The sequence below is a fragment of the Calliphora vicina genome, chromosome 5, assembly GCF_958450345.1.
Source record: "Calliphora vicina chromosome 5, idCalVici1.1, whole genome shotgun sequence".
Taxonomy (NCBI): Eukaryota; Metazoa; Arthropoda; class Insecta; order Diptera; family Calliphoridae; genus Calliphora; species Calliphora vicina.
The window spans coordinates 9,020,384-9,092,472 of record NC_088784.1 but is presented as its reverse complement, the minus strand read 5'-3'; positions in this window follow the sequence as shown (position 1 = coordinate 9,092,472).

Below are 72,089 nucleotides of genomic sequence, written 5' to 3'. Positions count from 1 at the left end.
AATTTGTGTATATTCCAATATAAATTAAATATTTATGACCGATAAAGTCCTATTTAGGGAGTAAATTTTTATGGGGGCTAGGTGAAATAATGAACCGATTTCAGCCAGATTCAATAAGTTTTGTTCTTAGGCCGAAAAAAGAGAATGTGTAAAATTTTATCGACATATCTTCAAAATTGCGATCTGTACTTTGTGCACAAAGTTTACATGGATAGTCAGCCAGACAGACGGACTGACGGACAATCGACTCAGAAAGTGTTTCTATGTTGATCGATAGACTTTAAGGTGGGTGTTACAAACATCAGCATAAACGCATAATACCCTCCCCACTATACTGGTGTAGGATATAATAATAATTTTGCTTCTGTTGACTCACGTACAAAGCAGATACCAGCGTATGAGTGTTATTTAATTAATCATACGCATTATAGAGTTGGACATAATCGTTCCTTTTACTGATTAGTAATTTTTGTAATTCTTCCCATGAAGTACATATTTGGTCGGGGGTTTGTAAAATAATTGTATGAATGGTAGTATCTAAAACAATTGTCCGTTTTGGAATACTAGCTTTTTGATTTTAGAAACCTACTTAGACTAAATACAAAATTTCTATACTTTTGAAGTGTATATGGAAACCGCTTTGTGTATAATTTAGGCGTTTAAAAACTGCGCATGTACTCTGAGTCCCCACATCGCAGCACCTGGCCATCGTCAAAATTTAAACTCGAATAATTCTCTGCAACTAAAGGAAGAACTAGCGAATTTAACTTTGATTATGCCCTACTGTTCATAGTATGACTTAGAAGTTGAGCAAAATTATGTGCGTAAGTTTTATATAAAAAAATTAACCCATCCAAGGAAAATTTATATTTTAATGGAAAGTTTACTATACAAAGTTTACGTACACTGTATTTAGGTTGTCAATTGTTCGAGTTTAAATATAATCAAATAAAAGCAAGTAATTTTTAGATTATTCAAGTGATAATTATTTTTTTAAATTTCATCGATTTTTCGAACGAAACTATTGTAATTTTCAGAAGCTGATAATTTTTCTTATTAAAAAGATTATATGTTTAAATAAAATTCCCTACCATAAGTACAAATGGAAAAATAAAGTGTTCAACCTAAATCTATTCTGTACTCTCTCTTTAATTACAAAGGATGTTTCATTAAGCACTTCCAATGTTCAAATTTACAAAGTCACCACGTGACTCAAATTGCTTGTACAGAACGTAATATGTGGCATCGACTTATAGTGCGATGGCCTGTCCATCGTCGTTCTGAAAGAAATATGATCCGATGACGCCGCGAGATCAAAATTCACACCAAACAGCCACTTTTTAACAGAAAACCCATTTTAATTAAAATATTTTATCATTTGCATGTGTTGAACGCCATATCAATCCATGGTCATTTGGCAAAAACAAATGAATAAACGACAGGCAATTCGACAGCTGTTGCTTCAACAATATGGCAGCTATCAAGAGTCAAATTTCGAAAGTCAATATTGGAAGACCCTTTATAAACATACATATAATTATTCGTAGCATTCTGATAACGAATGTAATTTAATTGATTTTTAATTATAAAGATCCGAGGCGACCATCTTTAGAGGGGGACTCACTGGACCAATTTGACGAAACCGTACAAAATTCACATTAACGCATTACATTATTAATCATACCACATGTAGTTTAATTTATGTTGATTGTTACAATATCAGTTGAAATGAAAAAACTTACAAACGTTAATAATTTTATTTCTGATGTTGTTTTAAAATATATAGGTTTTTATCATGCCTTTAAGAAAAAAAGTGGAAATTTGTCAGTATGTGTAATTCCCTGAGTCATTTCCTAAAGTGTTATTTTAACAATTTACCTTACTACCTTATAGTTTTAAATTAAATGTTTTTTATTACTGACTACTTTATTGTTTTAGCATAATTTTAACCTTTTTATGCACAGCTCCCCCTTTTACAGAGTACTTGACTTTTAGCTAAGCACATTTATAATAATATTTTTTTGTTATAACAGACAAATAGTTTTAACCTCTTGTAGTTTAGACTGTATTTCTATTTATAACTACGCTCTTTTACTTACACTAGTGTACTGGGTAAATGTTGAACGCTTTAAGCAAGTGCCAAACTTTATATGAACACCGGAAATCCTTTTAACACTTTAGAAAATGCCATAAACACCCATATATATATATATGAACGTAAACTGTCTTGTCTTTCAAACACACACACATTTGTAAAACTACTCATACATAAATAGTTTTGTATGACAAACTTACTTATGAGGGTGTCGTTCTTTATAAATATTTTTCAATTTTTTTTTCTCAGGGTTTTGTTTTTGATATTTTTCAAAAACTATTATTGTCTGTGCATTGACTTTATTCATATATAAACTGCAAAATAATTTTATTATTATCATAATTTTACAATATTTATATTGTTGTTATTTTCTTTTTTTGTTTTTATAAACGTTTGTTGTTAGTTGTGGAATTGTTTTTTTGTGAAGAAAAAAAAAAAGAAGTTTATGTCATGACAAAAACTTTTTATACTTTTTAACTGTAATATGAAAACTTATGCAACTGCTATTATAGAGACTGTTTCAGTTACATTAATATATAAATATTTAAGTGTGTTGGTGTATAGCGGTGTATGTGTGTATTAGGGTGGCCTCTATATTGAAGTTTTTGGATTACCGAGGCTCCCAAAGTTCTAATATTACACAGGTCAACAGTAAAAATGGGCTTGAATAACCACTACATAGATTTGAAGAATCATACCTACCTAAGTACGAAAATCGTAAAATTTTTCAATTCAATGGATAACACAGGTCAACACAAAGAAAGAGAGATTTTTAAAAATGTTTAAGTAAAATTATAAATTTTGTTAGACGTTTCTCCACATAATTAATGCTAACTCAAAAAGGGTTATTAAAATAAACATAAACAAGTAAGTGTACAATATTCGGCAGTGCCGAATCTTAAATACCCTCCACCTAAATATTATTGTATAACAACTGAAATAATATAACAATTGTTAGAAAGACTAGTTTACACAGAACATATTTTATTTCAAATGTACAAAAAATGTTATCTATTTCAGCAATTTATAGCTGAAATTAATATTAGAACGTATACAAATTTAACTATTTATATACTTAATAATTAGTTAATACTGTTACGAAATTGTACTTGAATTCAAATATAACGATTTTAAGGGCTGATTTAAAAGTAACATGTCTGTGGGCATTATTAAATAAAAGCTTTGAGTTGACCATTGATCGTAACTTGGCAACGCTGTTTGAATTCGAATATTCAGTTAAAGAACATTGTAGAAAGTACACCACAGATGGCGTATGATCTAGAATATTCGAACTTTGACAGTTAAAGAGCAATCTAGAGTGCAGATGGCAGTGTTATAAATAGTGGCAGAGGTTGCAGTCGTGAGTGAGTTTATCAGAGACGCTTTTCGAATAAACATCAACTGAGTGCCTTAAAGTGTGTTGTGTTATTCAAGTAAATTCGTGTTCATTATAAATTGTGTTTGTATTTTTTGTGGTGGCTATTTAATTCTGTGGTTGTTGTACATTTTGAATAAATAAAGAGTTGTTACAATTTTTAAACTACTAAACGGCTTTTATTTGGAATCAAAAGTATCCGGTTTATTTAAAGGAAATAAACCAACGTTTTGAAAAGGTTAAAACGTAACAATACGTTTGGATCAACATTTTTCCCTTTTAACCTCAAATGAAGAAACAGAGTATACAAAATATTTGGTTGTGGGAGCTATTACATATTATGATCTGATTGTCATAAAACATTTTAACGTGATTTTTATGTATTTATATGAGAGCTGTGGCCAATTATGGACCAATATTCACAAAATTCAGTATTATGATTTTTGAATACAAATTACTGATCTGTGTACTATTTTGGTTTAATATATGGATGCTATGACATATTATGGTCCTAAGTATTTGAGGGCTAATTTAGTAGAATTTCATATAAACAACGCTATTAACAAGAGTGACCCTTATATGGGAGCTATGCCGAATTATGGACCAATATTTAAAAAATCTTGTAGTACGATTCTTGGATACAAATTACTGATCGGTGTAAAATTTTGGTTCAGTATCGATTTTTTTTGGATATTTGTGCAGGTTAATGTGTTTTCCTGAAGTGGTTCTTATATGGAGGCAATGACCAATTATGGGCCTATCATTATAAAATTTGGTACATAGATTTTTGTATATATTGAATAAATTTGTTTCGAATTTCAATCTGATAACTATATTTGTAAGAAATTTATGAGGATTTTAGTGACTTTCGGGAGTGGACCTTATATGGGAGCTATGGTTAAATATGGACCGATATTTACAAAATCCAGAAGTATGATTACTGGATACATATTACTGATCTGTGCGTAATTTCATTTTGATATCGATATGTTTTTAATATTTTTTAAGGTTAATATTTTTTTTCGGAAATGGGCCTTATAGGGGAGCTATGACCAATTATCTGCCAATCTGCATAAAATTTGGTACAGTGCTATCTATATATATGAGTATTAGTTTTGTTGAATTTTTAGCATGATAAATGTATTTATAAGAGATTTATGAGTACTTAACTGATTTTTGGAAGTGGACCTTATATGGGAGCTATGGTCAAGTATGGACCGATATTCAAAAAATCTAAATATAAATTACGAATCTGTGGGAAATTTTGTTTTGATATTGATATTTTTAAGATATTTATGTAGGTTATTGTGTTTTTCGGAAGTGGTCCTTATATGGGAGCTATAACCAATTATTGGTCGATATTCATAGAATTAGGTACAGCGATTTTGGTATATATAGAAATTATTTATGTCTAATTTCAACTTGATAGCGACATTTGTAAAATATTTATGCTTATTTAAGAGATTTCCGGAAGTATACTTTATATGGGGGTTATGGTCAAACATGGGCCGATCCACGAAAAATTTTGTAATATAATTTTTTTTACCATGAAACTTATTTTTGCTGAATTTTCTATGGATATTCCTATTCTGTAGGCATTTATAGACCATAGAACCATATTTCGGGAAGAAATTTGTATGGGGACTAGGAGAAATCTTGGACCGATTCTTATAATTTTCACCAGAGTTACTCCTTTTGTCATAAAAGTAACGAGTGCAAAATTTTATGATATTAGCTGCAATATATTTACAAAAATTACCAAAAATATGTGAAAATTATAATTTTTTTTTTGAGGTTGTCCCATATTTTAATTCATAACTTTGGTTTCACTGTACCGATTTCGCTGATTTTCAATACCAAACTGCTTAGGACAACAGTAAACATATTTTTTCAAGTCTACCAATTTTGTTTGCGTATTTTGGACGTGAGCGTGTTTTACACAGACGGACAGACAGACGGACTTGGCTCAATCGACTTAGGATTTCATAAAGATCAAGAAAATATATACTTTGTTGGGTCTCAGATGAATATTTCTCAATTTTACCCTCATTCGCCACTTGTGGTGGTGGAGGGTATAAAAAGTTGAGATTTACATAGCCTTTAATACTTTTGCATATTGCGTTTCAATCGGCTCAGTAGTTTCGGAGTTATAATAACAAATTGAAGCAAAAAATATATTTTTTACGAGAAAATAGCTAAAATGTTTTGTTTTAAAAAAATCATGAAAAATCGAAAACGACAGAAAATGTTCAGATTTATTACTTAATCGCAAAGCCACATATGATAGCAATAAAACGAGATATGGGCAGTAAAAGTCGCTTGATTCGTTTTGAATTTATTCACAATTAAGCGAATTCGCTCATTTTCACAAAATTTTAGTTTTTTGTTTGATATATATAACATTGAGTAATTAATGTTCTTCTTTAAAATTATTCAATTTTGAAAACATTTTTCTCATAATATGTACAAATTTTGACTCATATATTGTGTTTCCATCGGCTCAGTAGTTTCGGAGTTATAATAACAAATTGAAGAAAAAAATATATTTTTTACGAGAAAATTGCAAAAAATTTTTGTTTTAAAAAAATCATGAAAAATCGAAAAGGGCAGAAATTGTTCAGGTTTATTACTTTGTCGAAAAGCCACATACAATAGCAAAAAATTAGATATGGGCAGTAAAGTTCGCTTGATTCTTTTCGAATTTATTCACAATTAAGTGAATTCGCTAATTTTCACAAAATTTTAGTTTTTTGTTTGATATACATAAAATTGAGTAGTTACTGTTCTTCTTTCGAATGACTGAATTCTGAAAATATTTTCCCCATGCTATGTACAAATATTCACTCATATATTGTGTTTCAAGCGGCGCAGTAGTATTGGATTTGTAATAACAAATTGAAGAAAAAAAATATGTTTTATATGAAAATAGCAAAATTTTTTGTTTCAAAAAAATCATGAAAAATCGAAAACGGCAGAAATTGTTTAGGTTTATTACTTTATCGTAAAGCCACATACAATAGCAACAAAATGAGATATCGATCATAAAAATCTGTTGATTATTTTCGAATTTATTTACAATTAAGTGAATTCGCTCATTTTCACAAAATTTTAGTTTTTAGTTTGATATACATAAAATTAAGTAGTTAATGTTCTTCTTTAGAGTGACTGAATTCTAAAAGCATTTTCCCCATACTATGTACAAATTTTCACGTATATATTGTGTTTCAATCGGCTCAGTAGTTTTGGAGTTATAATAACAAATTGAAGCAAAAAATATATTTTTTACGAGAAAATAGCAAAAATTGTTTGTTTTAAAAAAATCATGAAAAATCGAAAAAGGCAGAAATTGTTCAGATTTATTGCTTTATAGTAAGGCCACATGTAATAGCAACAAAATGAGGTATGGATCATAAAAAATGATGGATTCTTTTCGAATTTATTCACAATTAAGTGAATAAGTAAATGTGCATAATAAGCGCCACCTTAGTGTATACGTATTTTGGTTTATAGCCAAATTCATTGAATATAAACTCGTATGAGTTTTATATTTTTTTTGTTTTCTTTAACTTTCTTAGTTCAGAGTTGTTATAATCAGTGGGTGGAGGCAATAAGTTTGAGTTGACATTTTCATAAAGTAAGTAAAAAAAATAATAAATACTAAGAAATTTTTCTGTAAACGTAGTATACAGACATACTTCTAGGTTTTATATATTATTTTGTATACAATTTATGAAATTTTTGTTATTTGTAGTTTTTTATGAAAATATAAAGAAAGCCTGTATTTGTGGCAGTGTGTTGGTTTAAAGTGTTTTAGAGTTTTAATGTAATTTTTCTAAAACTAAACTTTATTTCAAGATATTTATGTTTTTTTTTAACAAAATGCACTTAAAGAAAAGTATAGAAAAATACAGCCTTAATGTAGGCTACAAATAAAGAGTTATTTTAAGTGAACAAACCTATCTCTTAAAGTATAAATAGTCTTGAGTTAGATTCAAGTTATATATTTCTCTCAGTGTTTTAACCAGTTTTTCCAGCTTTTGTTTCCCTTCCAAAACATTTGTGCAATTCTCTTGACTTTCTTGCAGCAACAAACAAACTAAAAACATTTATTCCAAAAAAACTTAAATATAAAAGTTATTTATAAAAACTGCAGAAAAAAGGAAACAACAAAAATTTTAAAACATAAACAGCAGGCGGAAAATAACAACTAACACGCATATTGTAGATAACAAAACAAACGTTTAATTTCAACGAAGCTGACATTTTTGCCAACAATACTAAATATACCCCAATACAAACCTACCTACATATGCAATACAAACATGGCAAACCCTCTTGCAATTCTTGAGCCAAATCTAAAAGGAGTTAGAACTGTTTAAACCACGCCTGCAATATTTGATACAATTATAAATATTTTACTACCCCAGTAGCAATAACACAATTCTAAGGATTGCTAGAGATTCTTTGTTAAAGAAACCCTTTTTTTAAGTATTTTTTTACTTGCAATGACTGTGTCTATTTTTCCTTTTAGGAAATGAGAGGAAGAAAAAAAATCCCTCAACATAAAGCGTGAAAAGTAGGAAAACTCCATCATTTAAAGTGTCCGTTAGTAACACTGTTATGTGGCTTTTTCTTAAAAAAAAAACAAGTAATAGTTTTATATTCGGCTGTGACGAATCTTGTATACCCACCATTAATATATGACAATAAAACATTTTTCTGATTAATATGGGGACTGGGTGAAATTATAGAACGACACTGCCCATTTTCAATACTAAAAGAACCTTATCAACTGAAAGTATTTGTGGAAAATTTCAGCTAGCTAGCTATTTTAATTTGCAACGTGTTTTCAACAGACAGACATAAATTGATCGTCTTAGAATCATAAGAGGACCCATGATATCTTATATATTAATAGGCCACTCGTTTTTTTGTGATACACTTTTAATTATATTATTGTCCACCAATATTGATGAAACATATATGATTTTCTATAGATTTTAGATATGGACAATAGATATGCACAATATAAAAATTGTTTCAAAATTCTTTCCATACAAGTGGAAAAAGCGTTTTAAATGTGGTCAACTTTTCGACCACCAGGCGATCCTAGTATATATTAATGTGAGTCTGCGACAAATACTTTGATGTGTTATAAAGGGAGTGATAAAATCTATATATCCCCCTTCTTTTTTGATGGAGAATATGACCTAAAAATGAGGGATTTTCCATAGATGGCGTATCTTTTGAACTCGGGTTTTTTTTTAATAACACTGTGTGTAATATTTTAAGTCATGGAAATATAACCATATACGGACACCAGTACGTGATGAAATACCAAAAAAAAAGTTTTGCACAAAGTCATGCAAGATCAAAATCACAAAAAACATTAAAAAATTGGAAAAAAAATTACATAAAGGGGAAAAAGGTAAAAAAATCGATTTTTTTAAGTTTTTTGCGACTTTGATCTTGAAGATGAAGTTTTTTTGATTTTATATGTTCACGATTTTTATTTTCTCAGAGAGTAAATCAAAATTCCGAACTGTTTGCAAGATATGAGCCTAAGAAAACGATGACTTTTTTGCAAAAATGACACCGAGATCTTTGGGGGCGCATAAAAAAAGTGCGTGACTTTGGACAAAACTGGGAGACACGGGTCTTTTTTTTTGGTCTTTTATGACGAAGTGGTGTCCGTATATGGTTATAATTTTTCTAGTTATATGCCATTTTGAAGGGTACATATCTGTCACTTATTCTCCATTAGTTGTAGAACATTATCGAAAATGTCGAATTTTGTGCCAACAAAGCGTCATATACTGGAAGTTTTGCTTTACTTCTTTAATTTGGAAGAAGTACACCGCAGTACACCGATTGCTCATCGAAGCTTATGGTGGTTGTGTTTCATCGGTTTCAATGTGCAAGATATGATACTCAAAACAGAGTATGCGAAATTAGCTTGATTCGTTTCTGGCCTCAAAAGATGTGCAGTTCTTTTTGCTCGGAATCCATATGTAGCCAGAAAGATGGGAAAAAGTCATAGCTAATAGTGGCCAATACATTGAGTAAATTTATATGTACAAATGTTTCAAAATAAAAGCTAAAAATTACAAAAAAAATTCGCATTTTGAGGTTATACATTCACTCATTTTTTTTTTATTTTTGTATTATTTTTATTAGGAATTAAGTTATCTCTTTTTTATTCCACTGCGGAGTCAAACAATTTCTACTCCAGAGTGCAGATTATTTTTATACCCTCCACCACCACAAGTGGTGAATGAGGGTATATATAAGTTTGTCATTCCGTGTGTAATATTGAAAAATATTCATCTGAGACCCTTATGAAATTCTAAGTCGATTGAGCCATGTCCGTCTGTCTGTCCCTCTGTGTAAAACACGCTCACGTCCAAAATACGCAAACAAAATTGATAAACTTGCAAAAAATATGTTTATTGTTGTCCTGAGCAGTTTGGTATTGAAAATTATCAAAATCGGTTCAGTAGAACCAGAACTATGAACCAAAATGTGAGACAACCTAAAAAAAATTGACAAAAATTTCCACATATTTTTGGTTATTTGTGTAAATATATTTTGCAGATAATACTATAAAACTTTATACACGTTATTTTATAATAAAAGGACTAACTCTGGTGAAAATTATAAGAATCGGATCATGATTTCACCTAGACCCCATAGAAATTTCTTCTCGAAATATCTTTCTATGGTCTATAAATGCCTTCAGAATTGCAGTATCCATACAAAATTCAGCAAAAATAAGTTTCGTGCTAAAAGAAATCACAACACTAAATTTTTTGTGGATCCGCCCATATTGGACCATAGCCCCCATATAAAGTTCACTTCCGAAAATCACTTAAATTAGCATAAATATCGCTAATAAGTTGAAATTCGTCTTATATAATCCCCATGCCAAAATCGCTATACCTAATTCTATGCTGATCGGCCTATAATTAGATATAGCTCCCATATATATTAACCTAAAAAATATGTATGCAGGTGGAGGGTATTTAAGATTCGGCAAAGCCGAATATTCCGTTCTTACTTGTTTACTCTGTGGTTATTTTGAAAAAAAACAGTTTTAGGGAATGTCGTAGTACTTTGGTAGCTCTAACTCATACATATTTAAACCGATTTAAAAATTATAAACATTTATGGATAGGAAAAGAATTAAGATTTCATAAAATGTATGAATAAGATGTATATTCCAACAAATTATGTAAGGTTTTATTAAAAGTTTCGATTTATTTTTTATTGTTTTTCTTTATTCATATGCGCTGGGGGAAAAAATACTACAGAAGGTGTTAATATAAAGTTGAATAACTTTTAGAATTTTCGTCCAATTTGAATAATTAAAAACATGTTGTGTTAAGAACAAAATTTTCTTTTCATATCAAAATAAGCAACGAAAAACAAATAAAATCAAAAAACTTAATTAATTTGGTTTTTTTAGATATTCTTAACAAAAACAATACTTATAAATTTATCAAAAAATACGCACAATTTTAAAACATAATCCTTTTTCTTTCCAAACCCATTAAAAACTATAAAGTCGGACAAAAACTGACTGAGGTAGAGGTCGATATGTTGACGAATATCACTGAAAACGGTTTTTAGAATAACTCCTCAATTTGAGGGTGTTTCTGAAATTTTTGGACACAATTTGTAATGTACTCTGCAAGACCTATAACCCATGCTGGGTCGTTTTCAAAGTTTTTTTTGCATCATAGCAGATCATAAGTTCTTTTCAGGAAACACATTAAATTCTCGTAATATAAGAAGGAGTTTGTATTTGTTTGTGAAATTTTGCTCGCTAAATGTTTAATTGTGGGTAAGACAATTTCAGCGAGTGTACGCTATTTTAAAAATATATAAATTAGAATTTGAAGTTATAATTGTTAGTTTAGAATATCATAAATTTGACAAATATGTCAAAATTTCACTCTGTATTTTGAATTGTTAACATTCTTTACTGAAGCGCAGAGTAGAGTGACTCTGACATTGTGAAAGTAGCTTTTACATAAATATTAAAAACTATTTTTGTTGAAGAAATTTTGGAGCAAAATAAAATTAGCTTAAACAATTGTTTTTGTGGTGAAAAAAATATTTATGAAAACCGATCAGCCATTATTGAAGCGATTTTATCGATTTGAATGTATCAATCGTATACAAACGGAATGACGAACCTATATATTCATACCCTTAACACTTATAGTGAAGGGTGTTCTAAAATATAATACACAGCTCAAAAAAGTATTAAAAGGTTTTATAATCAACTAAACTAAATTACTAAACAAATGTTAGCGTTCCAAAAAAACAAAAATAAAAAAAAAATAAGTATGAATTTGTATGCATCTACAAATTTCTATATAAATATGCAGATATATATATTCATATACAAGCCATGTAGACGAGTCTGTTGTTTTGGTTAGGATTGTTTAAATGTTGGTTGCAGCCACAACGCCAAGGAAGAGAAGACGTACACACAAGAACAAAAAAAGAACGTTAAACTGTCAAAACGGAACTCTCATTTCCCGTTTAAATCCAGGCAAAATGACAGTACGTCGTTTTGTTGTCGTCCTCGTCGTTACTGTCGGCGTTGCACGATGACGGTTTGGTTTTCATTCTTCATTTGTAGCACAGGCATTAGTTTAGTTGATGGAGGGTGAAATTGTAAGAGGGCCTTTTTGGAAAACTATTTAGGCAAGAAAATTTTCCAAAAGTTCAGATATTTATAAGTAACTAAATATAACTAATTTATTGGTGTTTTAATTATTGGGTGTATCATTTTTATAAAAGATGTTTAGCTTTTACTCACGGTGGTAAATTCCGGCCAAAAATGTTTTTTTTTTCGTTTTTTTAATATTTATAAAATTTTGATGGTAAATTTTTCTTAATTGTGAAACTTAAGAAAAATATAACATGAAGTTTAGTATTTGCAATATCAGTACTAAAATGGAAATTAACCCTTAAGAGCACTTGGGGTCCAAATGACTCTGAACTTTTAAAATCACGAAAAAACAGTCATTTTGACACCAAGTGCTCTTAAGGGTTAATTTCCATTTTAGTACTGTTATTGCAAATACTAAACTTCATGTTATATTTTTCTTAAGTTTCATCAAAATTGGCCAAAAAATATATAACATTTCGCCATCTTTCCATTAGAAATTCAAAATATTGAAAAATTTGACTTTTAACCTTCACGATTTAAGGGTTAACGTTTTCTGATTTTAGGAAAACGTTCTGACTATATTTAAAATAACCTGGACTATTATATTCTGAACAGAATTTATTTAAAATTTAAAACAGTAAGGAAATTGGGCTGTTTCGCCAAAATATAGCCCAACAATTAGTTGTTCTCGAAAACCGCAAAATTTATATCGCAGGTACGGAAAAACTATAAGAGGTATGACATATTTTTTGAAATTTTTATTCCCAATTATGTTGCAAATAAATCCCCAACGATGATCAAAAAATTCTGAAATTTGTTTAACAAAATTTTTAAAAATTTAAAAATTGAGTTTTGAAAATGCCATTAAAAAAATATTTTTTTTGGTTGTACCTGCGAATATGTTAACTGTATCCTATGAATATATTTTAAGTAAGAATAAACTTTTGTTTTAATATTTCTCAAAATATGCTAATTTTGTTCCTACATTTCTTGTTCTAGTGGCCTGAGATACGTTAATGGCCTGGCGATTTTTTAATAACTTTAACATTTTTTAACCAATTTTTGTCTTTTGTATCTCATTAGAACAATAATTACACATTTCGATTCTTTGAAATTAAATTGCAAAAGTGATTATTTAATGGCAACATTTTTACAAAAACTGAAAAAATTACATTTTTCCCCTTGTAAATGCACCTCAAAACTAAATCGAAAGTCGGTAAGAATTTCTCTTCCTAGAACAAGCTAAAAATTTTTTTCGTGATATTTTATGTCATTACGAAAGTTTTCAGGGGGTATCGTGTCAACATTTCAAAACATTTAATTCTAAAGGACACTCTACTGTATATGTATTTTTTTTTCAATCACATATTTCATTCTTTATTTTTGGACTAAATTTTGAGCCACTTTTTTTTGATACTTTTATAACGACCATGCTTTTTTGGCCAATACAAAATAGAAAAGTTCAAACATTTTTATGAAGAAATAAAGAAGTTATGGATTTTTGGCCGGAATTGATCACCGTGCATTTGTACAATATAAATTAATTCAAATTATTGGCCATTGTAAGCTTTGACATTTTCCCATCTTTATGATGACGTACGAATTCCTAGCCAAGAACGGATTCCTAGCCATCTTTTGAGGCCAATAACGAATCAAGCCAATATCGGATACTCTGTTCCAAAATGAAGCCTACCCAAGGAAGAGCGTTCATGCTTCTATCGAAACAAATAGTAGTCGAACGAGGCATGGTCTGGACTATAAGCCGTGTTAGGCAAAACTTCCCAACCACTTCATTCTAAATACTTTTTAACAGATATTGCTACATGTGATCTTGTCAGATTTCAGCAGCCCATAATAGATAGGACCCTTTGCTCTCACCAAATATATAGAATTACCATAGTGCCATTGATATTTAGCTTTGGTATCGATTCGACTTGTTGGCCGGGCTCCACGTACGATCTTTTAAGCTTCGGGTTATTGTAATGGGTCCATTTTTCATCGCAAGTAATGATTCGCTGCAAAAAATAATTTTACAGCGTTTAAACAGCATATCAAACATCCAAAATCCTTTTTCAAGGTCTCTTGGCTTCAATTCGTATGGTACCCAATTTCCCTCCTTTTGGATGAATACTGCTGCTGGCAAACATCTTGAAATTCCTGTTTGTGTAGCTACCAATGAATTTGCATGCTCTTATTGAGTTTGACAACAATCCTTATGTAGTAATGCCTCTAATTCTTGGCCATAAAACTTATTTGGCTGGCCTAGGCGATCTTTGTCTTCCGTGTAGGGTTTGGGGTCCGGGAAATCCCGGGATTTCCTGTAAAATTATTGTCGGGAATTCCCGGGAAATTTTAATTTTTTTCCCAGGAAAAACGGGAAATTTACAATTAATTAAAAATACTTTAATATATTTAAATATGACACCTGGCTTGTTCCAAATATTAGTGGAGGTTTTAAACACCATTAAGGATGCAGTAGAAGCATTAAGCCGAAATGAAACCATTTTTCTGATAGGTGATGCTATAATGAACATACTTTATGAACAGCAGTTATCAAAAAATTCTACGATTTCTCAAAAAACGGTTCATTCAATTAAATTAAACCTAAAAACTTTAACATTATAAGATAAATTATAATATAAAAACACAATGTCAAAAATTTATAGACAGCAAATGTATGAACGTCTATTTGACCGCAATGTTCCCTCATCTGTTCAAAGCGTTGATGATGAGGTTTCCGAAATACAAATGGAGAAAAATTTTAAAAACCAATTAGAATATTCAACCAATATTGAAAAGGAAAGCCCTATTTAAAATCAAATGCTGAAAGTTTTAAGCGGGAATTAGATTTATTTGAAGCAAGTAGCAATCGGAGAATACATTTTGATTGTCTTTATAATGCTTTAGTAACGATAAAGCCAGCACATGTTTAAAGCGAAAGAGTTTTCTCGTCGAATGACTTATTGAATGCATTAGTAATTTTGACAAATCAATTTTTTAAAAAAATAGATCTATGACGGACATATAACATTATTTTTATGATATAATAGCGGTAGTCACAATGTAGAATACTTTATATAGCAAAGTAGCAAAAGATCAGTTTAGAAGAAAACAAAATACATTAGAACTACTTTTTAACTGATTTACTCTTTTTAAACTGTATGAGGTAATTTTGAATTTCATATTTTTGTTTTGAATTGAATTTTATTTTAAAATATGTATGTTTTATATAAAAAAAAAATATAACAGAAAAATCAAAAGAAAGAATCTAAAAAGTGCATTAAAAATCCCATTAACATATTAATCGACATCGAATTATAAAGATACGTTCACAATTTATAAAATTTTGTGACACTAAATTGCTCTTTTACTCTACTATATCATGAGTACCGCTAATATTTAATTTTATAGTAACAAGTGATCTCCAAATATTTTAACAAACTTTTTTTGTTTTTATGTGGGTACAATTGAATTGTTTTTCTTTTTTTTTAATAAAATGACACAATTTTAAAAATAATTTTCTTTTTTACTTATTTTTCTATTTAAAAAAACATTTCCGGGATTCCCGGGAATCCCGGGAAATGATATTTTTCATTCCCGTTTCCCGGGAAGTTAAATTATCCGGGAAACCCCAAACCCTACTTCCGTGTCAAAATCACCTCTTCTAAAAAAATATATTTCGCACGTTGAAAGCATTTGAACGCATTCACCATGCGCTTTGGTGAGCTTGTTCTGTATTAGTTCGCTTTTCCTTTCATAATCCTGATGATTATATAGGCCCTTGTTTTATTCATAGGCCTGTTGTTGACTCTAAGGTTTCACTTAATTTTGCACTGAATCTAAAAACCTCATCACATTCATTTCTTAGTCATTATTAACACATTCTAGAGCACTCATACACGTACACATACAATATATAGCTAAGCTTATACAACAACTGTTACAGCAAAAATAAAACAACAATATATGTATATGGAAGCATAAAACCAAAAAAAAAACAATCGCAAAAAGTTGGTTAAAAGAACGGAAATGGGGTAAAACCTTTTCAAGAAATAACGTTAGTTTAAACGTGCATGACATTTGCGTTTTTAATGAAATTGTGTTTTTTGTTGGGCTGTGTGTGTATATTCCATTCACTGTGTGTAGTTTAATATGTCTCGTTATAAACTCTATTGCATAAAGTTAGGCTTAGTTATATACCAAAGTAGCAGCAGCAAAGAAGTAAATTTTATATTATGATTGTTTCTATTGCCTTATGACGTTTTTATACACGTCCAAACTATATGTGTATATATTTACTACACAAATACACGCTTCATAATTGTTGTGATTTTGAAATTTAAAGGATTTGTTTATGCAGGTTTATACCACCCCTGAAGTATGCTAGACTTGAAACTAAGTAATATGAGTTGTAGATTTTTCTATGCCATTTTATTAATGCTACTTGTGGGTAATTGTTGTTATCCGTTTCTATTTCTTGCCATTTAAAAGTAATTTTTATTACTTCAATTTTACATACACTTGATTTAAGGAACGGCACAAAAAAAACAAAGCTAAGAAAAAGAAAGGAAGTTAATGGGTATAAGTAGTTTAAGAGTTAGTGTAGTAGTACTTAGAAGGTGTTTAATGGAATATTAAAGTGTAGAGTAGTTTTTTTTTGTTGTTCTAAGAAAAGTAACTAATAGAATTTAAGAGTATTATTTCAAATTTAAATATTGAAAATAAAATGGATTGATTTATTACAATTAAGATTTTTGAATATGTATGAAAAATATTGTCATAAATTATGTGAGTACTTAAGTTTTTTTTATTACAAAAATATATTTATACTTATTTCACTCAAGATTGCAAAATCTTGAACACTTTCTTAAATTTCCAAACTTGCAAAGTATTTTACAGTAAAACTGAATGATGCATTTGCTTAAGAACTTAATGTCATTGACTTTCTGTTTATTTTTGCTTGATTTTATTTTAATTTTAAGCACACATAGAAATCATAGTCTGCTTTTAGGCAAAATTTAATAATTTATGTATTTTTAGCCTAAAATTCATTTTAAATAAAGTATTTTGCAGTAAAACTGTATGACGTATTTGCTTTAGAACTTAATGTCATTGACTTTCTGTTTATTTTTGCTTGATTTTAATTTTAGTTTTAAGCAGACATAGAAATCATAGTATGCTTTTAGACAAAATTTAATAATTTCTGTTTTTTTATATTAAATACAGAAAGTGACGTATTATTTTACGTCACTAATGTGACGTAGTCTTTTCCTTTTACTTCTTTATTAAACAAATATTCAGCTAAAACTTATTTGTTTTTATTCCTCTGTTGCCTTTACTAAATAATGAAGGCGTTTCAGATTTTTTGTTAATTATATTTTGGAAAAGAAATACCATCGCAAATTTTTATTTGTTTTCTTTCCCTAACTTTTGTTGTCGACTTTTAGGGGATTTACATATATTATAAGCTAAATTCTTTGTTAGCAATAAAAATAAAAACAGAAAATAGCAGACATTAACAAGGTCAAGGTTGTTCTTAAGTTTGTGCTTAACAAATGACATTATGAAGTGCAGGCAAAAATCAGAAAATTAAAAAAGTTAAATTAAACAGCAATTAACTTTTTGATATTAAGAAAGTTTTAGAATAAATCTACGTATGTGAATTAATTTAATCATATACATACGTTAAAAATTAACAAAATTCATTAACCCTTCTCAAGATATTACAAAATTAGTTTGTTTTTATTGCCCATAAATCAAAAGTGATGAAATCAGGAGTAAATTTAGGAATTTATTTAGCCAGCTGTGGCAGTTTTATATAGTTTATCATGACACAAGGCTTTAGAAACGTTACTTTTGGGAATAATTCGATGTCTAGGGTACTATTGGAGATATTGCTTCACATGGAAGGAGATGAGGTATTTTGAAGTTGATTTACAGTTGTTCAGTTAACTAGGTGTAAGGGGGGCCAGTGCATGGCCCCTCAAATTTGGTCAACTCGGGTACTTTTAAAAAATCGCCAAAAATCCGTTTATGATCCGAATGAGATGAAATTTTAAATATAAATAGTTTATCTATTTTAGTTGAAGAGATATTTACGTTTATTGATTATTTTAATTTTGCTCAATTTTGTTTTGGATTTTTAGATATGGCGGGCCTACGGAGGGTCGAAATTTATTTTTAAAACATCGTCTATTTTGGCGATAAAATTTTTAATAACGTAAAGAAAATTTCCTTCTAGTATGCTTTTCTCTATAAAAAGTTACACGCATTCAAAATTGTAAAATTTAAATAGCGAGGTATTTTTTAAGTTTGTTCCAAAAAAAATTGACCATATTTTTTTTTATGGAAAACAATTTTCTTCCGAACTGTATATGATCCAGAAAGATAACTGCAAAAGCATGTAAATTACAAGTTGACTCATTTAAGTGGTCCTAGTCCCCTCACAACAAGAACAATACAAATTTGGCCAATTTAAAAAAAAAAAATTAGGTTTGAGCATAATTTTCCTAAAACACAAAGCACTTATGCTCGAAAATGCTATATATTTTTATAACCCCCTTATGTTAGTTAAAAAACTGAAATGTGGTTTTATTATCACTCAGTAAATAACCTCGCTGTAAAAACTTTTCTAAAAAAAATTGAGTTTTTGAAACACATTTTCCCTGTTCTAGGAATTTCGGAATTTGAAAACAATAAATGTCAAACAGTATAATGCCATTGATTTACGAACATTTGCATCTACATAGTTTTCAAATTTTGTTATCATATCTTTAAACGTTAAAATTTGACAATAGTTCAAATTTTATATTTTTCTTCATGGTAAATCAATTATTATATTTTTTTTGGTTTTAAGCAAAATGACTTCCGAAAAATGTATAGAATTATTTCATATTAAAATTTTTAAAAACTGCATTTTATTACCTTTCCATTGATATATAAAACATTATATCTAATTCTTTATTATACTTGAAAATAATGCATTCAAATCACACACCTTGTAAAAAATGTTCTACTAGGTTATTAAAGTCAAAGACAGCTTACTATGCGCTTCTCATTTTTTCATGTACCTATGGTATATTGATGTTGGTTTTGTTAGTTGCACAAGAACTGACCAATCAGCGTGCTTTTTCGAAGATTCTAGCATTTACGAATTTTTAAAGTGAGCTTAAGTAAACTTGTATTAACCAAACATTCTACAAACTTGAATGACGTTGGGCGCGTTCATAAATTAGAAACTATTGCGTTCATATAGTCAATGATAGATTTTTCTGAAAAAAAAAATATTTTTCACTAAAAAATTTATTTGATTTACTAAATAGATTTTCACCAAAAAATTTATGTTTCACCATAAAATTTATGTTTCACTAAAAAATGGATTTTTCACTAAAAAATTGATTTTTCACTAAAAAATGGATTTTTCACTAAAAAATGTATTTTTCACTACAAAATGTATTTTACACTAAAAATATTTTTCACAAAAAAATAATATTTTTCACAAAAAAATGTATTTTTCACTAAAAAATTTATTTTTCACTAAAAAATTAATTTTTCACTAAAAATGGACTTTTCACTAAAAATGGATTTTTCACTAAAAAATTGATTTTTCACTAAAAAATTGATTTTTCACTAAAAAATTGATTTTTCACTAAAAAATTGATTTTTCACTAAAAAAAATTGATTTTTCACTAAAAAATGGATTTTTCACTAAAAAATGGATTTTTCACTAAAAAATGGATTTTTCACTAAAAAATGGATTTTTCACTAAAAAATGGATTTCTCACTAAAAAATGAATTTTTCACTAAAAAATGGATTTTTCACTAGAAAATGGATTTTTCACTAAAAAATGGATTTTTCACTAAAAAATTTGATTTTTATAAAAATTGAGTTTTTACTAAAAAATATATTTTTATAAAACTTGATTTTTAAAAAAAAGTTTACTTAGCTAACTTTAACCTACGAAAAAGCACGCTGATTGGTCAGTTCTTGTGCAACTAACAAAAACAACAATAAAGCAAAGAGAAACTTTCACAACAATGGGTACATGAAACAATGAGAAGCACATAGTAAGCTGTCTTTGACTTTAAAACTTAGTAGAGCATTGTTTACAAGGTGTGTGATTTGTATGCATTATTTTAAAGTATAATAAAGAATTACATATAATGTTTTATATATCAATGGAAAGGTAAGGAAATGTAGTTTTTAAAACCTTTAGTATTTTGGCAAGTGTTAAATAATTTTTTGATGAAAATTAATAAAATGTAAAATAAATATTTTTGAGACAAAAAACATTTGTGGAGCTTCTGCAGAGTAAACATAAGCTTTTTATACAAATATTTTGGTTAGGTTAGGAAGGGGTGTACACTATGTGCACTTCCACTCGGAGACCTTGAGGTCCATTGTGATTCCCTTCAATATTTATGAACAGTGAGAATAGATTTAGAATAAAAGAAGAGTCCAAACACCGCCTGTTAAAGAGAGAAAGCAAAAAGAAAGAGAGAGAGATCTTTTTAGTATTGCAGAAAACCTTATGACTTGAATATTTAGATTTTAGTAAACGGAAATAAATTTATAAATTTTTCGGACGTCATATACCTTTAAAACTAAACGAATTACAATATGGTACCCAATTTATCTGCTTTTGGATGAATCCGGATGCTTGAAAACATTTTGAAATTTCTGCTTGAGTAGCTTCCAATGATTTTTATACCCTACACCACCAAAGTGCGGAGGGTATTATGCGTTTGTGCAGATGTTTGTAAAGCCCAAAAATATTAGACTAACACCCACTTTAAAGTATACTGATCGACTTAGAATCACTTTCTGAGTCGATTAAACTATGTCCGTCCGTCCGTCTGGTTGGCTGGCTGGCTGTCCATGTAAACTTTGTGCGCAGAGTACAGGTCGCAATTTTGAAGATATTTCGATCAAATTTGGTATATATTATTTTTTCGGCCCAAGGACCAAGTCTACTGAAACTGGCTGAAATCGGTCCATTATTTCACCTAGCCCCCATACAAATGTCCTTCCGAAATTGGACTTTATCGGTCATAAATGTTTAATTTATAAATGTATCTCCATAAATTGCGCACCAAATAAGTGTTATATATACAGAATTCATGTCACTAAATTTTGTTACGATCGGTCCATAATTAGTCATAGCTTCCATATATACCCGCTTCCGAAAATCACTTTAACGTGCATAAATCGCTTAAAAATGTTGGTAGACTCACAAAATTCAGCACACTAAACATGCATATAGACAGAAATCACACGACCTAATTTCATGGTGATCGGTTCATAATTGGTCATGGTCCCCATATAAGGCCCACTTCCGAAAATCACTCAAAAATATAAATTATTGAAATTTTAAAAGAAAAATGTTTTTGATCTTTTACTTAGTGTAGGATATTATGGTCTTGACCGAACATACTTTCTTACTTGTTTATGCTCTAGTTGAGTTTTACAACTATCTTCATGGAGTAATGCTTCAATTCTTGGTCTTCAAACTTTTACGGCTGGCCTGGGCGATTTCTGTCTTCCGTATCAAAGTCACCACTTCTGAACTACACAAACAATCTCTAGCAAGTTGAAGCCGATGAAACATATTCAGCATAAGCAATCGGTGTGCTTCTGCGGCATTATTTTTTTTTAAATTAAGGAAATAAAACAAAACTTCCCGAACGTAACTCTTTGTTATCATAATAATTAATGACGGAGAACTATTTTAGTGCAAAATAAGGGAACTAGCATTTTTCTCCTTTACTGTACTACAAACTACGAGCAACATCCCAGACTTAGCTTGACTAACTATACAACTATAGAGTTTTTAACCAAATAATTGACCTGAGATTATTCCATTACAAAGAATTTGCCTTACTTTCTAGTCATTAACAATCTAATTTCATTGTTGGTTTAATTGTAACGTCTCCATTACTACCACTTTAGTAGCCATGCACTGGCATAAGTCCTCTTACATTTCTTTTATTTTCCTGATTTGGAATTTCCAGCTCACAGAACAGAGTAAACATGCAAATCACTTGAAAAGCACTCAAGTCTAAAATTAAGGATAATCCTTAAGTGTAAGCTCGAAAAGGCCATAAATGAAAAAGTAAAAAAACAAGAGCTACAAATAAAAAAATAAATAAACGCAAATCGGTTTAAAATCATGTGAAAAAATAAAATAACAACAACTAACAGGGCAAAAGAAAAACGACATTATAACAGCACAAAAAAAAAAAAACTTTACAAAAACAAATACAATGCCAGCGAAGAACAGCGACAAGACCAACACGTCAACATATTTAACTCAACAATACCATAAATCTAAAAGTTAACAACAACGACATACTATACACTAGACCAGCAACAAAAATTATTGTAACTGGGCTAAAACATACGACGAAAACGACGTTATAGAACGGTTAACACTAAATTTAAATGTTGTTTAGAAAATCCTTTTATTTTCAAACGAAAAATAAAAATACTAACAAATAAATAAACGAACCAAATCCTAGTAGGCTAAAACCCTAAAAGTATACTTTAAAACTTACATTAGTTTCTTGCTAGCTTCCTTACTTTTTTTTTATTTTATTACTTACTATGGTTAGTTGACACTCCTTTAATTTCTTTTTTTTTTTGTTCGCTATTCTATTGCTTTATTTCCATTGTGAAATTTAAACATGCAAACATTCTTTTACTTGGAAAAAAATAAGCAAATATAAAATTTTTGCGTGAATTTTAAACATTTTCACACACCAGCACTTTGGTTTTATATAGTTTTTCTCTCATATTATTTAATCGCTATTTTATTTGCATATATGCCCCTATTTTTGTCTAACCCACCTTGTTAAAGTAAATAATACATTCATAGCTAAGTTATTGGCCAAAATAGGTGCCATCCGCTAGGCAATAGAATTATATTGCCTAAAAATTGGCAATCGTTATTTTTTCGCTAATAAAGTGACATGTATATAAAAAAGAATTTGTTGACTATTTCAAAAAAGTTTAACACAAATTTTCCATTAACACGCAATTTTTTTTCTTTTGTTCATTTTGGATTTTTTTTTTTTTTTGGAAGAAGGAATATTAATGCTGAAAAAGATTTTGTTTTTTAATATTAGCAGTACATAATTTTAAGGTTTAAGTATGGCTAGACATACCAAAAATGTTTAGCTAATCAAGATTGAAATTTAAAGCAGATTTAAGAGGATAAACTGATTGTGAAAAGTTTGAGAACATTTTGGTACATGGTTTGATGAAAAATCGATTTTTAGAAGACAAATTAATTTGTAAATGAAAAATTTTACTTTTTTTTAGAGAATTACTCTAGACATTATTACTTATGTTAGTTCTGTGTCGCTAAAATTGTTCTGGTCTCCGCTATTTATAGAATAATTTTCCAGCTTTATAGTTGATTTCTCGGAATCACATTTGTTCAAAAAAATTAATATAGCACGAACCTTAAAGTCCGTCCTTCTGGCTTGCTATCTATGTAAATCTTGTGCGTAAAGTACAGGTCGCAATTTTGAAGATATTTCGATCAAATTTGGTACATAGGTGGAGAATGTTCTCCCGAAAATGGAAATATAAAATTAAAAAATCGTTTTTTTTCTTCAATTTATTAATTTACAAACTATTTATTCAATAACACAGGGAAAAAAAAGTCGAAAAAATTGTAGAGGTTTTTTAAACCACTTTGATGAATTGTGGTTCCAGTAGTACAAATATGGTCCAAATTTTAAATTCTATGGAGATATTTTTTTTAAATTTTTTAGTAAAATTGTGAATTTTTTTTAGATGTTTCTCCACATAATTAATGATAACTCATAAAGGGTTAGGCCCATGTTATTAGCACAAACTTGGAAAAATTAAAATTTGTATAACCTTTAATACGTTTATATATTGCATTTTAAACGGCTCAGTATTTTCGGAGGTATAATAACAAATTGAAGCAAAAACAATATTTTTTACGTGAAAATCGCCAATATTTTTGTTTTAAAAAATCATGAAAAATCGAAAATGACAGAAATTGTTCACATTTATTGCTTTATCGCAAAACCATAAAATTGGGTAGTTAATGTTATTCTTTCGGTTGATTGAATTTAGGAAACGTCTTTCCCAGGCTATTTACAAATTTTCACTTATATATTACATTTCAAACGGCTCAGTAGTTTCGGAGTTATAATAACAAATTGAAGCAAAAAATATATTTTATACGTGAAAATAGCAATTTGTTTTACAAAAATCATGAAAAATCGAAAGTGCCAGAAATTGTTCAGATTTATCACTTTTTCGCAAAGCCACAAAGAATAGCAACAAAATGCGATATCGATCATGAATACCGACTGCTTCTTTTCGAATTTATTCACAATTAAGTGAATTCGCTCATTTTCACAAAATTGTATGTGCTTACAAGCGTGTACTTTGAGTGGAAAATTTACATGTGTTTTGTTTTTTTACAATGTATAAAAATATTTATATTTATAAAAAATTGTTTTCTTAGTTACTAATGACAAAATGATTAAAACAATACATGAAATTATCAGCGGCCCTGTCTGAATAACGCGTTCAATTGAATCTTTGTTCTGTTGGCTTGTCATCCCAACCTCCAATAGGCTTTAGTTGCTGTATATCTATTTCTTGCCTTTGTAGGTGTTGGAGAAGTTCCTAGTAAACTTATTTATTATTTGTGTTTTTTTTGACCTATTACATTTATATTTATCTACTTATTATGAGTTCTACTGTTAATAATTAAACGAATTGTGTTTGTGACCCGTTATTATATTTTTTGTTAATTTGGCAATTGCATTTAAAATGTAATAAATAAAAATTCCAATATTGTATGTATTCTGTTTGTACTCAAAACCAGTTTTATACAGATAATAGCTAATATTGAAGTATGTTTGTTTGTAAGCATCTTTAAATTGTGTTCTAAAAATAGAATTTACTTCTTTTTCAACTATTATTAAGAAAGCACTGCCTTGCTGCGTATCAATTTATAATTTTAACTAAAATAAAACCAAAATTTTGAAAACTGAAGATATACTTTTTTTACTATTTAAACTCATACAAGAACAGTAGGTTTATCGGTTGTGCAAAATGCCGATATAATTCTTAGTGCAGTAATTCTTATTAATTTAGAATATTTTTGTTTGAAACACAACAGAAATTTGTTTAAATAACCATAGGACATTATGACAATACGACCTAATAGCAGACCGTTTGAATCCCCAATTATTTTTATAGTTCTAATCAATAGTGAGGAATTTATGAACCTTTTCCGGAAATACTTTGTTCGAACATGTAGTCCCTCTTCGTTTAAAATCTACCACCACACCTTTGGACACCTTTTGTGTGCTCCTCAATACTTTTTTAACAAGAGCCCAATATCTATCCACTGGCCTTAGCTGCACGCAGTTTGGAGGATTTTCCTCTCTTGGTACCTTGTTTACCATAACGACTGGATGCCAAATCAGGCCAAAAATAAGTCGACATATTATAAGACTTCTATGAATCCTCTTTTGTAAACATTCCTTTATGTTGATTTCGGTATTTATAGAGCCTTTTTTAGCCAATGTTTGCCATTTTTTGCCGCAACTGCATATTGCTTGTCTTACAAGAACGTTTTGGGAAAATTTTCTGCTTTCTACAACAATTCCTCAAGCATCACCATCATAAAAATATTGATCCGGAAACTTGAACATTTTTCCATACATAGGTTTCGTCATCCATTATGCAGCAGGTATATTTTTTTATAAAATTTGACTTCAATTTCCGTGCTATGTCGTTGTCTTCTACATTTCCAATTTTTTGAGTCTTAAATCTGCATTCGCTTTAACTTTTCCTACCAAATAGTCCGAGTACTAAGCTAACCAGACTGCTTTCCTATCAGATGTGTTGCGAGCTCTTTTGAAAAAGGACCAGGTTTTCTATTAACGGACAAGTTCTCCCTTTACTGTTTAATAACATTGGAATCAGTATGACGGCAGAGATTTGATTGTTTGGACCGAGTTGGGTTTTGTTGAAAATATTTAATAGTTTTTAACATAAGTGGCATTACACATAATATCTAATTTGATAAAAAAAATCATACTACAGGTTGCAATGTTAAAGATAGTTCGACAAAAAATTGAATTTGGTTAGAATCGGTTCATTAGTTCTTCTATCCTCCATGCGATTGCCCTTAAGCTCTCATAAATATCACAGTTATATAGGTATCCAAACCAAATTCAGCACAAATATGTTTTATATAAGCCGAACTCTCACCACTAAATTTTGTGACTATCGCTCCATAGGTAGCTATAGCTCTCATATAAGGACCACTTTCGAAAATCACTTTAACGAGTATACAAGTGCACCAAGTAATTCAGACCCGATTTTTCAACAAGATCGGTCAAGAACTCTATCAACTCAAAACATAAAATTTTTGACTTTTTTTGCAAAATCAAAAACTTTGTTGATTTTTTTTAAATGAACCCTTTTTTTTGCTCAAAAGATAGCTTAGGGATTTTCCTTGAAGACCTTTTTGGTCGCTTAGTGGGATGCGAGTGAGATATCTATTAAAATAAATATTTTTTAACTCAAGACATAAAATTTTAGATTTTTTTTTTGCAATATCGAATTTTTTTCCCAAATGTGCTCTTTTTTATTTTTTTGTTGCTCAAGAGAAATCTTAGATGCATTCCTTTAAGAGGTTTCTGGTAGCTTAGTGAGATGCAATTGGGGTATATATCAAAATAAATGTTTTGTAATTCAAAACATAAAAACCGTATTTTCACTAAAAACTGGTATTTCATTAAAAAACGATATAAATGTATTTTTATTTTGTATTTTTTTAATCAGACTACAGGATCTGTTCCAGTAACTATTGAAAAATACTTTTAATTTATTTTGTTTTCTTTCTAAAATGTTTAAAAAAATTTATTTTGTACTTTTTAGTAGTTTTTTTTTGGAAAACTATTCTTTGTTTACAAAAAACTTTCAATATTATAAAATGATACAACAACACACCACATATGTGTCATGTTTGCGATGATGGTATAAAGAAGGTTCCAAAAACATGGCAGCACCCTCTTGCTGATAATAATGATGATAGTGATGTTGAAAATGATGATGATGACATAAATTCTTTAAATATATTTGGTATTTAGATTAATTGTTTAGTTAAGTCCTCTACATAATTGTGCAACAGCAAACTACCCTACGTGGTGGTCCATGATGGTGATGATGATGTGGCGGTGGTCTTCCATGATGATGATGGTGATGATGCGGCGGTGGTCCTCCGTGATGATGGTGATGATGCGGCGGTGGTCCTCCGTGATGATGGTGTGGCCCATGACCATGGCCATGACCGTATCCTCCATGTGGCGGTGGTGGCATTTTTTTTTTGTATCAAATTCTATTTAACTATAAGAGACTTTAGCCTTTTTTGATGTTTACTAAGCTAATGCTAGTTTTTAACTAATTTTTGCATTGTTGTCTGACTAATAATTCAATAGCCTGTTCACAGTTACTGCTTATTTTATCAAAGTATTTATGACTTGTTTGTAGCTATCAGCTCATATAAATGTTGTATTATAAATTAGATTAGTGTAGTGAATGCACTAGCCTTATCTAATCTGTAAAATTTTTTTTATCAAATTTTAGAGTGCCTTCGTTTGGGTGTTTAACACTTTTTTGCATACAAGTACTTAGCAGAGTTTATACAAGATAAGAATATTAATAACTGCTAACATACTTTAAGAAATCACTCTTAAAGTGAGTCAGCATTTTATAGGAAATAAATCCCCTTTTAAGTTTAGTGACGCATTAATAATAATCATAGTAAAATAACTAAAATCTAAATCAGTTTATTCATGAAATGTTTAGTTAAGTGTAGAGCAGTATTTTATAAGATTTTATTTATTTTCTCTTTTTAATGTAAATGACTTTCAAATAGTCTTACAATTATGGAACACAGTTATAGTGAATATTATTATATTCATTTAGTCAATAATCTTAGTCGCAAATTTCTAAACAGACTTTACAGGTGAAAATTTACAACTTAAAAGAGATACAAATCATATAACCGATAGCAGCAGGTCTATCAATAAACTTTCATAAGTATCAGTGTTAAAGAACTTGAAAAAAATTATCAATTAAACATTATCAACAATTTACAGAATATTATGAACTACAGAAACCTGGACGATATTATCATTGACTGGAATATGTTATGTTTTTTGTCTATAAACAAACTTCTCTGGAAAACCTCATAAATTTAGATAAGAAATTTGTGCAGTAAGCAAATCTTTTTTTCCCACTACATGAAAATATTTATTAACACTATAACTTATTAATAATGACAGTAGATAAAAACACCAACTATGTATGTTAAAGTATAGAAAAGACAATTGAAAAATATAGTCATTTAAAATACATTTGTCATGGTAAATTATGACAATAAAAATCACATTGCATGTATATATGTATTTATTTCATTAAATAATTAATTACATAAACAAACCAATATAGCAACTAATAATATTAAAAGCAAATAAGTTTAAATTAAAAAATGTATTAATAACTAAATAAAGTTTTTAAATATTTGATAGGTGTTTCATGTAAACTCAAAATTTATCAATTAATTTATTAAATTAATTAAAAGAAAAAGAATTATAATTATTTAATTTAACTAAATATCAATATTTTAAAGGTGACAAATTAATAGTTTAACAAGTAACTACTGCTAGAGTGAACTTTAGAGTGCACTTTAGATTACACTATAGACTACACTAATACGGATTTCGCAAGGAAGGAAGTAGAATTGATGCTGCACAAAAGATACAAGGGGTCCCAGTGGCCTCGCTAATAATTGGGTTGGTGGTATTAACGAAGTGGTGGAGTTATTCCAGATATCAACAAGATTTTGCATCATTATAAAATTCGATCTGAGAGATGCATTTAACGCTATAATATGGAGTGTTTTTTTAGAAACATTCAGAAATAAGAACGTATATGATTTCATGTACAATACAAAAGCTGACTACCTGAAAAATAAGGACTGTGATCGAAAAAACTTTAAACTATTTTTTTTTTTACCTTTGAAAAGTATATCAGTTATTATGTTGAATGTAAATTATATTCATTTATTGGTAATCTGATTAAAATGAGTGACGAGGGCAAACTTGTACGTTGGCTGAAAACCTGGTTCAGATAGAAGGAATGATCCGCATAATTTTTCTTAAGCCAATAAATAGAAAGCATTTTCAAAAGAGCACCCAACTCATCCGGTAGGAAAGCAGTCCGGTTAGAAAATTTAAAACCAATACGGATTTAAAAGCATACAAGGCTAAAAAAGTTCCTGACAGGAATTCTGCTTAAAATGTATAGGCCGTATACAGAGCACGCAAATTGAAATCAAATTTTATAAAAAAAAATATACAAGGTGTCGCAAAAGTCATTTGTGTAGTAAACACTTGCGAAATACACATTAATAAACAATGTTACGCTACACTTCTCCAGAACGCGGAATATTGCTGACTATTTATTTGACCAATAATCGGTCGGTGACTTTAGCAAAAAATAGTCATGTGATGAGGCCCATTTCCATCTTAGCGGGTACGTAAATAACCAAAATTGTAACCCACGAAGAGCCATTACACCCGCTCAAAGTCACTGTATGGTGTGCTGTTTTCTCTGGAGAAGTCATCGGACCTTTGTTCTTCGAAGACGTCGCGGGCCAAACGGTTACTGTGAATGGTGAGCGCTACAGAGCAATGATCAAGGAGTTCTTTTTGCCGCAACTTGATGAATTGGGATTGGAAAACATGTGGTTTCAACAGGACGGTGCAACGGCACACACTGCACGTGCCACAACCGATATGCTGAAGGATGCATTTCTCGGGCGCCTAATCTCCCGTTTTGGCGATTTGCACTGGCCAGCAAGATCGCCTGATTTGACCACTCCAGACTTCTTTTTGTGGGGCTTTTTGAAGTCGCGGTTTTATGTCAACAAGCCTCAGACTCTTGCATCTCTTAAAGACAATATCCGTCAAGAATGTGAGGACCTATCGCCGGAAGTTTTGGCCAAAGTGATGGAAAATGCCATAAAAAGGGCTCAAATGACAATCATCAGTGGCGGCGGCCATTTACATGACATCATATTCTCGACTTGATGTAAAAAAAACTAAAAGACCAAATAAAAATAATCCACAAGAAGAATCAAAGTTTTTTATTATTTTTTTAATTACAGCCAAAAAACATCGGAAGTTTACTTTTGCGCCACCTTGTACCTACTGCATAATGAATGACGAAATCTATGTTCTGGAAAATTGTTCGCAACTTCCGGATCAATATTCTTATGTTGCTGATGCTCGAGGGAATGTTGTAGAAAAGTTTAGGATCCAAAAGCAGAAAATTTTCCCAAAAAGTTCTTGGTATGGCAAACAATATGCAATTTTGGCCTGGTTTGGCATCCTGTCACTATGGTAAGCAAGGTCTTGAGTGGCACAATATCAATAATATGGTATTTTTACCAAGAGAGGCAAATCCTCCAAACTATCTTGAGCTAAGACCAGTGGAGCGTTTCCAGAAAAGGTTCATAAATAGTGATGAATTTATGAACCTTTTCTGGAAACGCTTCCATTAAGATTATTATAGTACTTTCTGTCACTTTGTTCGAATAGGTAGTCAGTCCATCAGTTTTGGACACATTTTTGAGCTCTTCAATTCTCTTTTAACATTCATTAGAACTATAAAAATAATATTTTTTGTAAGTTGCAATAGTAATTTCAATCAAATAAAAAAAATTACCAAAGCAATCGATGCTTCAGATCGACTAAGCCAGCCAAACAAACAGGGTAACATATGAATTGAAGCCAAAGACCTTGAAATATGATTTTGCATGTCCGATGCCTGCGATGAAACATGAATCCATTACGATAATCCGAAGCGTAAGATATCGTATATAAAGCCTGGTTAACTAACCGAATCGACACCAAATATCAATGGTGCTAAGGTAATGCTTTGAATTTGGTGGAAGAAAAAGGGTCCTATCAATTATAAGCTTCTAAAATCTGGCCACAATATCACAGGGAACCTGTTCCGAATGCAACTGGTTCGTTTGAAGTGAGAATTGGGCGAAAAACGCCAGGAATATGAGGCCAGACATGAAACCATAATATTCCCCCATGACAACATTTGGCTACGTGCTGCAATACCTGTTAAAAAGTATTTAAAATAGTCAAGACCTTGCCCCGTTCGATTACTATTTCTTTCGATTGATGCATAATGTTCTCTCTGGCATAGGCTTCACTATGGAACAGAGGCTTCAAAAGATGAACAGTTCTTTTTTCTCGGAATCCATATATTGCCAAAAAGATAGGAAAAGGTCACAGCGAACAATTCTTTGAGTAAATTTCTATTGTACAAATGTTTCAAAATAAAATCTAATCCCCATATTCATAAAAAATATGACATTAAAAGTTTTAAAATATTCAGCATTTTTAAGGTATAGAATTTATTTTATTTCTGTCGATTAGTCGAAATGATCGACATTGTTGCTCGATTATAGCGATATTTGATCGAAAACATCGTCCACGATTAGATTTTCCATATAGATGGACGTCGAAGTCTAAACTAAACTCTTTCATCAGCAATATAAGCGAAATACTCTTGAAAGTTGTGGATGAAGAATGATATGAAAACCATAAATAAAATTGGGATCGTCTATGTAATCGCTGATGAGGAAATTAACGATATTGTCACCTATGTAATCGTTGACATACAAATTGAGTCCATTGTCGCCTATATTATCAGTTAAAACATAATAGTTGGCATTATATCCATATAATCGTTGGAGACCAGAAAAAATTCTCATTTATAATCATTGACAAAAATATGATAAATATATAATGGCTGACCATAATATGATGAAATTAATGTAAACAGAAACTCATCACTATTACTGTTTCTTGCATTCATGCACGATTTTCTCAATATTTAATGCAGATATCCATCATATATCCTAGAGTATTCTCTATTTTACTTCTTCGATAACACAGTGCAACAGTGAAAAAAACACACGATCATGACTCTATAGGTTCGACTCTACTACCAAAGGATAGTAAAACCCTATACTCAGTTTGTCCATTTTGGTGACCGATTTTTTTTTTATGGGACCCTAAAGTTTCTAAAAATCAGAGGGGCTAAGAGTCCACCAAATAAATTTTGTTAAAATTTGTTTCCAAAAGAAAGCTTTTTCGTGCACTTTTGTTGAAAAAATATAGGAAGAAAAATTAATTTTTTTACTTTTTTTAGAATAACTTCCAGGATCTCCTAATTTTTCACTAACAATGTTTAGCAAATTTGTATAATAACTCTTGAGAACATATCAATGCATTCTCAACAAAAGTGCACGAAAAAGCTTTCTTTTGGAAAAAAATTTTAACAAAATTTATTTGGCGGACTCTTAGCTATATTATTGCCATATATAGTTAAGCCGTATCACAAAGTCTGAATTAGCTGTTAACCAAAAACTGATGACACTTTTTTTAGAGGCCCCACTAAATTTCAGAAACTTTGGGGGCCCATAAAAAAATCGGTCACCAAAATGGACAAACTTAGTATAGGGTTTTACTACCCTTTGGTAGTAGAGTCGAACCTATACTGTCATTATCTTGTGTTTTTCCAAAAGTCTTCATTTGTTGCATAGTGTAATTGATAATATTTTAATGATATTTTGAACTGATTTGTCTGTTGTAGTATAAGTTGTAATAACAATGATAGTAGTTACAATACTAATATTAACAAAATTAGTGCAGAAAACAGCCCCAGTTTTTTTAATGAAAACCCAATCTTCACATATTTTTGGAAAATTATATTTTCTTTTATTTATAAAATTTGTCTTAACCTAAATTATTTTCACCTTCCAAATTCATCACTTAACAGTGGTGATGATGATGTGGTGGACCATGATGGTGGTGGTGGTCATGATGAGGTGGGCCATGATGATGACCATGATGCGGAGGTTCATGGTGATGTCCATGATGTGGTGGCCCATGGTGAGGAGGTCCATGGTGTGGGGGACCATGGTGGTGTGCTGGTGGACCATGATGGTGTGGTGGTCCAAAATGAAGGCACGGTGGTCTCATGTGTGCTGGACCATGATAAGGAGGACACTGGTGGCAATAAGAAGGCATTTCTTAGTTAATAATATCCAATTAGGTTTAAACTGTTTAAAGGTTTAATAACAACTAAGTGCAAATGCGGAAAGTAATGCAATTTTATATAAAACAATAAATGAAACAAAAACAAAATTTAAAGATAAGGATTTCAAAGATTAAAATCAATATTAATATTTGTATGTTATCAGTAATGCAAGCGCTACACTTATATTAATATTAACTACGTTCTTTTTTTAAATAATTGTTTAGAATATGAAAACTGAAGTAGAATTTGAAAACAAAACCAGATAAAGATAATAAACAAACAATTGATAATGAAAATCATGAAGATATAAATAGCCATAAACTAGACAAATACTTATATGAATCATATAATAGTTATATAAAAAATAATGATAAAACATGATTATTCATATATTTACATAGTTTAGGGGATTTCCTAAAACAAATTAATAAAATTGCTATAAAAAAGAATTAAATATCGTACATATATGAGGAAAATCAAAAAGTTTGAAGAATATTTGAAACTGAAGTATGAACTGCTATCACTTGAAATTCATTTAAGCAAAAGCTGTATTTTTAAGAGATTTTGTTTCATTTTCAATATTAAACCATGCTTAAGTATCGACGTATTTAACTACAAAACGGCGTTCGTGTCATAAGATAAACTAAATTTTTGATTTTCCTCATATGTTTTTAAAAAATCTCTCAACAGCAATTTGCTGTTAAAAAACTATTATTCTGCACACATGGTAAAATTTAGTACAGCACTAGAGGCTCTAGAGAGCTTTTGAGTTCCAGCTACTACACTATAATTTAAGCTACTCGAGCTTTACAAAAGAACTCTACTAAAAAGTCCTTTGTTGTGGGAAGGGGGGCGGTTATTGTGCAGCAGTTACTACTTTACATGTTGTTAGTAAGTAAAACGTTGTGTGAATGTAGTGGCAATGACAGCAGCAGCAGCTACAGCAATTGCAGTTTCATTATAGTAGCTTATGCTACACTTGAATCATAGTATGAACATGCTCTTCTTGCATGCATAAATGCAACACTTTGTCAAGTCAAACCAAGCGTATGTTGCTTATACAATATATATATAAAGACTATAAGAATACATGCACCCACTTGTTTTTCTGATTTTATTTTCTATATATTCTATATACACTATATAGATGTAGTTATACAAGTTTAAACTACTTTTATGCTGTCAAACATAACCCTATAGTTGTACTACGCTTTTTACCAACAACATTTTATGCAATTTTATTAAATGTCTGTGTTGTGCTGTTGAGTGTGTGGGTATGTGTGTACGCGTATTGCAACTTCCTAATTAAACTTTAATTATGCTAGTTTTTTACGCTCTTTACTTGGTTGAAAAGATGCCAAGGCAAAAATGTGGAAATTTATTAGAAGTTCAGGACGACTATCAGTAGAACTACAAACTACTACCAGAATGATTGCATAACAATAATAAAACTTTGATGAGAACATTTGATAATCAGCTAGATATAATTTGTGAAAATGAGCGAATTAACTTAATTGTGAATTGATTTTTATGATTGATATCTTGTTTTGTTTCTATTATATGTGGCTTTGCAATAAAGTAATAAACCTGAACAATTTCTTCAGTTTTCGATTTTTCATGATTTTTTTGAAACTAAAAAAAAATATATTTTCATGTAAAAAATATATTTTTTGCTTCAATTTGTTATTATAACTTCGAAACTACTGAGCCGATTAAAAAACAATATAGATATGAAAATTTGTATATAGCATGGGGAAAATGTTTCCAAAATTCAATCATTCGAAAGAGGAACATTAACTACTCAATTTTATGTATATCAAACAAAAAAATAAAATTTAGTGAAAATGAGCGAATTCACGTAATTGTGAATAAATTCGAAAAGAAGCAATTGATTTTTATGGTCGATACCTCATTTTGTTGCTATTATAAGTGGCTTTGCGATAAACTAATGAATCTGAACAATTTCTGCCATTTTCGATTTTTCATGAGTTTTTTAAAACAAAAAATTTTGCTATTTTCATATAAAAAATATATTTTTTGCTTCAATTTGTTATAATAACTCCGAAACTACTGAGATAATTGAAACGCAATATATATGTGAAAATTATACATAGCATGGAGAAAATGTTTTCAAAATTCAATCAATCAAAAGAAGAACACTAACTACTCAATTTTATGTATATCAAACAAAAAACTGAAATTTTATGAAAATGAGCGAATTCAAGTAATTGCGAATAAATTCATAAACAATTAATCGATTTTTATGTTTGATACCTCATTTTGTTGACATTATATATAGCTTTGTGACAAGGCAATAAACCTGAACAATTTTTGACGTTTTAAATTTTTCATAATTTTTTTAAAACAAAAAAAATTGTTATTTTCATATAAAAAATAAATTTTTCGCTTTAATTTGTTATTATAACTCCGAAACTACTGAGCCAATTGAAATGCTATATATATGTAAAAATTTACACATAGCATGGGAAAAATGTTTTCAAAATTCAATCATTCGAAAGAGGAACATTAACTACTAAATTGTATGTATATCAAACAAAAAACTAAAATTTTGAGAAAATGAGCGAATTCACTTAATTGTGAATAAATACGATAATAATCCATAGATTTTTATGATTGATATCTCATTTTGTTCTTTTTACATGCGGCTTTGTGATAAAGTAATAAACCTGAACAATTTCTTCCGTCTTCGATTTTTCATGATTTTTTTAAAACAAAAAATTTTGCTATTTTCACGTAAAAATTATATCTTTTGCTTCAATTAGATATTATAACTCCGAAACTACTAAAAACTACTAAGCCTATTCAAACGCAATATATAAATGGATAAAAGCTATGTAAACTTAAATTTTTCTAAGTTTATTTTAATAATATCGGATGAACCGTTTTTGAGTTATCATTAATTATGTATGTGCAGAAACGTGTAAAAAATTCACAATTTTACTTGAATTTTTTTTTCAAAAAAAAAACTCTTCACAGAATTAAAAATTTGGACCATATTTGTACTACTGGAACCGCATTATATCAAAATTTAATGGTTGTTGAAAAAGCCTCCAAAATTTTGTTGCCCTGTGTAATTATCAAGATCGACGCACAGTGGCGCCATTCGAGTTTTTTTGTTGCAAAAATCATAACTTTTGAACCAAATGAGATAATCAAAAAATTTAAAAAGCATGTGATAGATAATTCAACAGCCTATGAAATAAGTGTTTGAAAATGGTTTTACGCTTTTCAGGTGCCTACTTATGGGTTAACAAATTTTAAATTTGTGAAAAAATCAATTTTTGATTTTTTATGTTTCTTCTCAAAGGTTTTTATGATTTAAAATTATTCTAGAAAAATAAAAAAAATTTATGAAATTAATTTTTGGAGTCATGTTCAAAATTTTACCTCTAGTAAAAAATTGAGCAACAACAGGCAGCTGGACATTTTTACATTAGGTAAAGGAATAATCAAAGAACTTATTTGAATAATACGGCAATTAATAGTTTTTTTTTTTATTTTCCATCAAAGTTGAGAAATATTGAAATAATGGACAAACACAAAGCAAACAGTACAATTTTTTTATTCTTTTTGAATAAATAAATCTATCAATAAAATTTAAAAGAGTGACGATCCGTTACCGACATATTTTTCGAGATACTGTATCTGAAAGCGGATCAAATTACCTAAAAATAGTCTGTGTTTTCAGCACTGAAAATTATTCAACTTTGGATGGCTTTATTTACTGAACCAAAAATCCGATTGTAATAATAGTAGCATATTTGAAATCGTTGGGCAATTTCTTGAAAAATTGTTTTATTCAATATTTGTTAGGGGCACACGAAATTTTTGATTTTTACAACCTTACTTTTTTTAAGGGCGCCACTATAAGAATGTTCGATATCACGAGTGATAATACCGCTCATACATTAATAAGATTTTCAAGTTCTCGCACACGTTTTGTCAACAATACTACTTGTCGCACAACTCTGATGGACAGCTATGACAAATCTTCGACAATGTTGTGAACAACTGTAATTTGATTAATTTTTTTTCTCAATTTTTTGTCGAAAGAGTTTTATAGATGACAATGTCTTATATATCATACTACCTACAACTTAGACAATTTCTTCAAATTTTTGATGTAATCGTTAGAAATCAGTTGACTGATTTTCTCGCAAAATTTTGTGTCGAAAGATATCTTACTATTTATTAAAAGAATACTATTAATGCTACTGCTACTTAAGCAATTTCTGTAAATTTTCGATACATTGTTAGCAATATGTTCTTTGATTTTTAATTAAAAAATATATTTTTCTATAAACAATAGTTAGTTACCAACATTGCCAATCTGTTCTTCTAAATCTACCATATAAGGTGCCTCAAGTCACACTCTATGCAACTAAAATATTTATTTTCTACTTATTTTCTTCTTTGCTTACCCTGTCATGCATTCATGTCTATAATAAGAATATGTTAGTTTCTATATATTGCTGCACTAGCATTTGCTCTACAATGCAAGCTTTTCCCTTTTCAAGGATTCTATATTGAATATGTTGTTATTTTATCTATACAAGGAAGTGAAAAAAATACTAAAGACAATGTCGATACCAACACAACACAAGAAAATTATAAGAAATACATGTGTCATGATGAACAAAAACAAAAAAAAAACTAAAGAAAACTCTTACAGCAAAGAAAAATTATAAGAAGAAAAAAAATCCAACAACTTTTTCTTAGCATAGAAAATATAATTAAATATTGTAAAACTTTGTTATAGTTAAAACAAAATTGTTATTTGTTTGTTTTGTTTTGTTATTGTCTTGTACTTTATGTACATACATAGATACATATTTTTGTTAGAAAACAATAATAACATTGTTGCTACAATGTATAATTACAAATTAGAGGCATTATTTAATAATAATAACAAAATAGTAAACAATCTATGTACAAGCAGTAGAACGAACATATAATTGATGCCTGAAAATATGCTGTAATTATATAAATTGTAAAGAAAACAATTTTAAAAAAGTTATTGGGGGGTAGAAAGGTTTTTGTTTAAAAATAAGATTGAAAGGATATTATAAACAAATTGCATAGGAGATTGTTGGATTATTGAAATATGTATGTTTTAAAATTGCTTAAAATTATATGTATTGTTTTTAAATGAAGATTACGTCAAAAACCGTACGTCATATATCTTGCGTCATAGAAGTTAATTCAAATTCAACCACCTCTGGTTAGGGAAACTTTGAACAGCTTGTAACTTGTGAAAATGTGGACAGATTTCAATGAATGAAACTTTGTAATAAGACAGGTGGGAAGGTAAGACATTTTATTTGTCTATAAAATGATTTAGTTTTTATCAAATAACTATTTACAATTAAATAATCTAATTATGTAAAAATTCCTTTGTGATGTGTTTAATATCCTAATACATATATACAATACATAATTAAAGTTTCTCCAAAAATCCCATATCTTTTCCAAGTTGTTATGATTAAAAATTATTTTGTTTTGCAAAATGCTACATTTACAAACATAGAGCTTATTTAGTGTTTTTCTTTAAAGTAAATTCTACAATTAAACTTTACTTATTCATTTAGCGTTTGAACGTTATTGCAGGTTGCTTATGAGTTATTGAAAATCGATACTAAAAAATTATAGAATGAAAATATTTCAAACATTGCAATACTTAGTTATTTATTTTAAAAATATTTATTTTACATTTTATTAATTTGAATTTAAAACAAGTAAGAAAGTATGGTCGGTCAAGCCCGACCATATAATACCCTACACCAAGTAAATGAGCAAAAATAGTATTCTTTTAAAATTTCAATCTCTATATATATAAAATTGAAATGGTCCATGTATGTAATGTCATCACGTGAGAACGGCTGGAGCGATTTGGCTGATTTTTATACCCTACACCACCATAGTGGGGAGGGTATTATGCGTTTGTGCAGATGTTTGTAACGCCCAAAAATATTAGTCTAACACCCACCTTAAAGTATACCGATCGGCTTAGAATCACTTTATGAGTCGATTAAACGATCTCCGTCCGTCCGTCTGGTTGGCTGGCTGGCTGTCCATGTAAATTTTGTGCGCAGAGTACAGGTCGCAATTTTGAAGATATTTCGCTCAAATTCGGTACATATTACTTTTTCGGCCCAAGGACCAAGCCTATTGAAATCGAAATTGGACTTTATCGGTCATAAATGTTTAATTTATCAATTTCGCTCCAAATAAGTTTTATATATACAAAATTCATGTCACCAAATTTTGTTACGATCGGTCCATAATTAGTCAGCTCCCATATAGACCCGTTCAGTCAACAAGACATCGTTTAATCGACTCAGAAAGTGATTCTATGTCGATCGGTATACTTTAAGGTATGTGTTAGACTAATATTTCCTTATAAACATCTGCACAAACTATGGTGGTGTAGGGTACAATTAATGAAACATATTAAAAGTTTTGAAAACTACATTTCATTACCTTTCCATTAATATATAAAACATTAAATCTTATTCTTTATTATACTTTTAAATAATACGTGCAAATCACACACCTTATAAAAATTCTAGGTTTTGTTAATCAAGTAAAGACAGCTTCTCATTTTTTCATGTACTATTTTTTATAATCTTTCACTTTGGTTTGTTATTGTTGTTATCAGTTGCACGAGCACTGATTCAAAGCTCGTGCTTTTTCGTTGTTTCAATCATTTACGAATGTTTAAATTGAGCTTAACCCGACAATGGTGACGCAAATTTGACTTTGATAAATGGTGACGACGGTCTCACACACTAATAGTTTTTTTTTTCTTTTGAATTTATGCTCTTTGACAATAAATCTAAGATATTTAATCAATTTAAGCTCTTTTACTTCAATATAAAAATTCACAAAATTTTTTAAAAACAATAAACTGAGAATAAAATAATACGATTTTTTAACACACCCGGTCTTACAGACATATAGGTCACCATTGGCGGGTTAATTAAACTTTTGTTATCCAAACTTTCAACTAGTTTGAATAACGTAATGCGAGTTCATAAATTAACAAATGCTACGTTCATAGAGTCCTTGGTAGAGATTTTTGTTTAAAAATAATTAATTTTTCCAAAACAAAAAATATTTTTCAATAAAATTTTATGTTTTTACTAAAAAATTAATTTTTAACTGAAGAATTGATTATTTACTTAAAATTTATTTTTGATTTTGCAGCAAAAAATATATTTTTGAAAAAAAAAATTTTAAGAAAATCAATTTTTGAGTAAAATTAAATTTTTTACTTAAAATTTATTTTTGATTTTGTAGTAAAAAATATATTTTTGAAAAAAACAATTTTAATTTAAATTTTTGTTGAAATTTTTTTTTTTTTTTTGGAAAAAATGGATCCATTATCATCGAAGTAATGATTTGGTGCTAAAATGATTTTCTTTTATAGTGCTCAATCATCATTTCGGACAAGCACAGTCGTCTTTCAAGATCTATCGGCTTCAATTCGTATTTCCCTCTTTTTTATGAATCCTGCTGATCGCAAACTTTTTGAAATTGCTGCTTGAGTAGCTCCCAATGATTTTGCAAGCCGTTTTGATTTGCCAAAAATCTTCATGGAGTAATGCCTAAAATTCTTGGTCTTCCATGTCAGAAACACCACATAAACCATTTCTCTTACGTTGAAACCGATGGAACACATTCCATAAGCTTTGGTGAGCAATCGGTTTGCTTCAGCGGCACTTTTTTAAATTAAAAAAGTAAAGCAAAACTTTCCGCATATGACGCTTTGTTGGCACAAAATTCTAAATTGTCGAACCAATTCAATAACTTAGTGAGAATAATTTACAGATATGTAGCCTTAAAAATGTACGCCATCTATTGTAAATCTCGCATTTTTAAGTCATACACCCAATAAAAATATCCTCTTATCTACATATATATAAATGAAATAGTCCATATATGTAATGGCATCACGTGATAACGGCTGGAGCGATTTTACTTATTTTATTCGATTCGAAATTTTCATGAGATGTTTTGTAATGAAAAAAAAAAATTAAACAATTTTTTTCAGTCCAGTCAACTGTAATAAAAAAGCTACCTAAAGTATGCAGTACAAATTTATATATTTTAATTGCAAATAAATAAGAACAGGCAGATGTATGTGGGTTGGAGAAACTTGAAGAACTAACATTAGTAAATGCCATCTGCCTGTTCTTATTTATTTGCAAATAAAATATATAAATTTTGTACTGCATACTTTAGGTAGCTTTTTTATTACAGCTGACTGGACTGAGCCGGGACAGTCAACTAGTTTTAAATAGTTTCGAAAATATCACGTTTGTTAATATCTATTTGTGCTTTAAAATAACTAAATTTTAACAAAAATTGTTTTAAGTTTTTCTCTAGGATTTTTTAATAAATTTGTTATAATGTAAAAATGAGAAACGATATCTTAGTATGAATTATATTTTTATTTTAGGTTATGTTCCATGGGCAGCCAATCATCAATCAATTCACTTTGGTTCATGATACCCAAAAGGTAAGCAGCAGGATACTTATTCGTCATCCATTGTTTCCAAAGTAAACCAACCAGATTCTCTGATGAAGGTACGGATGCGTCTCAGAGTCATTCTTGACAGCTCATCTAAACACGAGAGGAAGCGTGTACCAATAATACGTTCCCTCAAGTTTGACAGAGACGTGCATTGGCAGAATAGTTTCCTCCGCTTCTTCGTTTCGACAGCTTCTACAGTAGTCGTATATTTTGTAACATTTTGCAAGGGAAATACCAGAAAAGGGATCAATCGCATCCTCAGACATCATCGATCGCCTTCTCACTAATTCGTCTGTTATAATATTACCCTGATTTCCTTCTTGTCCAGCGACCCATATAAGAGTTGTCCTAGAATCTCTCTCTATCTCATTTAGGGATACCTGGCATTCCTCGGTTAACCTAAATATCGTGGAGACACCCGTTATTCCGTCAACGGCAGTTTTGCTATCAGTAAATATACAGATATCTCCAGATATTCAATAATACCTCAGCCAGTTGCATATACGTTTAATTGCAGTTATTTCCGCATGTAGAGCAGTGCACAGCTATATTTTTCGATAAAGAATCCCCCTCCTAATTGGGAACAAACAAATATACCGAGAAATTTTTAATAATATTCTTTTTTTAATTTGAAATGACAAATTCTTCAACAAAGTATTTTGGTACAGTAATTGTTTTTCGCTACAGTAATATGCAATAAACTTCCTCAGTTCAAAAAGTCCATTAATTAAAACTTTCCAGGATTAGCCAAAATGTATTTTTTTATAAAAAATTCTATAGCTAACACTCTTTAAAATTTATTTAACACTATATTCTACACATTTTTACAAAATTAATGCAAATAAATTCTAATTTTATTTACTTAATACTGTTAGTGTTAACTAATTTCTTATTGTCTCCTAAAAGTATGCCCTAAATTTTATTTACAAACGTTTAAACTCACTTTTACACCCAAATATGTGTGTGTTTATCTATGATGGCGTTAGTAAATGTCAACATCATATTAAATTTTACCTAAAAAAGTAACGAATGACAAATTCAATATATTAAAGTTTTTTTTGTTGTTGTTGCTTTATCGTTATTCGTTTTTCTATGTTGGTTTTTTGTTCGTTTTTTTCTATTCAATTTTTTGACAAAACAGCTGGCAAAATAATAGTATCAAACCATAAAACGGCTGACTGGGCTGTTTTGACAAAAAAAAACAACGAAAAATAAATAATACGATGAATACACGAGCATAAGGAAAGAAGAGACAATAACGAAGAAAAATAATACACAAAAAAACAAACATACATACACATGCTCATACTTATTTCCACACGAAAGACAAAACTAAAAAGGAAAACGATTATAAATTAAGGCAAATAAGCCACATACAGACATATACATACATGCCAACATATATTTAACGAAAACGAAAAATAAGGAATCAGAAAGACAAACGAAAGAAGGACAAAATGTATAAACAATCAGTCGTATACAGCAAAGTGGCAAGACAAACGACATGTTGAACTGTTTTCTTATTTCGTTATTGTTTTTGTATGAAAGAAAAGTACGAAGAGAAAACGCCAACAGCAGGGAGTTTAGACGAGACAAAAGAAGCATAACAGGATAATAGAAGAACTAAAGAAGAGACAATAATTTACACAGAAAGCATAAAATAAACATAGAAAACAAACTAAGAGAGCTTCTGAAAAGTCTGAGCATAAGGTAGAGTAAATTGTTGAAGCTCTTTTAATAAGAGTACAAATTTAATGAAACTATAAACTAGCGCCATTTTATCTACAGTGGCAAAATTTAGAACTAATTTTGTGTAACAACAAGAGAGTGTTTGTTAAATGAAGAGTCCTTGATTGTTGCCCAAAATACTCTTGAGTTGTTTTTTCTTATGTCTGCTGCTATTTCATATTGAAATTTTAATATTTCATAGAGCTTATAGGATTTTCCCACAGTTAAAACATTTTAGTGTTTTATTTGTAGTCTATTTAACCACATTATTTCTTAGAATTTTGATTTTTAATGGAGAATTCCTTTAGTTGAGCGGATTTTTTTTTGCGTTGTTTCGCAGAAATTTTGTTATAATTAAATAATATATAAAATCAATCAACCACGTAATTTAGTTAAGGGAAATTCCCAGAAAAATTAAGAAAAACTGTTTTATGGGAAATTGCAATTGTTTAGCCTTGAAAATAATAATGTTGGAATTTCCATATTTATTTATTGTTTTAGTAATTTTGCAATAATTTATTACGCAGTAACAAATGTTTGTTTAATTTCAAGGGCAGTGGTTACATGTGTATTCAATTATGTGTGTTGAATTGAGATTAAATTAAATTTAAACAATTATAAAGTTTTAATAAAAATTTAAAAAAACACTCGCACACTGCTATTGAATATGTAGTTAATGCATTACTTTTTTAATCTGAATTGAATAATATCATAAAGACACATACATGTGAACTTGTGTTTGTAGAAATGTTCTTCATTTAAATTAGCTGCATACTTTTAGGAGACGATATTAAATTAGTGCTTCTAAGGACATGTTTGTTTTCTCATCTTTAAAAAAAGTGAACATTGACATTTTCTATTAAAAAAACCATTATATTTTGGAAAATAGTACCCACAAACTTCTTAACTCTGTATCAACTGTATTAACGTCTTCTTCTGTAATATTTCAGTTTATATACATACGTCCCTACAATAAAAATTAATTTAGCTTTGACTTAACTAATTAATATTAAAATTTTCAGAGGAATTAATTTTTATTGTTGGGACGTACATATGTAAATTGATATGCAGGATAGAAGTTTGTGGGTACCATTTTCCAAAATATTATGTTTAATTTTTTTAATAGAAAATGCTAATGTCCAATTCTTTATCTTGAAATCTTGGCTTCATAGAAGAATTTATTGTTGATATCGATTTAAGCAACTGATATCAATCAATCAACCTAACTATAAAAGCCGAAACCAAAAGTTGACGAATTCTAAATTTCGTATCATAAAACAATTTTAAAACATGATTTAAAATTTTGTTTTATTACAAACATGAAATCGAATCCGTTTGTAGCTTGGTTTTTAGAAAACTTTCAAATAATAAAGCGAACCATCCGTGTTTCTTATAAATATAACATGCAGTTATTTAACTTTATTTGAAAAAAAATATTGAAATAAGAATTAAAATATTTTTTTAAAAAAGTCCTTAAGCTTAAATAATTATTATATTAAAGTGAAATAAACTTGTACAATTAAAAAAAAAAAATTAGGTTTGGGTAAAAATTCTTAAAACTCACAGCACCCATCCTCCAAAAGGCTCCACGTTTGTATACGCCTATAATTTATTTAAATACATACAAAGTTTTTTTTTTATCACATAGTAAATAACGTCACAGTAGGCAATTTTCTAAAAATACTCAGTTTTTTGAAAACATTTTTCCCATTTTAGGAATTTTGGTAACCGTTAAAATTTTTAACTAACTAATTAATTAATTAAAATTTTCCATTTTTCTTCATGGTAATTCATATAAAGTGGGCCTTATATGGGGGCTATGACCAATTATGGACCGATCACCATGAAATTAGGTAGTGTGATTTATGTCTATATAAAAGTTTACTATGTTGAATTTTGTGAGTATACCAATATTTTTAAGCGATTTATGCACGTTAAAGTGATTTTCGGAAGCTGGTCTATATGCGAGTTATGACTAATTATGGACCGATCGTAACAAAATTTGGTGACATGAATTTTGTATATATAAACTTTATTTGGAGCTCAATTTGTGGAGATACATTTATAAATTAAACATTTATGACCGATAAAGTCCAATTTCGGAAGGACATTTGTATGGGGGCTAGGTGAAATAATGGACCGATTTCAGCCAGTTTCAATAGGCTTGGTCCTTGGGCCGAAAAAATATATATAAATCTACCAAATTTGATAGAAATATCTTCAAAATTGCGACCTGTACTCTACGCACAAATTTTACATGGACAGTCAACCAGCCAGCCGGCCAACCAGACGGACGGACGGACATCGACTCAGAAAGTGATTCTATGTCGATCGGTATACTTTAAGGTGGGTGTTAGACTAATATTTTTGGGCGTTATAAACATCATCATTTTTAGCGTACAATTTAATATTTAAAAAAAAAGTAAAAAAAAAAATTAATTTAGGAAGCTTCGAAAATGATTTTTTTGTTATGTCGTGCTGAAACTTTTTTCCTCATGCCAAAAGCTATCGAAAAATCGATGCTACAATATTGACAATTTTTTGGCCTTCCCTAATGTAAGTACTTAGGAATGAATATAGCCACCCATTGTACAAAAATAACCAAAAACAAAGCCTTTTTTCAAAATAATTTTGTTTTAGCATTTTTAAGTCACAGTTTTGAATCAAAGGAATACATCAGAGCAATTCTCAAAAAAAAATTTTAAAAGAAATGTTTTTTTAAAGAGTGACATCCACTCAATTTTTTGAATTTTTCTATAAATCGCGCAAATTTGAAAATTTTTGTAATAATTATCGTAAAATATCTGTAGAAATCGCCGTTGTTCATTTATATCTGATATGGCCGCATATATTTACATCAAATGAATATCCTACAAATTAGTTTCAAAATTTGTAATTTTTCTTGATATCAAAATCCTATAGGGGTTAACATTTTGTTAGGACTTACAATTTCATAAACTAAAATAAATATTGAGATTGAAAAAAATCATAACATACATAAATATTAATAAAATAGAAACCACTAAACCTACAGTTTTGATTTTTTTTAGTTGATTGGGATTATTATCACAACTTACAAAAATAATTATTTTTATAGTTCTAATCAATAGAACAAAGTTTTCGGAAAAGGTTCATAACTTTTGTTCGAACACTTTTGAACACCTTTTTTGTGCTTTTCAATTTTCCTTTAACAAGAGCCCAATATCTCTTCACTGGCCTTAGCTCCAGTCAGTTTCGAGGATTTGCCTCTCTTGTTAGAAACACCTCACTATTGTTCTTGTACCCCTCAATACCTTGCTTACCATAGTGACAGGACGCCAAATCAAACCAAAAATAAGTGGACACATTAAGTAGTCTTATGAATTTTGTAAACATTCCTTGATGTAAATTTCGGTATATATTTGTAACAAATATTTGGCTTCTTTTGCATATTGCATGCCATACAAATAACTTTTGGGAACATTTTTTTTCTTTTGGGTCCTGAACATTTATATAATATTCCCTCGAGCATCAGCAACATATAAGTATTGAACCGGAAGCTACGAAAATTTATTCAATTTCGCCTTCTGTCTTTGGCCTCTAAATTTCTAACAGAAATCCTGTGAGGAACTTTACGAGCCTTGTATGTTTCTAAACCTGCATTGGCTTTAACTTTTCGTACCAAATAGTCCGAGTACTGAGCTAATCGAATTGCTTTCCTACCGGGTGTGTTTGGAGTTCTTTTGAAGATGCTTTCTATTTATTGGTTTTATAAACATCATCTGAACCATTCCTTCTACCTTAACCAGATTTTCTATCAACGGAAAAGTTCTACGGATACTGTTTTATAACATTGGAATCAGTTTGACGGCAGACCTTTGATTGTTTGACCAGCTTTTTTAGGACAAAGTTGAAAATATTTAATAATTTTAATACGCACTTTTTTCTGGTCACTCATTTTAATCAAATTAACAACAAATGAATATAATTGGCATTAAACATAATAACAGACACATTTTTAAAAAGTAACTTGATCAAAAAAAAAAAAATCAAATAACAGCAATTTGTTCTGCAATTTCCAAAGTTATGGAGAGTATGGTTAACTACCATCTTGTGAAATATTTAGAGTCCAAAAATTTACTCAGCGACCGACAGTATGGCTTTCGTAGAGGACGCTCTACGGGAGACTTGCTAGCCTTCCTATCGGAAAAATGGTGTCGTTCAATACACCGTTTTGACGAAAGTAAATTGGTTGCTCTAGATATTTCTAAGGCGTTTGATAGAGTATGGCATGGTGCGCTTTTAGCAAAACTTATTGCTTTTGGTGTCGTTATTAACTTCTCTCCATTTATATCAAACTTTCTCAGAGATCGCACTATACGAGTTGTTATAGATGGTATCTCATCAAACGAGTTCAAGATAAACTCAGGGGTACCGCAAGGCTCTGTTCTATCTCCTACTCTATTTCTTATTTTTCTAAATGACCTTCTACGTCAAACTTCGAACCCTATCTATTCTTTTGCAGATGACAGCAACATTTGCCATTCATATTCATTCAGTTACAGACCAAGTCTGTCGGAGATTGGTGCAATGAGGCAAAATATGAATGATTCCCTTACTCGGGGCCTTCTGACAATCTCTGAATGGGGTCGCTTTCAACGCTCGCAAGACTCTGTGTTGCATGTTGACACATAAACGAACGACAGACCATGTCGCTTCATCTGTATTTATGGGTGGCGTAAATATTGTGGAATCAGATACTCTTGATGTTCTGAGCATGAGAATACAATGTGATGGCCGCTGGTCTAAACACATTTTTCAAGTGTCGAAAGAAGCATTCAAGTGGCTCGGATTTCTGAAACGGTGTAGGAATTACTTCACTCCATCTGATCTTCACACTATTTACACCACCTATATCCGACCGAAAATGGAATACAACTCCTATGTATGGGCCGTTGTTATCGGTGACAGTAGGATATCCAACTCTATTGATTCGCTGGAGCACCATCGCAATGTGGGCTACGTTTTACTGTTCTGTCGATACTACTATGGAATGTATTCTGATGAAATTAGGAAACTTGTTCCGATTGGCCAGTGGACCGCACAACACACTGTACTGTACGTATGTGGAACTAACTTCCCGCTGAAGTGTATCCTATCATTTTCAATGTAGGAAAGTTCAAATCTAATGTCCACAAACACTACCCCAACTTTCCTCCCTACCATAACCTATTTTCCTAGTTCCAACACAATGCTTTGCATGAGTAGGGGTCATCCCCTGAGTGCTGGTCCAAGAAGAAAAAAAAAAGTTTTATTGAAAAACGTGTTTTAAGAATTTTTCGATCTCAGTCCTTATAACCTAAAGAAATAATAATTTCGCAACATATTTTCACTAGGTAGACTTAAAGAATGATGAAAACGTCTGCTGTGGTCAAAAAAATTATTAGACTCCAGACATTCCATTCCCAATATACATACATATGCATATCATAAAATATTATAAAACAATTTATCTCAAGCCTGTTTAAAATTATTTAATTTAATTTATAAAATAAATAAGTTCTATAAAAATGTACAATACTATTCCAATAAGTATTATAAATACTTATAAAGAGTTAAATTTCCTTTAAAAGCCAACATTTGTATTTCCCTTAATTCTGTAAGTTTCTTATTTCAAGTGAGTAGTTGCTTTTACTCAATGTAAGTATATTTAAATAATATACATACGAGTATGTATTTCCTTTTCCTACTGGATTTACTGTGTAGTTTAAATATTTGTAAATGTAAATGTGTATTTTTGGTGTGTGTGTGTGCAAGTGTGTGAAATTCATTTAAGTTTTTAGTTAGTCCATGTCATTAATCATGCACAGATGACCACAAAACTAATTTCGTCGTCGTTATCCTTTTGCTTTAATTTCAGCACAACAACTACAACAAATAAAGAAAATGTTTTACAAACTCGTGTTTTTCTTCCTGTTTTAAATACAACAACTCTATATGTATTTCCTGTCGAGTGTGTGTGTTGTATCTGCTAACCTACAGTGCAGCAACACATTTTTGCACAAACATATTTTGTCAAAATAGATGTTTACGTACATATGTATGTAAGTTATTTAGTTATGCAGTGTTGGTATACATTTATTTTTGTGTTTGTTTGTTGCCTTTCGCCTTGCTCTGTAGTTGACTTTAATAATTTTGTATTTTATTTTTCGAGAGTAAAAGAGCTTGTGTGTTGTTTGTATGTTTTTTCTTTCATGTTTGTTGTTCTTCAATTCTATTGCTGCTGCCACGGCTGCTTTGGCTTGTGTTGCTGGCAAACTTAACACAAAAAAGCTCAACGCCCTAAGAGCTACTACACATTTTCTTGTTGCTGTTACTGCTGCTGTTGTTGTTTTTATATTTCTACTATATATTTTTTTTTATTTTATAGAAAAAAGTGTTGTTGGGGTTTTTCTATGTTTGGGTTATTTTGTATGCCATATTGATTTTTTTAAGTTGGTGTTTTTCCTACTGCCTTGTAGATTTTCTTTTTCATACTTTCACCCTAAGCTGGAAATATCCTGTTGTGTTTGAGAGTATATGGGTACTTTTTTCGTTATTTTCTATGTTACATCATTTAATAAACACTGTCAGTTGTCAGTTATTTTATGTTTTTTTGCATGTTGTTTTCTATCATTTTATGTATGTAGGTTTCGCTTAGTAAATATTCTGTTAACCCACCTTTTTTTAGAAATTCTTTTAACTTGCTATATGACGAGTTGTTTCATCTGGTGCTTGTATACAACTTCCTTTTACTTGAACTAGTACTGCTCTAAATTAAGGAAATGGAAATTGTTGTTTGTTCAAACAATCTACACTTTTAACAAAAAAATTATAACATTTTCCTGTTTTAAACTTTTTGTTTGTAACTTTTAGTATTTTTTCTATTATTATTATTTATGTTTAGAGTTTTCTGTTATTTGGAAAGAAATTTAATATAGTGCGTGTCCGTTTTTCTTTATTTTCATTTATTTATAATGATATTGAAAAAGTTTTTTTTTATTTGTTTGTTACTTTTTGTATCAATATATATTTTGTTGTCTATTGTTTGTTTATTTATTCATTGCCAGTATTATGATTGTAACCTACTTTTTACATAATTAATTGCAGTTTTTATTTTGAGGTCATTGTTAACAACGTTCAAGGCAATTTGTTAATGGAATCCTTTGGGGTGCTTTTGGTAAATATTGTCTTTTTAGGGGCATACTTTTAGGGTTAGATGAAATTTATTTATTTTAATGGAAAAATTTACAACATGAAATTTGTTAAAGTTAACTACATAATAATAAAGATGTAGTTTTTTAGGATTCCCAAGCGATGTATAGGTTTGCTTTTTTGTATTTTTTAAAAACTAAGATTTTGCTTAATTTTTAAACAGTCATGTTATATGAAAATTTCTATTTCTATGGCTCTAGATATTAAAGCAATCGAGTAATCAACAACTAAATTTCTTTTCAACTAGAGGATACACACCATTCTTTAAAGATCGATGATTATTTATATCATTCTTGATAGATTGATATAATTGTCAATGTTAAACACTTGATAGTTCGTTTGATTTTGATTTATATTTCTCAACATTCGTTAAATCGAGTACAAAATTTATAGAAGGAGCTATCGGAATACTCATCTACAGTGATCGAAAGTCCCCTTGTCTTTAGTTATTTGTCGAATTTCAGAAACAATACAATTTTTGTGAGTCATTATTACTTACTTAAATTTGAAATTATGAAAAATTTTAATCAATTCAATAAATTTAAATATACATTATTTAAATGAACATTTATTCGTTTTATTCGATTATTCTAAATAAAATTGTTCGAATTATTCGTTATTCGAAAATGACCATTTTTAAATTTAAATTATTCGTAAGATATTATTCGATTAATCGAACGATCATTAGTCGAATGAATACTCTATTATTATCCCAATTTTTAATATAAATATTTTTTTAGTTGTCGTATTTTTTATATAAATATCTTCAAATATAGTCCTCTAAAATCTTTCGACATCTAGCAACTGACAGTAAGTGTTCTTTATTTCTCTAGCAGCAATTAAATATTGTATCAACAACATTCATATTTGTTTCATTATAGTTTCGATTAATAAGGGATTTCGTTACCGAAACATACACAGTTACCGCTGTTCACAGTCATTTATTTTATATTTATTTTTTCGACATACACCCATGTCGAAAAAATTCGTGATTTTTTCAATATTTTAGCTTTTCTTTTGAAACATTTATACAACATAAATTTATTAAAAGTATTGGCCATTATTTGCTATGACTTTTTCCCATCTTTCTTGCAACATATGGATTCCGATCCAATAGAACTGCTCTTCGTTTGAGGCCAAGAACGAATCAAAACAATTTCAGATACTCTGTTCTGAAGTGAAGCGTGTGCCAGAGAGAGCGTTGTCATCATTCGAAATAAATAGTAGTCGGGCCTTACACGGCCTGGACTATAAGGAGGGTGAGGCAAAACTTCCCAATCACTTAATTCAAAATACTTTTAACGGGTATTGCAACATGTGACCGAGCGTTGTCATGATGGAATATTACGGTTTCATGTCAGGCCGCATATTCTGGGCGCTTTTCTAACAATGTTTGCATCAAACGAATCAGTTGCATTCGCTACAGGTTGCCAATGATGGTCTGGCCAGACTTCAGCAGCTTATAAAATATAGGACCCTTTTGCTCCTACCAAAAACAGAGCATTACCTTAGCGCAATGGATATTTGGCTCTGTTATCGATTCGGGTGGTAGGTCGGGCTTTACGTACAATCTCTTACGCAACGGATTATCGTAATGGATCCAGTTTTCATTGCAAGTAATTATTTGGTGCAAAATTATTTTCTTCTATAGCGTTCAAGCAAGATTTCGGATATCCAAATCATCTTGCAAGGTCTCTACGCTTCAATTCATATGGTACCCAATTTCGATGCTTTTGGATGAATCCTGCTGCTCGTAAACGTTGCTGGAGTAGTTCCCAATGATTTTTGAATCTCTTGTTGAGGTTTACAACAATTTTCTTGGAGCAATGTCTTCAATTCTTATCCTTCAAACTTTTTTAGCTGGCCTGGGTGATCTTTGTCTTCCGTGTCAAAATCAGCACTTCTGAACCAAACAAACCATCTCTTGCACGTTCAAACCGATGGAACACATTCACCCTAAGCTTTGGTGGGCAAGCGGTATGCTGCAGAGGCACTTTTTCAAATAAAATGAGTAAGGCAAAACTTCCCGCATGTGATGCTTCGCCATCTGTCCCGCATTTTAAAGTTACACCCAATATTATGAGATGAAAATGAAGGTTGGATGCAACTTTACAGCACGATCAACATTTTGATGATTTCTAAAGACAAATCGCATGATGGATAAACTAGAATAATATAAAGAAATCGATTTTAAAATTTCTTCTTGAAAATATAATTTTTGAAAAACTACTATATTTTAGAAAAGTATCTTCGAAAATTAACGCTTTGAAAAATAAATCATTATATATTTTTGAACGAGTTAACGTACAATTTTAAACTTTAAAACTTTATAAAAAGTTCCTTTCTCAAAGAGTGCCTAGTTTATTAATTACATAACAAAAAGCTTTAGAAATAGAACATTCTAGTTTTGTCCGTTAGATAATTCATGAAACTCCTAGATGATGAAACTGTGTTTTTAAATAGCAACAGCAATTTACACATAAAAGTGTGTAAAGCTAGGTATATATCTGAGCTTAATATAAGTTTATGTATTAAAAGAGAGCGGTTATTTAAATTGTTGCTTAATTTTAAATAAATAAAGAGTTGTTACAAATTTTAAACTTTAGTTGCAATTAAAATAATACGGCTTATTTGAAGGAAATAAACCACCATTTCTAAAAGGTAAAAACGTAACAGTACCTTTCTGAAAAAGTATTTTTTCGTTTCAATGAAGTCTGACTTTTTAAAAAGTTCCTAAAAAGTGGCCTTTGAAAACAAAAATCTATTTATTTTAAAAAAAATCTATTATTTTATACCCTATTATTTGATACATATCTCTTATCCTACAAAATCAAAATCAAATCCAAAACAAAATATTCTTTGTGTCTTCAATTATAAATATTAACAAATTGTTTGTAAATAATACACTTAACAAAAATTCAAGAGAAAGCAAAAACAGCAACGACAACATCAACAATTGCTGAAAATAATAATAGCTCATGAATTCCATAAGGATCATTGACTTTCATTAATAAATAACTGAAAAGACACTTAATATTTTCTTCTAACAAATTAATAAATTTATATGTGTGTAAGTAGGTATAAACATAAATGGCTGTAATATTGGCAGAATACAATATTTATGGTTTATAATATTGAACACCTATGTATAAGAAATTGACAGTTAAACAAAGGAATTTTGTATACACCACATATATAGGTACATTATAAAAACATGTAGATATGTCTACTCCTAAAAGTGAGTGCTACAAATGGCACAATTAATAACACATTATACTTTCTATATATCGCATTAATAGACCATTATATTTGTATATATTTACTTTATTATACAATGTTGATAACACTAACAAAAGTGGTTGTATGTCTATAATAAAATTGCTTGTTTTTTTTACAAAATTTTCATATAAATATAAATTTTTATAAAAAAATTTGTGTGCAAAAAAACCACTAAAGTGCAAAAAATTAAATGTTAAAAACCAACAACGAGCATTAAATGACAATAATTTTTTTGTTCGTTATTTATTGATTTTGAAAATAAGCTTGATTTATTAAATATATTCGAGGACATACTCATATACAGTATGGAAACATAAATAAGTAAAGACAAAGTAAGACAAATGTTTATGGGTTCGGAGCTAAATTTATAGAGTACAGACGAGAAAATACTTGTTGAAATGTAAAATATTAAAATAAATGTTACTTTTAATAAGTGGAGGTATTAAACATTTAATTTTAAATATTTTTTGTAATTGTCTTTTAAAATAGAAAATAGCATAGCAATGTAGAACTCTAAATATATTAAGAACATTTAAGGAGTGAGATCGAAAAAATCTTAACATACATAAATGTTAATAAAAAAGAAACCATTAAACCTTCAGTTTTGATTTTATTATTTGATTGAAATTATTATTAAAACTTACAAAAAATATTATTTTTATAGTTCTAATCAATAGAGATGAATTTATGAACCTTTTCCGGAAACGCTTCCATTAATGTTGTTATAGTACTTTCTGTCACTTTGTTCAGTTCATCAGTTTTGGACTGATACTGTAGCCAGATTTTAGAAGCTTATAATTGATAGGACCCTTTTTCTTCCACCAAATTCAAAGCGTTACCTTAGCACCATTGATATTTGGTGTCGATTCGGTTAGTTGGCCATGCCTTATATACTATCTCTCTCGCTTCGGATTATCGTAATGGATTCATTTTTCATCGCAGGCAATGATCATTTCGGACATGCTAAATCATATTTCAAGGTTTTTGGCTTCAATTCATATGTTACCCTGTTTGTTTGGCTAGCTTAGTCGATCTGAAGCATCGATTGCTTTTTTGATTTTTTATATTTGATTGAAATTACTATTGCAACTTACAAAAAATATTATTTTTATAGTTCTAATCAATACAGATGAATTTATGAATCTTTCCTGGAAACCCTTGCATTAAGATTTTTATAGTACTTTCTGTCACTTTATTCGAACAGGTCCACCTCCGTTTAAAATCGACCACTCTTTTGGACACCTTTTTGCGGTCTTCAATTCTCGTTTAACAAGAGCCCAATATCTCAGTACTGGTCTTTGCTCCAGCATTTACCACTCTTGGTACAAATACTACATTATTGTTCTTTTACCACTGATGACCTTACTTACCATAGTGATAGGATGCCAAATCAGGCCAAAAATAGGTGGACACATTAAGAAATCTTATGAATGGAAGCACCCTCTTTTGAAAACATTCCTTGATGTAAATTTCGGAATTTATAGAGCCCTTTGTAACAAATGTTTGGCTTTTTTGCCGCAACTGCATATTGCTTGCCATACCAAGAACTTTATGGGACATTTTATTTGCTTTTGGGTCTTACTTTTGGACATCTTTTTGTGCTCTTCAATTCTCTTTTAACAAGAGCCCAATATCTATCCAATAGCCTTAGCCTCGGGCAGTTTGGAGGATTTGTCTCTCTTACGACAAATACCACATTAGCGTTCGTGTACCACTCAAGACCTTGGTTACCAAGTGACAGGATGCCAAATCTGGCATTGAATAAGTGGACACATTAAGAAGTCTTATGAATGGAAGCATCATCCTCTTTTGTAAACATTCCTTGATGTAAATTTCGGTATTTTTAGAGCCATTTGTAACAAATGTTTGGCTTCTTTTGCCGCAACTGCATATTGATTGTTATACCAAGAACATTTTGGGAAAATTTTCTGCTTTTAGGTCCTTAACTTTTCTACAATATACTCTGTAGCATCAGCAACATAACATTATTGAACGTTTATACGTTTTATACGTTTCCTTATCCACTATGCGGCAGGTATATTTGTATACCCTACACCACCGTAGTGGGGAGGGTATAATGCATTTGTGCAGATATTTGTAACGCCCAAAAATATTGATCTAACACCAACCTTAACCCTCCGACGGTTGAGTCATCCGTTGCACTTATACGAAGTACACGGGGACCTTTAGGGAATTTTATATGAAAACGCATTTTTTAAACATTTTTTAGAAAAAAAATTTTCTTTTATATATAACATTATTAATTTTTTATGAGTTTTATATGAAAAATGCCTAAAAAACTATTGTTGAAATTTCAGAAATTTTAAACGATTCTAGATAAAATTTCCTTGGAATACATGTGGGGGACGGGTATACTTCCCATGGACCATCAAGGAGAAATTTCAGTTTGAAAATGAAAAAGGGACCTTCTCACCCGCCGGAGGGTTAAAGTATGCCGATCGACTTGGAATCACTTTCTGACTCGATTAAACGATGTTGACAACCGGCTGGTTGTCTGTCCAAGTAAACCTTGTGCGCAAAGTACACGTCGCAATTTTGAAGATATTTCCATCAAATTTGGTACATATAATTTTTTAGGCCCAAGGACGAAGCCTATTGAAACTGGCTGAAATCGGTGCATTATTTCACCTAGCGCCCATACAAATGTCCTCCCGAAATTGGACTTTATCGGTCATAAATGTTAAATTTATATATGTATCTCCACAAATTTCGATCGAAATAAGTTTTATATATACAAAATTCATGTCACCAAATTTTGTTACGATCGGCCCATAATTAGTCATAGCTCACATATAGACCCGCTTCCAAAAATCGCTTTAACGTGCATAAATCTCTTAAAAATGTTGGTTCACACACAAAATTCACCATAAATAACTTTCATGTAGACATAAATCACACGACCTAATTTGATGGTCCATAATTGGTCATAGCTCCCATATAAGGCTCACTTCTGAAAACCAATCACGAATAAAATTATTGAAATTTTAAAAGAAAAATGTTTTTGCTCATTTACTTGGTGTAGGGTATTATATGGTCAGGCTTGACCGGTCATACTTTCTTACTTGTTTTTTACAAAATTTTACTTCAATTTCCTTGCTCTGTCTCTGGCCTCTCAATTTTTAACAGAGTTTTAGTTGAGCCTTAGATGTTTATAACGTGCAAAAATATTGACTAATTATCTCTTCATCTGAATTTCGATTGGATATTTCGCAATATTATGCTTTTTCCTAAATTTATTATCCAGCCATTTAATTCAGATATATTTGTTTCATATTTTTAAATTAATGCTTTATTAAATTGCGCACATTTTTCAGGCAACAAATAATGCTTTACTTATCGAATACTGCTTATTAATACCCTCAACAAATCCTTCATAACAATACCTACCCACGTATGAGCAACATTAATACTATCTCTTAACAATCATACGCCACCATATCAAATGACACATTTAATTAAAAAATGTTTGCAATGAAATGATTGCAAAACAGAAAAGTTAAACACTGTTTGCTATCTATTGCAAAAAAATATTTATTCTTACGCGTAATTTAATACCAAAACAATAATAGAATGTAAAAAACAACGAAACATTAAAAATATTAAATCACAAATGTATAACAAAATCATATCATACTGATACAAGTAACAACAAATGACACATTTAACTCTTGGAAAAATAATACCACAAACAATAACAAAAACATGTTGGATATTGTTGCTGTTGCTGCTGTTGATACTGTTATATTCAAAGAAAACCCTATAAGTATGTTACGATAATACTTTTTTTTGCAAACATATAACGAATAAAACACTTGTACAAACCATTTGACAAATAAACCATAGAATTGAAACCAAAATCAATATTAAAGCAATATGAATTGCTTGTATTACATAGTAAAAAAATAAAAACACTCATACACAAATACTTTTTAGATACATATACAAAATATATGTATATGTGAATATGTGTTAGTGTATGTATACAATTTACTTTAGTAGTTGTATATACTACTACCACTACATAAGCAATGAAAACAAAAATAAAGCATTCAAGTGTATACATAGATTAATATTTGTTATTTTCATATGTATTGTATGAAATGGCATGGAATGTTTGATGGTTTCTTATATGTGTATAATAGGGTGGTCCTTATCTGTGTCATCTATAAATTTGAGCAAAATCGGATAATGTTTAGGGGTTGAATTTACAATAGTATATTTTTATACTCTTTATCATGAGTGGCAAGGATCATTCCGTTTGTAATTTCAACATTTTTCATTTGTTACCCCACAAAGTATATATATTCTGTATCACTATAGATAGCGAAGACTATATAGCCATGTCCATCTGTATGTTGAAATCAACTAACTGTAGTCCCCAAATAACTTACATTCATGACTCATACATCAATATATCCGCTATAGACCCGGTTCGGTTGATACTAAAAATCCAGAAATTCGGCCCACAAATGGCTGAGATATAAGGAAAGAACCCGGACAATCTCAATTTTTTTATATATATCTGGATAACTAAGTTATTAATATAGACAATATGTATACCTAATTATAGATATTTCTAAGGCCTTGCATCGACGTATATAACGCTATAGTAAATGGGGAAAAAATCAGGAAAAAAAATTTTAACCCGATTTTTTTTTCACCAAAAATTTTTTTAAAAGAACTAACATTAGCAAATATTACCGGGCGAAGCCGGGCGGGTCAACTAGTTTAAAATAAAAATCAAACAAGGGCTCACCGACTCACAGTGGGGTCAAATGCCCCATTTTTACCTATCACAAATAGTATTTATTTGCGCAATTTTTTATTTTTTTTTATAAATTTTTTAGGTTTTTTTCTCACAATATGTAATTTCAACACGTGACTATAAAAATACCTTTTAATATTTCCTATTAATTTTTTGCCTGCTGATGTAGAATTTTGTGCTCTTTAAGCTGGCACTTTCAGTTTTCACGATACTTGAAATTTGTTTTTTCAATTAATCCGCAAAATTAGTATGTTTGGCCCCTCTGTGCGACTGCTTGCCAAAGCTTATGTTGAATTTGTTCCATCGGCGTCAATGTGCGAGACATGATTTGTGCATTTCAGATCTGGTGATTTTGACACAGAAAACGAAGATCGCACAGGCCAGCAAAACAAATTGTAAGACCAAGAACTGGAAGCATTTCTCCATAAAAATTTATGTAAAACAGTACACAGTGGTATGAGAAAAAAAAAGAGGGAAATAAATCTGTAACTTCTAAATCCTTAGTCCAATTTGAATGAAATTTCACGTGCGCAAAGGGGAAGTGTTGTTGAGTTTAAGTTTTTAACATGGACTTCATGAGCCCACCCGCAGCTGGGCCAGAGGTCTCTAAAGTAGGACACCTCGCGGTCATCAAAAAACTGGAGTAGGGTGGGTAAAAATGTTGGAAATTTAATTTTCAAATGCTAATATCTCCTAAGCTATAAGAGATAATTGATAGCTAAGTTTTTTGAAATCGGAACACAAACGAAGAAATAGGATAATTTTTAAAATTGACCATACAAGAGGTGTCCTACTTTGGGGACTCCTAGACCAGCTCCTGAGGTCCAGATTCAAAACTTAAACTCGACAATACTTCCCCTTTGCGGGTGTGAAATTTTATTCAAATCGGACTAAGGGTTTAGAAGTTACAGATTTATTTCCCTCTTTTTTTCCCATACCACTGTGCAGCAATCTCAAAACTTTTGCAAGCAGTAAGATAGAAAAGCATGGAAATTGGGCACCATACGAATTGAAGCTGAGAGACCTTGAAAGAAGATTTTTCATGTGGAGCGCAGTCTTTGGTATAAGACGCAGTCTTTGGTATAAGACGCAGTCTTTGGAATAAGACGTAGTCTTTGGAATAAGGCGTAGTCTTTGGAATTAGACATAGTCTATGGAATAGGAAGTAGTCTTTGGAATAGGACATAGTCTTTGGAATAAGACGTGGTCTTTGATATAAGACGTATTCTTTGGAATAAGACGTAGTGTTTGGATTTAGACTTAATCTTTGGAATAAGACGTAGTCCTTAGAATAGGACGTAGTCTTTGGAACAGAACATAGTCTCTGAAATAAGACGTAGTCTTTGGAATAAGACTTAATCTTTGGAATAAAACGTAGTTTTTAGAATAGGACATAGTCTTTGGAATAAGACGTAGTCTTTGAAATAAGACGTAGTCTTAGAAATAAGACGTAGTCTTTGCAATAAGACGTAGTCTTTGGAATAAAACATAGTCTATGGAATAAGACGTAGTCTTTGGAATAAGACGAGGTAAAGAAGCTTAATTTTAAATACAATAGTTAGGAAAAACTATAGTTAGTTTTATTTGAACAATTACAACAAAAAAAGTACTGGTTCACTGCTATTATTGCTACAAATCTCTTGACCAAACAAATATTACCCTACAAAATAGAGTTGTTCATATATAAATGGATATATTTTTGTAAAAATATCCAGAAATGTTGCAAAACCGTATCAATGAGGGCTGTATTGTGGGGGATTTGCCAAAAGAAATGTAAATAAATCTGTTTTTTTAGTTTCAAGCTTAACTATCTAGCTTAACTATCTGTGGCGGCATCACAATGTCTGAAATTGGAGCAATTGCTCTTATTAAACTTATTCTGTTTAAGGAGCTTCCGTTTTGTGGTTAGCATTGGAGAAGAAATATCACCAAATCAAGTTATGACGTATTATTGGAATCGGAACGATTATCTAAGGCACTATTCACTAGCTTAGCTGGTTAAAAACACACAGTTTGATACTAAATGATATAAAATAATGGAAAAATAAAAACTATAAACATGCAGATTGTATGTCGAATATGCTGGATAGATCAAACTATGACAATGACCTTCTCTTTCCGAAGAATATACATAAAAGTGTCGGTTGTGATACCTTGACCTGTTGAAAAAGGATTAGTGGCAATCCTTAGGTTGCGGTATTACCGTGACATAATTCAGGTCTAAATTATAGAGGAACAACTTCAGTATCAACGGAGCAGGAATATTCACATATTTACTGATCAAAAAGCGGCCATTAGAACTCTAGAGAAGAACGTAAGGTGCCTCTAAATGTGGTAGATAGCGAGACATATATGAGCCTTATTTTGGCTTCTGGATATAGGGTGATTGATATTTAGGCATTCAGAGGACTATTGAATATTCCACCCAAGAAACCTTATATCTATCATTACTGTTATCTAAGTGCATACGTTTAGGGGACTTAGGACGTATATTTTTAGATTAGAAAATACGTATTGATAAGATCTGTCTCCCTATTTGTAAACTTTGTAGGATTCACATGTTTACAAGAACAGCGGAATGATTTTTACATTACAGGTGTCATGAAATATAGGATGAATGGTGCGATAAACCTAAGATATCATACAAGTTTGCTCGGCTGCCAATTAAATCTAACCTAACTGTTTTTCTTCATAAATCCCCCACTGTGCGATGTTTGATATTTCACTACAAAAAAAAAACGTAAAAACAACCATATCCCATTTTCGAAAACAATTGTATATATTGACTTATTTCACCTTTCACAAAAGCCGTCAGCCAGCATAAAAAAAAACGTAAAAAATATAGAATCTTTTGGTTTACAATAAAATCTATCAGCTGAAATAAAAAAAAAGAAAAGTAACATGACTTTACGTTTTGATACATGTCATATTTTGGTTGGCATATGAAAAATTGTATTTCATTTCTTTGTTAGTGTTTGCTTTCAAAAATTGTTTATAAACCTTTAGAATAAATTGAGTTTTTAAGGTTGCATAAAGTTGGTTTAAAAATAAATTTAAGGAACGAATTTTTAGAAATAATGAAAAATTTAATATGGTTTTTTCGACTTAATATTATTTTAAATTAAGGGCCCTATAAGAAATACATAGAAGGGAAGGTGAAGGATATTTCAATGAAAAAATTTAAAAAAAATACACTTTTCTCATACATATGGATGATACAATAAGAAAATACATGACAATACATTCTCAGGAATTAAGTTTATGACAACAGACTTAGGTTTTTGCCCTAGTTGCCTATCTAGATGTCATTTATGTTAAGCCCATTATAGTAAATTCAGAAATATGATGGTAGGTTCTAAAATATTAATCTTTCAAATTTACTTAAATTCTTTGATACTTCCATATCAATTATCTGTAAATTTAAACAGAGAAAACAATCGAATGATCCTCTATTAATGATCTAATTTTACAGTTGTGGCTACAACGTTTTAGTAGAAGTAACAACATAAATTTTTCTTGATCAACTGGTTTTCTGTAGTTCGAACCAAGAACCGAATCATTCGATTGACAAACAATTCGTTTGCTATTAATAGTCTGCTTTCTCTGTATATAAAATTTGTTTTCAAATAAATTAAATTTCGAAAATATATTTAAAATTGTGTTTTACTTTATTCTCAACTTAAAAATAACCATATCTTTTCCACACCATAAATCACTGTATATATATAAACAATATATTAATACAATAACAAATAATATTTAAATATGACTATTTCTTCGACTTTCCACACCACAGCCTGCCTCTATACACTTACCGCAATCATTGTATTAAAATACAGCAAAAAAAAATAAAGAAAATTTATACATTTTCTCTATAATTCCATTTTACTTTGGTGGCAGTGTTTATGAGTCATAATTTGTCTATTGAATTGAATCTCAAATGGTTGAATGCTGGCATTCTGCATACTTTGAGTATGAGTTTGTTTGTTGTTTCGAACAGCAAATAGCTCCGACAGATATGGTTGGCTGGATGACTGGATGTGCTGGGCTAAAGTGAAAATGGATAATCATTTAAAAGGATCCTATAATAATGGTGATATGTTTCAATGTAGCCAAAGTTATGGTAGACAATCAACACTTTTGAAAAAATTTATGTAAAGGGTCTTCCAAATAGGGACTTGCGAAATTTGAGAGGTAATGGAGGCCATATTGTTGAAGCTACAACTGCAAAACGTTCCACGGGCTTCATGCATTTTACGGTGAAGTCTATGTCTTGATGAGTTGCTACATCAACAAACAAAATTGTCGAATTTGGGACGATACCAATCCACATGAGCTCTAAGAGTGATCAATGCATCCCAAAAAAGACAGTGTTTTGTGTGGATTTTTGGCTATCGGCGTCATCGGTCCATATTTATTTTTGAACGACGCACAGTGTCGCCATTTGCGTTTTTTCGTTGCAAAAATCATAACGTTTGAACCAAATGAGGTAATACAAAAATTTAAAAGTCGTGTGATAGATAATTGATGAATGTATGAAATGGCTGTTTGAAAAAGGTTCTACACCAGTGATGTTCATCCCATACAACAATTGTTTAAAAAATTTAAACATATTTGTTACGCTCTTTTAAAGAGTGTAATAAATGTCTCATTTTTCCAGAAATTCAATAAGCATTGTTGTTGGTTGGTTTTTGGATGAAGCATAGCAAACACACGCGTTTCAATTACAATTGAACACAAAAAAACAAAGTTAAAAATAAATAAAAAATTTGAGAGTATTTCGGCCGTATAATGTATATTCTTTCATTTCCTTAAAATTTAAATTATATTCATTTAATTAATGGGTTTTATTTGACAAAAATTCTAAATTTAAACTTTCTTCATTTTGTTGTTATTTTAAGTGTTTGACATTATGTTTGCTGGGTAGCTCTCTCACCAAATATCTTCATTTTTATTTTTGAACATCACTGTTCTACACCTTTCAGGTGCCTACTTATGGGTTAGCAAAGTTGAAATTTGATTGCAAGTAAAATAAAATATTTTTTTTAAAATTTTTGATTTTTTTTATGTTTCTTTTTAGATGCTTTTATGATTTAAAATTATTCCAGAACAAATTTAAAAAAATTAATTTTTTTTAAATTTAGTTTTCAGTTTTTTGTAAAATATTCCAGAAAAGGCTTAAAAATTATTTTTAAATTTTTTGTAAAATATTGCTCACAATAGAAGGACTTTCACGGTTTTATGTCATAAATTGCCCAAAAATGCATGCAACACATTTTTGAAAATTTTACCTCTAACAAAAAATGGGACAAGGACAGCTGGAAATTTTTGCATTAGTTAAAGGAATAATCAAAGAACTTATTTAGAAAATATTCCAAATATAGAAATTTATAGTTTTTTTTTATTTTCCATCAATTTTGAGAATTATTAAAAAAAACGGATAGCTAAATGGATAGGTAAATACCGATTTATCTGGAAAAACACAAAGCAAATAGTACAACTTTTTTATTCTTTTCTTAATAAATATGTCTATCAATAGTTTTTGAGATACTGTATCTCAAAGCGGACCAAATTACCTAAAAATGGTCTGTTGTTTTGAACACTGAAAATCTGTTAACTTTGAAGGGTCATATTTTCTGAACCAAAAGTATGATTATAATAAGAGTAGAATATGTTTAGGGGCATATAATATTTTTGATTTTTGCAACTTGTTTTACAAGCGCCACTGTGCGACAGTCAATGGCAAGCGCTATAAATAGATGATTACCGACATATTTTGGCCTGAATTGGATGATATGGACGGCGCTATTTGCTATTCAGTTCATGCCTCATTGAACATTCTGCACTACCGATTTGAGGCCATGGTCATCTCATGTGGATGTGATGTGAACTGGCCACGGATATCATTCGATTTGACCACGTTAAGTTATCATCGACATGTTTATATCATTCACCTTCGTGAGAAGGGTATATATAAGTTTGTCATTCCGTTTGTAATTTCTACATTATTCATTTCCGACCCTATTCTGGATCCTTATAGATAGAGGAGTCGATTAAGCCATGTCCGTCTGTATGTATGTCTGTTGAAATCAATTTTCTGAAGACCCCTGATATCTTCGGGATCCAAATCTTCATGAGTTCTGTCAGATATGCTTTCGAGAAGTTTGCTATTTAAAATCAGCTAAATCGGTCCACAAATGGCTGAGATAAGAGGAAAAAACCAGGACAACCTCGATTTTTGACCTATTTTTGACTATATCTGGATTACTAAGTCATTAATATAGACAATATGGATATCTAATGATAGATATTTCAAAGACTTTTGCAACGACGTATATAAGACCATAGTAAGTTGGAGCTACAAAAAAAAATGTTTTAACCCGAATTTAAAAAAAAAATTAAAATTTAAAAAAAAAATTTTAAAATAACAATTCAAAAAGACATTTTTAACAAAAAATTAAAAAAACTACTTTGGAAAAAAAAAATTGTTTCATATAAATTTAATGATAGGAAGCTCTTAATGAAAAACCCTTTATATATTTTTATAAAGCAATATTTAAGGCTTAACAAATGATATGATTACATACCTTATACATAAATCTTTAAACACACAAATATACTTGTTTATATACATACATATATATGTAAATATTTAAATTCATAAAAGACATAAAACTATTATTTTATTGTGCAAAAAAAAGAAGATTGCTAAAAAACAGCCAGCAAAAAATCCTCTTACATATTGAATCATCTGAAAAATTCGCATAGTAGCCGAAGCAACAAAATAAATAACAAAAATGAAATAAAAAATAAATTCAATAAACATAAATTTATGCAAAATACCAGCACATACTTTTCGATTTGTTTGCAAAAAAACAACCAAAACAAATAGGAAATACAACAAGCAGCCATGCTAAAGAATGCAAAATGTTTTTTTTTTTCCTTTAGAAACGAAATATATTCAAACGTTAAATCGCACCTCCCTCCACTTAAATGCCAATACTTTTCTTTAAATTCTTCTTTAGGATGTTTTTGTACTGTATTCTGTAGAAAATAGAAAAAAGGAATTTCTATTTTGTTAGAAATTCATAAGCCATAAATGCTCTAGGGGGTTATAAAGTACTCAGTGTGTAGAAGACACTGATTTGTTTTGTATTTTTTTTTTTTGTTTAGTATTCTTTGTTGTCCTGTGTAAGAGTGCAAATTTGAATATAACAATCCTTAAATACCTTTTCAAATAAATGCAAAAAATATTGTATATATGCGAATGGTTTTTTTTCGGTTTTTTGCAGTGTGTATGAGTTTATGTGTAAATAAATACATGTTAATGATGGTATTTTGTTTTTCTATACAGATTGGGAATTGATAAATTTATTATAATATAAATATTTGTTTTGGTCAGAAAGGATATGAGGAAAACAGAAATGGTTTTTGGTTTATCCAAATAGTTTGGAAATTCTTAGTCAAATATTGATGAAGCTACGATTTTTATAACCACCATATATTTAGGGTATATTGAGTTTGTCATTCCGTTTGTTATATGTAGCAATATTGGTCATATACCAAATGTTTATGTGCTCTTGGACCTTATAAAATTCTAAGATGATCCACCTGTGTCCGTTCGTCTGTATTTTGTACAGGGTTTTGATTATAAAGTTGTTACCTTTTAAGAATTCAATTCTATAGCCTTTACTTCATTGTTTCATAAGTTTCCCTTGGCAACTCTTTCAAACTGGGACTTGAAAATACCAAAATTTGTGCTCCCATCCAAGGCCCTTTGTTCTGCTAGAGCTTTCAGGAATAATTCGATTTTTTCTAGATCTGGAAGCTTTTTATTGCTACCATTCTCTAAATCTGCTACCTTTTTGTCATTATCATCCACTCTGCTGTTAACAACTTCAGACATTTCCTGAATTTCCTAGTATGTGACTCCAGAAGATTCTTGAAATTTTGCTTTCATTTCAGTTTTATCGCTTTCTCGTTGTTGACTTGAACTTCCGCTAACAATTTCTTATTGTTTACACTTGAATTTTCTTGAAATTCTGCAAGAAGTTTCTGATTGTTGGCTTTAGAAGTTTCTTGAACATCCGCTTTAACTTCAGCTGGAATTTTCTCGTTGTCAATTCCTAAATCTGACACCTTTTTCTAAATACCATCCACACTACTGTTAATAACTTCAAACATTTCCTGAATTTCATTGTATGTGGCTCTAGAAGATTCTTGAAATTTCGCTTCCATTTCATCTAGGATTTTCTCGTTGCCAACTTGAACTTCAGCTAAAAATGTCTGTTTGTTTACTATGGAAGTTTCTTGAACTTTAGCAAGAAGTTTATCGTTGTTGTCTTTAGAAGTTTGTTGAACATTAGCTTTAACTTCAGCAAGATGTTTCTCGTTTTATAGTTTAGAAGTTTCTCTAACTTCAGCTAGTAGTTTTTCGTTGTCAACTCTAGCAGTTATTATTAGCGAGGCTTTACGCACTGCAATCCATAGGATCTTTTGTGTAGCCTTAAATTTTTCATCAGAATTTAGGCTACATATGAAGTCAATTATTCTATTTGATGATACATTTTCCAGCATTGTACAGTCGCATATAACATGTTCAGAGGTTTCAGCATGAACTTCACAGTTTCCGAGCTATAACAATAATTAAGATCTACGTTTGGTCAGAGTAATGAACCATTTAGACTGTGTACGTCCTGATAAATTACCCCAAAATCGGGAAATTCGATTCAACCCAAGAACCAGTACGTTACATAGTGTATCCACGTGTGATGCCAAAGAACGACAATCAGCTCATTCAGTACCCAGTACAAGGAGATTTTATTGTGTGCACCGAGTTCATTCAAAAATATCCAGCATTCCATAATAACACCAGACCTCACTTCATATGATGATAAGGATTATCCTAGTTTTCCTTAATCTCCTTCTTAAACATTCATTAGAGCGTATAAGGATGGTGTAAATCTCCCCCTGAAATATTGATGGGAATGAATATTGCAAAAAACTCGTTGGCAGGCATATATTGCCCTAGTAGCTTTTGTGAGTGAGGGACCTATCAAGTGTAACCTTAGAAAACCCAATACATGAGCCATTAAATGTTGGCTATATGAGTGTAATAACTCTCCGTTTGGTAAATGGTAGAATAATTGACTTGGCTGGGTTGATGTTCCACCCCTTTCCTTTCCCACTTTGGTTGTTATACTCAGAGAAGTCTGCATCTGATACCATTATGTCATCACACTAAGTAACAGAAATTACTAAGTCCTCGGCATAACCATATGTTCAGAATCCTAAGCTGTTAAGTTCTTCCAGATGCTCATCGCCATATTGTGAACATTCCCTAGTTGTTCGTATGGTTTTGGATGTAGTTCCTAAGACAGCTATAGAATTTTCGTTCGCTTCTTGAAATTTAATTTCAATTTCTTGAGTTCTTCTACATTAAGCTCCTCAAACTTCATGCCTGCTTCTTATTTAGCAATGTCACTTCTGACGCCATATTTTAGGTTTTTACCTTTCAAAAACGGTAGGTATTTCCTTTAAATAAACCATAATTTTTAAATTGCAAATAAAAGCGATTAGTAGTTTTAAAATTTTAACAACTCTTTATTTATATAAATTAACACAACAACTTAAATACTCACTCTCTTTTAACACAAACACTTTTAATAATTTACAGGAATACACTGGTATTACAGTTGATGTTACCTCAAACAACGCCTACGATATACTAACTTACTCACAATTCGCTGTTACTATTTATATACCCAGCGCCATCTTCTAGAAGTCTCATGAATAGTATCATGGAAAAGCTCGACTGTTCTAATTCCACAATCACCTAGAGCTTTTAAGGATGTTTTACAGTTAATATTGTAATGTAAACAATATTAATAACAGAAGTTTCGACTTATAGAAATGTTTATAAACATGATGAATGTTGTAAGCCACCGTTGCAGACCGTTAAATTCAAAATCAAAAAGCAGTTTCGTAACAAAATTATATTTTATGATTCCAATAAAGATTGTAATATATGTATATTCACTACAGTAAATCTAATAAAAATATTTTGCTCTTAGATCATTTTTACCACAACCAGTATTTGTGAAATATAAATGTTTTACTCTGTTTAATATTTAACTTAATCTACATTTTCTAAAAATCTTTGTTTCATATATGTATATTTTGATTATACCTTTAAATAAATATGAATATATCTACCAAACACAAGCTTTACTAAATTACATTTCACACAAAGACACACAAATTATGCAATACTCAAGCATTATGTTATGTCTTTGCAAAGTTTCCTTCTACAAAATTTATTTAATTTTAAGTTTCTTTACAGCTAACACAAGAACAAAACGAAGGAAAGAAAGAAAAAATTCTAAAACTTAATTACACTTGAATTAATATGAGTGCCCTATATTATCCTTTAAGATTTCCTTGTTAACTCTCTAATGCCAACTCATATATTACTCACATGAACATAAGGAAACACAAACACTTACACCTATATTAAACATTCTAAAATGTTTCTATGCTGATGGCTGCTACTACTCCAAGCCAAGTCTAGACATAATTTCTCATCTAAATAATTTGTAATCCTGGTTAAAAACTATATATAAATTGCATGTGTATCAGTGAGTTTCTTGGAAAATTATGTTTGTGTTGTTAGTTTTGTTACTCTCTTTCTTGTTCTCATCTTGTTTGGTTGTAATGTATGTTAGTGAGTATGTAATTTTTGTTTAATACCTTCTTTCAAGATGTTAATAGCGTTAGGTTCTTTGTAAATGTTTTTGAGTTTTGAGAATATAACTAACAAGTAGTTTTACTTATGTGTACATATACATAGTTAAAATATTCTTAAGAATCATCATCATTATCTTCATTATTATAACATTATTATTTTTCCAAGAGTTTATATTTTCCTTCTACTACTCACTGTTATAATGAGTTTATATTAGGAAAGACCCCTAAAAATAGGCTAAAGTTGTAAAACATTTGTAGCCTAAGTTAAGATGATAAAGCGACAATTACAGATTAAAATGGAAATTCCCCACAAAATAGGGAAAACGCATTTCCGAGCCAAACTAACCAATGTCAGAATTATTATATATATTTTGGTTCTTTATAGCTTTTATTTGGATTTATTATTCTCATAGAATAATCCTCATATGTGCTATTCTTCTCCAATGGTTTGGTCTTAATCTTCCTCGTCTTATCTTGAATTTAACTAAATTTTCAGTTTACTTGAATTCGTCGACAACTTTTAAAAAAGGGCTCTCCTTTTCTTTCATATACATCATATAAATCTTAAACTTATAGTTTGTATTTGTGTAATACTTGTAATATATGGTTTGAAATGACTGAATGAAATGAATGTGGCTAGTCATGCTACTTTAAGGTTATAATGTTGTAAACTAAAGCTTAGCTGATTGTTGCTTTTTTGTTAACATTATTGCTGATGCTGCTGCTGCATTAAGAGTGTAACAGAAGTTAGTTTTTCCTTTTCATAATCATCTTCGTCATCATCATCATCTTCTTGTTCTCTAGTAGGTTTTCTTATGTTGAAGAGGTATTCTTAGTTTCTTTCTTCTTAAGATTTCAGTTTCTTATTATAAAAAAAAACATTAAGGTATATCATATATTTACATTAAGAGGATGAATTTGTAATTTATTTAATGAAACTTTTAAAACTTAACAACAATTTATGATTCTGTTATCACATACCAAAGTTAGAACAGATAATAGAATAGCCTAGTCTGTGTTCAAGTCTAGTCTCTAGTCTAGTCTCTAGTCTAGTCTCTAGTCTAGTCTCTAGTCTAGTCTCTAGTCTAGTCTCTAGTCTAGTCTCTAGTCTAGTCTCTAGTCTAGCCTCTAGTCTAGTCTCTAGTCTAGTCTCTAGTCTAGTCTCTAGTCTAGTCTCTAGTCTAGTCTCTAGTCTAGTCTCTAGTCTAGTCTCTAGTCTAGTCTCTAGTCTAGTCTCTAGCCTAGTCTCTAGTCTAGTCTCTAGTCTAATCTCTAGTCTAGTCTCTAGTCTAGTCTCTAGTCTAGTCTCTAGTCTAGTCTCTAGTCTAGTCTCTAGTCTAGTCTCTAGTCTAGTCTCTAGTCTAGTCTCTAGTCTAGTCTCTAGTCTAGTCTCTAGTCTAGTCTCTAGTCTAGTCTCTAGTCTAGTCTCTAGTCTAGTCTCTAGTCTAGTCTCTAGTCTAGTCTCTAGTCTAGTCTCTAGTCTAGTCTCTAGTCTAGTCTCTAGTCTAGTCTCTAGTCTAGTCTCTAGTCTAGTCTCTAGTCTAGTCTCTAGTCTAGTCTCTAGTCTAGTCTCTAGTCTAGTCTCTAGTCTAGTCTCTAGTCTAGTCTCTAGTTTAGTCTCTAGTCTAGTCTCTAGTCTAGTCTCTAGCCTAGTCTCTAGTCTAGTCTCTAGTCTAATCTCTAGTCTAGTCTCTAGTCTAGTCTCTAGTCTAGTCTCTAGCCTAGTCTCTAGTCTAGTCTCTAGTCTAATCTCTAGTCTAGTCTCTAGCCTAGTCTCTAGTCTAGTCTCTAGTCTAGTCTCTAGTCTAGTCTCTAGTCTAGTCTCTAGTCTAGTCTCTAGTCTAGTCTCTAGTCTAGTCTCTAGTCTAGTCTCTAGTCTAGTCTCTAGTCTAGTCTCTAGTCTAGTCTCTAGTCTAGTCTCTAGTCTAGTCTCTAGTCTAGTCTTTAGTCTAGTCTCTAGTCTAGTCTCGAGCCTAGTCTCTAGTCTAGTCTCTAGTCTAGTCTCTAGTCTAGTCTCTAGTCTAATCTCTAGTCTAGTCTCTAGTCTAGTCTCTAGTCTAGTCTCTAGTCTAGTCTCTAGTCTAGTCTCTAGTCTAGTCTCTAGTCTAGTCTTTAGTCTAGTCTCTAGTCTAGTCTCTAGTCTAGTCTCGAGCCTAGTCTCTAGTCTCGAGCCTAGTCTCTAGTCTAGTCTCTAGTCTAGTCTCTAGTCTAATCTCTAGTCTAGTCTCTAGTCTAGTCTCTAGCCAAGTCTCTAGTCTAGTCTCTAGTCTAGTCTCTAGTCTAATCTCTAGTCTAGTATCTAGTCTAGTCTCTAGTCTAGTCTCTAGTCTAGTCTCTAGTCTAGTCTCTAGTCTAGTCTCTAGTCTAGTCTCTAGTCTAGTCTCTAGTCTAGTCTCTAGTCTAGTCTCTAGTCT